At 35.0% G+C, this 72,089-nt stretch overlaps 1 protein-coding gene and 1 long non-coding RNA gene across 2 annotated transcripts; both read right to left on the minus strand.

The window, feature by feature from the left end:
• Positions 1-5,986: 5,986 nt before the first annotated feature.
• On the minus strand, positions 5,987-18,142 carry LOC123526661 (uncharacterized). Its single transcript, XM_045305905.2, has 3 exons — positions 17,052-18,142; positions 15,004-15,048; positions 5,987-6,588 (listed from the first exon to the last, which is right to left on the minus strand). Exons 1-3 carry the CDS (start codon positions 18,133-18,135, stop codon positions 5,987-5,989), a joined length of 1,731 nt encoding a protein of 576 aa, XP_045161840.2. The 5' UTR covers positions 18,136-18,142.
• A 14,599-nt stretch (positions 18,143-32,741) lies between these two features.
• LOC128551658 (uncharacterized) lies at positions 32,742-36,971 on the minus strand. The gene is made up of 3 exons (XR_008368858.1): positions 36,855-36,971; positions 35,541-35,565; positions 32,742-32,810 (listed from the first exon to the last, which is right to left on the minus strand). It is a non-coding gene; the product is annotated as an uncharacterized LOC128551658 (long non-coding RNA).
• Between the last annotated feature and the right edge of the window lie 35,118 nt (positions 36,972-72,089).

The following is a 72,089-nucleotide window of genomic DNA, read 5'->3' on the forward strand; positions in this document are numbered from 1 at the left end:
GCTGGAGAAAATTTGGACTCTGGACTTCTTTTCATGATTTACTGCTTTTCTTCAATAACTCATCGTCTTAACAGTAAATCCTGGAATGGTGTCTATACAATATATCATGTTTCTTCTGAAAGGATATCAAGTTATAGCACATGAATATAACATATATATATAATGTTTGACACAACTAAATAATTCAACCAAGAAAGTATCAACAAGAATAAAACCACACATCACTTTCTGTTTCTTAATTAAATTTGATACAGATACTATGATTGCACTCTCAATCACTTTTCCGAAAGGCATTTCAGTCTCTCCTGGCGAAACACTGACAATATTGACCAAACTTAGTTCATAATCATATGGTACATTTGTATCATTTTGCAGTTGATGACTATAGAGTTATAAAGTTATAATTCAACTAAGAAAATACAAAATTCTACTTTAAAGACATGTGCGGATTAATATGTCATTGCTAATACCAATCAAATTTGATGACATTTGCATGGAATTTCACTTGAATCCTCAAAATGAATTATAGAAATTATAGTTGGAAAATCTTAGGCAAAAGGATCTTCAATAGTAAATTAGACATAAATTATGCCTTACAAAAACAAAAATAAAAGAAGGAAAAAAACCATGTACGCCTTACATTGACCAAAGAAAGTGAAAATGTGTGTTCTAATTGTCTTCTGCTCATTATTTTACCTGGTGATCTTACGTTAAAACAAACGAGTGTCGTCTACACTGACACCAGACTAGAAAGAAAATGCCTCTGTACATGTCATACCCTACCCCTAGGTATTCTATAAGAACCATGGTCATGAAGGGGAAAATATACTAACGCGTTTCAACCGTACATTTCTCCAATTTAATGCGCAGTTCGGTGAATGGGTACCTAGTATATTGAACAAGCGATAATTTATCTTCCAACGTGCACCAGTCACATTGTCTCAATATTCCATATTGCCGAGATATTTTATGTTTTCGTCAACGTTACAGAAAATATTTGCGTGACCTTTCCTAATGGACATCCGGTCTAGAGTCGTCTACATACTGTTTTGCTTATGTTTTACGCACACCAAAATGACAAGACAAAATAAACTGATGTAATTTATGTTAATTTGAAATGTGTGAAAGTATATTTTAATATTCACTTCAAACAATTTTTTATTGAGCATATTTAATGCATGACTTTCCAAATATATCCCAAAAACATTAACAGCAAAATTTATTACTTATACAACAGAAGCAGAAAAGCAATTGTGTACTTTCTTGCTTTTCATATGTGATTATATAGCTATATTTACACTAACTGTAAGGTTGGCATTCCCGCGCATTTAGTGTACGAACTCATTGAATGTACACTATTAAACGTATGTTAAACCTAACATTGACCTTTAATCAGTCAGTCGGTAGCAAATTAGGATAAAGCATGACAGAAAAAAAGCAATGGGAAATACGTAAATTAAAATACAATCATGTTTGTTGCTCAACGATTTGATATGTTATTTAAGAATGAGAAGTAACTAAATCACGAACACATTTCTGCATCAATATTGATCAATCATTAAACACTAAATGGAACCCTGACTCATAACACCAGTCGTATATTCATCGTCACTCATAGCATATAATGTACAGGCATTATAGGTACATGGTTTCCAAAAATGAATACTTTTTAATTTTGTTTTATATCATCTAAAACAATACTGGACTGGTAAAATAGTACAAATGATAAAACTCGTGAAATATAAATATCTATCAACATCAACCAAACATATATTTAACAAACTCATATATCAGAAAAATCATAAACATGATTCATACAAGTCCGTTTTTTATCATTTTTATCATATACAAGGAACTCTTTTTTAATCAAACGAAACAAATTTGCAAATAAATAGAGGATATTACATGAGTATCTTTTCATATTTAATTTATTAAACGGGTCGAATAAAGTAATAAAATGCGAGGCTCTGTCGGGCTTGTTGTCAATTTTATTCAATAAGTTTAATAAAATCAATGTGGAAAGTCAAAACTGTAATATCCTTTTTATCACATGTTAGCTTTTCCTGTCAAAACATAATCATTTACACTTATTTTAACTATTATTAACAAATCAATTTGACCAACGTCTCCTACACTACAAACGACGTCGACATCAAAGCTTTATTACACTTAGTCTAGTATATTATCTTTTTTCATTTTATGGCTCCATTACGCTTCCGGGACGTCAATCATGTGATCAATATAATTTTATTATTGTCTTTAAATCTGTTGCGCTGATGGTTTTAAACTAACACAGAGAAACACTACAACTGGGTAAATTCACACATATAGTAGTAAATAAACAATTCAAACAATATTCATAACAAATGTATATGATTTGTTTACACATTAGGCCACACCAAATTAATTTCTTGGTCATCTGATTTTTCCAAATATTTTAGGAGCGAGCGAGCAAAATAAGAATAAGATAATTTAGTTTTCGATTTCACCTTTTTGCGGAGCGGGCAAGAGCGATTAGAAAAGAAAAACCTTGTCACAAGAAACAACAAGTACAGTAAAAACTCCGAAAACCGGACCCTCCTAAAACCGGAATACTCTGAAACTCGGACTATTTTCGAAGTCCCAAGTTTTCTCTTATAAGGTCAATTAAAAAAAGGTACTCTGAATACCAGAAATTCTGAATTCTCAAAACCGGACGTTTTTTCGTGGCCACATAGGAATATTATACATAAAATATCCTCTCAAAACCTGACAGTAAGTGTCAAAACGTATATGTATTATTACTTTGAATCGATCAAAAAAAATCCACATAATCTCAAGCAGGTGATAACTTTTTATTTACCTACTAACAATCACAAATATTACCTAAGTCTATGTGAAAAAAAAAATATCAGGGATTTTTAGGCCTTATTAAGTACGATGATTCACGTTTAACACAACGGAATAAATTGTGTATGTGCCAGTCACTTAATAAGAATTCAAAGCTTCCGTTAAAGCAAACCGAATATTCGAATATATTCGAATATGGCAGACCGAATATTCGAATATTGATTTCAGTATTTGTTTCCATCCCTAACATTAATCTTATAAGAAGTTAATTGGTCTATTAAAGCTCTATAATTCGGTTTTCGTCGGATCTTCACCAAACTTGCTGACAATGTTTGTGGGCATTACATCTCGGCCAATTTCGATAACCAGCCAAATTGTACCAGGCACTCTTTGATTATAGTCCTTGAATTACTCGAAAAACGGGGAATTTAGGTTTGTCCGCTCTTTTTAAGTCGAACAGTTTTCATCCGATCTTCACCAAACTTGCTGACAATGTTTGTGGGCATAATATCTTAGCCAAGTATTATTACCACCCAAATCGCCATATGGCTGTTGTAGAGAGGTTGCACCATATACTTTTTTTAATTACGATACGCAGAAAAAACAACATTCAATGAATTACGTATCTTATGTATGAAGTGAAATAAATATAGAATAAAAAAGATTATTTAAGGTCTAACATTGTTCCGTATAATATATATGTGCACTCATACCAAGCTGGGAAAAACTAAAAAAGGCGGGAATACAGTATCAGTGAAATATTCTTAATTTAAACTATTATTATAGTAAGATAAAATAGATATAGAATAAAAAGGTTATTTAACATTGTACTGTACAATACGAGATAAATTTGGACTCGTACACAGTTGACTCGTATCCAGCTGAGAAAACCATATTGAACTCGCCTAGCGGCTCGTCCAATGTGGTTTTCTCAGCTGGGTACTCGTCCAAATCTCCGTATTGTACAGAACAATGTTAAATAACCAAATAGCATTACACAAAAACATGTATGTAGTTCAATTGCCCTTAATATATTTGTCATAAAAATGCACAAACAGACAATAAATAGACTTGTTCAAAATTTCATCGCATGTTTTTACCCATTCTTTTTTTGTCTCTGTGTAAGGTATGCACATCATGGATTCATGGACTTGGTAGGTAAGGGAACTTAATTCTTCCCATGTGTACAAAAAGTATTTAAATTGCCGATATTGAAATTCACTCGAAACTTATTTTGATGGGCAATCTGATTAACAATTTAAAATGGATAAATCATGTGAGGACATTCAGGATCTGTACTTGATACGAGTCGTTTTTACGACTAAGAGATTTAGTGACAGACAATACCTACTGCCTTCTTACATGAAGGGGGTAATGTGTAATCACAACACATTTCTGATGAAAGATTCGTTGATGACGCTGTTTTAAATAAGATGCTGATGCTCCTCATGAGACGAAAAAGACTTGCAAATACTTTTCCCTAAAGACATTTCCAAGTTCTATTTGCACAGTCTAACTATCTTTTCGGCTGTCAATTTCGCATACTGGTGCAATTTTTGAGACAAATGCAGAGGCTGAAGCATGTTCTCCTAGTGGTTTAATGGACAATTATGATTAAAAATATTGAATTGTATGATTCCTTGTCGCTAATTAGTGAAAAAGGGGTCCATACAAAGTGAAGAAGGCCCGCCGCTCTGAAATCAGTCTGCATAAACTGAAGCCAGCGGACGCTGATTTTCAAAAACTATTTATTTTTTATTCTGAAAAAAGAAATGAACGGGAAAAAGTGACCAAGTAATCAATTTGGTGTGGCCTTACACAAATGTTTATGTCTTAAATAATTACAAAATACTTAGCATCATCTAAACAATGGCTGTTTGTTCCTTATTATGCGGCACACAAAGAAACACTTCAAGAGTACTCAGTCTGGTTGATACTTATTTTGTGGTGTGGCTACTTTTCTGTGGTACGATGTATTGAATTTGGTTACGGGGAGCTATACAATTGTTCGTAAACCGAGTGGTAATTTAAAATACTGTCATGATGGACACCACTGGCTATAGTTGGATCGATTTATTGTAATTAACTCAGAATAGCCCAGGTTTAAAATAGGTGTCAGTCAGCAATCCTGTTACGAAATGTCTTGTTAGCTGCTTTAAATATTGTTTGCAATCTGTTCGTACTTTGTACTATTAAAGTGTCAGTGTCTGTTATTGCAATTCAAAATCGCATTTTACAAACTTGGCTTGCACTTGCTCAGGATAACTTTGCATTGCTTCATATCTTCACCATACCATTTTGTGTTTAAAGTTTATCTATAGACTAAACTGTTGACTTAATACAATTCATCAAACTAACCTGGAGTTATTTCTTTGATTCTGAATTAGTTACTCAAACCAAACTGAGTTGATCTTGTTAAATTAAGCTTTCTGGCTGGGCTATTCTGAGTTAATTACAATAAATCGATCCAACTACAGCCAGTGGTGTCCATCATGACAGTATTTTAAATTACCACTCGGTTTACGAACAATTGTATAGCTCCCCGTAACCAAATCCAATACACCGTACCACAGAAAAGTAGCCACACCAAAAAAAAAAATTATCATTCGATAAAGATAAAAATTCATCAAATGAAAAATAATATTTTATATTTCAAAAGATTATTTTATTCATAAAAGTTTTTTTTTTTTTAAATCTGATGTTTGAATAGTTCCTAATGTGCTGAAGAGATAAAGAATGTTGTTTATAATCAATATTTCGTGATACTACTTATGTTTTTTACAGCTATATTTACATATACATTTACACTGGTCATACTACCCTTATCAGGAATCAGCAATTACTTTGGTCATATTACCTACATCAATATCAGCAGTTTCACCGGTCATACTACCTACATTAACAATTTGCCATAATAACTACATCAATATTAAGCATTACACCGGTCATTACACCTTCATCAACAATCAGCAAATATATGTTTCCACTTTTTGCGGGGAACATAGGCACCTGCAATGCATGTCAAAAGAATTACTAGCATTTTAACACATACATGAGTGATTTTACAAACTTTCGAAATTTAGACAGATTTCTAACAAAGCTGTGAGAAATCCTTCATGTTCTTTGACCGAAACAATGATATGGAATGCAAACAACACTAAATGATTACACAGCGCATTCCGGTATTTTGCATTGTATTTAATTGTTCTGAAATGTTTGTAAACCCATCTTTCATTTCTTTATCCATGTTTTCAATATTTGTATTTATGGTTTTCATCTCTACAACCATCTTTTTCACATTACTCTCCATACGCTCACTGTCGAAATTCTTAAAGTCCGATATACCCATAGCTTTTAGAACTGGTAAAATAGGTGTAATAATACATGTCTTCTGACTTTTCCTACCACCTACGACTATTCCGACACATACTAATTTACCATCCGTTGTTTCATGATGCACTAATGATCCAGAATCCCCTTCAAACGCAAAGTAATCTGAACTTTCCTCTGGTCTGTCTAACGGCGAGATGTCATGTCTACCGTTGTTTGCTTTACTAAGGCTTAGCTGATTATGTAATATATATTTGAACGACTTTGCATGAGTCCAATTAAACGGTTCTTTAACGGCTATACTACAGTCGAAAAGTTCTCCAACTGTGTAACCGGTGATAGCTCCGTATTTTGAATATGCTTTTTGGTCATGCCAGGCAAACCCACCAATTGTCCCCGTCCCGAACTGCACTGGTATTTCGCGATGCTCTAGAAATTGACAGAGTTAACTTTAAATTTAGTTTAATCTGGACATAAATTGAATGACTAATATTTTATTGTTCAAAAGTGTAAAGATACCGGTTATGTTAACTTTCTATAATTACATGAAGACAACGACATCAGCAAAGATATCTTGCAGAACTAGTACAATAAGTTAAAAGTTCATCATCATAAGAATATGACATTCCACTTTATATATTTTCATATAAAATATTAAGTAGATATATTCACATGGCTGTAGATATGTAAATATGTGGCATTCAAATATTTCATTAATTACCTAAGTCAGTTGATCAAGAAGAAAATTAAAGCTCGTTACAATGTGATTTTGTTTTTAGTTTTCAAAAATGATATCAGACTCAAATAATTTCGCTCTTCAAATAGTCTGACAATACCCAATATCAGTACTTATATAGAGGATATTACATGAATGTCTTTCATATTGAATTTATTAAACGAATTGAAAAAAAATGAGAGGCTCTGTCGAGCATTTTATCAGTTGTATTCAACGATAATAAAGTCAGTTTGGAAATACACAAATGTAATATTCTTTTTATTACATGTAGACTTTTATTGTTGAAACATAGACATTTCTTCTCTCTTTACTAATCAAAGCCTAAGTAAATTCGCCCAATGTCTCCTAAAAAGAAATGTCATCGACGTCAAAGCTTTATTACACTAGTGTATAATCAAATTTATGTAAAGGCTTTATATGACTCCCGCGACGTCAAACATGTGATAAAATTTGTATTCGAAATATTTTTGTAATTCTTATTATATGTTATTTAAATCCAGCAAGCGAATTAAAGGCATACATTCTGTATTTGAGTAATTTGCTGAAGTAAACATGAAAACTTTGATCACGGCTGGTAATCTCAAGAATCATAACCAGTCGATTATGTCTAAAAATGTTTCAGTTGTGATTACCGGTTATCATGAATCTAGTATAAAACCGTTGACACAGGTAAGCAAAACTTACGTTGTTTTCTAAAATTACTGTAAATTGTTATGCGATGCAGGATGGAACAACGTTTACAGATATAAAAGATATTACTTTTTGCTTCCTGTTAACTTAAGAAGTTGTACACATGATGACATTTTAGTGGTTCTGTGCCACCGTCATGGCTTTCTTCTGGTGTTTTCTTGGCAAATAAACGGAGTAAATCGATTAACAACGCAAAAAAACAGTTCAGTTTATCCCCACAAAGTGTTATAGTTATTAGAGTGTAGTGTACGACAGCAGGACTGCAGTTTATTCGTTGTTATGACTCGACTGGTGATTTTATGATTCTTCGGAGAGAGTTATTATTCTTTTGTAGCATAATACTATAATTGTCGTAGGAATTAAAAAAAAATGAAATAAAGCCACGGATTTGCAGATTTCTAGCGTATATCATGTCTTTACACACGTTTACTTCTAGAGGCATGGCACGCGAATTGCACAATAAATCCAAGAACCTATGTTCTCAGGTGAGAACCTATGTTCTCAGGTGAGAACGTATGTTCTCGTCTGAGAACCTAAGTTCTAACCCAAAACCTAGGTTCTCACTCCAGATCACAAGTTTTTCAGAGAACCTAGGTTCTGACTTGAAAAATGAACAAATTCTCTGAGAACGTATGTTCTGGGCGGTAGCGTGAAAATGAACCCGGTAATCAAGGAATTTTGTATCTTATATTATTCAAAAATTAAATATTTTAAGGAACGTTTTCAGATTTTTAAAAAAAAAAATTCTATGGAGGATAGAACGAGCAGTAAAATGTTTGATAAGAAGTATTTCTTTTCATTACGCATTTTGCGCTTGATGGATTTTCATGAAACTTTGTATGTTGCCTTTTAAAAAGATCCTCTCCGATCCTTGTTTCAAAAGTGGGTGTTTGTACAATTGTCGGGGCCGCTATAGTTGCAGATAGAAATAGATTTATCTTAATGGATCTTCCCTTTTAAGGGCTGCTAGACCTAACATAAAAACAGCTTTAAACTATTTCTTCTCATGATCCGCTTCATCGGTCTTCACCAAACTTGGCATGTAACGTTATTAAAAGGTTATCTCCTGTTTCTTAATAAAAAATATAGTGGCATTCGGTCCGTTTTACGGGCAGCAAGAGCTAAAAGTATAAATATCTTTTAAATACTTCTTTTCATTAATCGCTTGATGCCGGATTTTCATCAAATTTGGACTGTAGTATCAAAATAAGGTTCTCTTTGTTTAAACGAGGCACTTTAGGGGTCTTTAGAGATGTGTAGGATTGTCATAAAATTTGTACAACTAAACCAATATTGTGCTTTAAAATATCACAGGGGAGCCTCAAAACATTACATCATATTTAAGGTGAAGTGAATCTATATAGAGGATATTAGGTTACTGTCTTTCTTAACTTAAGTTATTCCACCGAGTTGGAGAAAGGTTTATCCTCTTGAGGCTTGCCGAGGGGGATAATCCTTTCGGAGACGAGGTGGATAAACTTAAGTTAAGAAAGACAGTAACCTACTATTCTCATTATCCTGCAGCCAATAAAATCTGTTTATAATGTATATTTTCTTATAAAATGTTTTTTTTTTCTATACAAAAATAATCCAGATGTTCACTCACTTGTAAATTCCTATGCCATTGACTGCTTGATCCAGTTGTAAACACAATAAAACATTATTTCGTACCTCATACTTTGGCTTCTGAAGTTCTGTTATTATAAATCATCGGTGCTAACAAGGCATTCGTGTACAAAACAAGCAGAATGGTTTTGACTCGGATAAAATACAGCTGAAAACCACGCTTGAGATGGATTCAAATGCCCGCAGTCTATATCAAATTTACTCCTTTTCTGTACAAGACATGTGAGGTAAATGAAATTTCTTCCACAATGAATGGTTTAGCTTCCATAATTACAGTAAACGACTGTTTAAACTTGGTAATTTGCGTAATTTTATAACAAAAATTAGTGAAAGCCAAAAAAAAGTCAATGTCGATTCACCCAGACTTAAAAATTCGTCATCGTACCATTCCGTATTGAGGTTGCCTTGGATAGAGACGACCATTTTTTAAAAGAAATACCGTGGCTGTCCTCGTAAAATGATAAAATGTTTGAGCTTCGAACTCTCGGCCCCGTTTACACTGTCTATACTACATACACTTGAAAAAGTAGTCCGTCAATTGTATTGACGGTATAATCCTGTATTGACTGAATAAACGATATCGACCTGATAAATGCAATCAGGTAGGATAAAAACACAATTACGAGTTAATTATATATATAACCAAAGAGCTGTAGTTATTATTGTTATATATCTTTGAATTGTGGACAACATTACCGTAAGGTGGAAAAACGGAATATTAAATAAATGAAAATATTTTCCAGAATACATTCCTCCTACTTCAAACATTTTTTCAAAACATCCCTTTACGATTATGACGACTTAGTCCTCACAAGGCCTTGCTATTTCTATTTAAGGCATTCATTCATCAAATTTAAGACATATGAGCCAGTGTAGACGATCCTTGTGTTATACTTGTCGCTATTTTTTCACTTTAAAGCATAACCACGTAGTCAAAGATGGACCTGAGAAAACATTGGATTGGAACTAAGGAATGGACACAATGGAACGTCCAGCACAGAGGTTCCACTCCTGGAATTCGAAGATGAATTCTAAAATGGAGGGGGTGAATGTATAAAGGTAGTCTAAGAGTATATACACTTGCTATGGAGCTAGCTTTTCTAGCGAAGTGATAGTGTCCGCTTTACGTTTGAAAGGTCAAAGGTTCGATTCCCCGTCCGGGCTAAAATATTTTCAGTTCGTCACATTTAGACATGGTATAAGGTTGTAACTTGTATATATCCGTGTTTTTCCTGAACGAATAGTTAAGACTTCCTACAGCAGTCATACGCTACGAAAAATCAAATCCCCGTGAGAAGGATCATGACATCACCAACCGAATCATAACACCGAATAGATTAAAATGTCGGCATTTCTGTCATAAACCACGCTCCCATAACTTAGTGTAAGGATAAATTGAAATGGTTGTGTAGCATTAATTGATTATTCGATAAGGAAATTATATCCGTTCAAAAACACCAGAGGAACGCGATATCGGTGGTACAGAACGACTGAAATTTCATCATGTGTACTGTCGCTGTCCTGTCACGTCCAAAATTATTCTGCATATATCTGTAAGAAATCCCCAATGAAATCAGACGGGAACGTTTTCTGGTGCATGAACAATGTATTTGCAATGATTACATCTGTGATAATGAATAAGATTGCCTCGCTGACAATTTTTAAATGTTTATTTTGTGTTTTGTTTATGCAATTTAGTGTCATCGGCTCAAACCGGTGTTGGGGCTGGTATCTCTTCGCACCTGTTCACATCACATTTCCGAAGAATTAAGTTTCTTATTTAAAATAAAATTTATATTCAACAGTTATATTCAACTCATTTTAAGTTTCTACATGAATATTAATGTTTAATTTACTGAAACAAGTAAGTCTGATCAGTATTTTACGCTTTTTTGGATTTTTTGATTTCTTCGTTTTCCTAACAGTAAACTACAGATACGGGTGATGCTAAGAGGGATGACAACTATAAAGTATCAGATAATAAGATAAGTCATCACAATAAACCAAAGGCTTCATTTGTACAACTTCTAAAGTTAGCAGGAAGTAAAAAGATGGTCGCTGCACATAATATAATTTTTGTCTGTAATTGTTGTTCAATTCTGTATCAAGTATCATTTGCTAATTTTTCATTTGCAGTAATATCAGAAAATACGTCTTGCTTATCTGTGTTAAAGTTCTAACAATAGACCCATCCTAACCGGAGACCACAACAGAAGCATTTCCATACATAATTCTGGAGATTACTGGGCGTGTTTGATGCTTACATATATATTTTGCTGTGGGTTATGATGCGTGCACACGACAACATAAATTTGTTTCTTTTGTGGAGATAACCCCTATGCACTGAACCACGGAAAAATATGAACTGTACAGAGAATGTTTAGGCTGCCAGTCCGGTAACCGACAACTTTTTGAATCCAAGTGAATGAGTATTGTTTTCGAAACACTACCTTTAATACTGTGTATTCAGAGGAAATTTATAGCGTATAAATAGCCTACACACAAAATTATGTCAAGTCAACACACGCTAATTATGGACAACAAGTTACTGATTTACAGGTGGATAACTTTCCAATATGATCTTGGACATTTCGAGAAATGAGAGTACACTTTAAGCTGTTACAATTCAGTTAATTAAAAATTAAAAAATAAAAAAAGTTATTGACCCCACCCGACGTATTTCTTATACTGTGTCTACTGAACTCGTACCTTGAGCCGTCTGCTGAGTAAACACAAATATTCATTCCAATCATTCAAGGATTGGGAGAGTGGGATTGTTAACGTAGGGGAGTTGGGGTTAGTGGACGAGGTCCAGGCCAGATCCAGGGACAGGCAATGGTGGCACGTATCCTCCTTCCCATCCCCGCTCCCCCACCTATTCGGCTGAGAAGTGGCCTATATTAATCAAAGTTGCAGGAGAGGTGGGGGATGATTTTGCCAAAATGTTGAAGTTTAATAAGTTTTAGGGAGAAACTGCATTATTTGAAAGAAAGATAGACTTTGAGATTTTTTTTCATTTATATCATTCATACTGTATATTGATAATAAATTATGTTCTATCATTTTAAAGAGGATTTAAATTTGTTTCCTTATGTTTGTGATGTATACTAAGGAATACGCAATTATGAAAATAAAGATGACTGCAACTTACTAGTATATCCTAAAATGTTTTGTTGAAAGCTCAAATGTAGAATCAGGCATTACTAAGTAACCAAAACCAAACTTTGCATCTTGATGTTTACCTTCTGAATAGATGAATTTCAAGAAAAAGACAATTTTAAACACCAGCTTCTTTGATATTAAATGTCTACTTAAACTTTTCAGATACAAAAGTGGAAACATCATCAATTCGTTATATTGAAGCTTCGTTCAATAACGCATTCCCTGTGTCTTTTAAGGTATTTTATATTAACGCTTTCAAGGATGCATACAGTCTTGCAACTCTACAGTAGAGAAAATTTATACGAACTAAAGCCCCACCACAATATACCAGACTAATTACGGCAAAGCACCTAGCAGTAAACCAGTAAGGTTAGTTTCAATGCTGCTTTATATACGATCCCGAACTGTACTACACAATCGTTCTGGTTCAATATTTGCATATATATACTAAAATCTCTGTTTTCATGTCTCATAAATCAGTAGTTTTAACTGATTGGGACCGGAGAAGCTATGTTTTTTCTTTCCGAAAGTTAAATGGTTCTCGAGGATACAGTGAATATATAGAGATGGTTTGCATTAAAGAATATAATTATATTCAGAACATTTGATTTTCCCATAGGTGAGATCCGCTGGGATACAAGTTCGCATTATAAATTATTACATAGTAGAGAGAATTTATACGAACTAATTTACCACCACAATAAACCAAACCAATTACAGCAAAGCGCCTAGCAGTACAAATGAACACGCACATGTCACAGCAAGTCCACTAACCCAATACGATTAGTTTCGGTGCTGCTTTATATACAAGCCCAAATTGTACCGCACATTCGTACTGGTTCAACATTTGCATATATATACTCAAATCTCTGTTTCCTGGTATCACAATTCAGTAGTGACATTTTAGTCTTTTAACTGATTAGGACCAGAGAAGCTATATTTTCTTTCTCTGGAAGTTAACTGGATCTCAAAGATACATTAAATATATTATAAAGATAGTTTGCATTAAAGGATTATATTCAGAACAGTTGACTTTCCCATACATGAGATCCACTTGTATACAAGTTCGTATTATAATTGTTTATATAGTAGAGAGAATTTATACGAACTAAATCACCACCAGAATATACCAGACCAATTACGACAAAACGCTTAGCAGTACAACGAACACGTACATGCCACGGCAAGACCACTAACCCAATACGATTACACATATATTGAGGTCTTAAGTGTGACTGATTCGACTATTTAAACTTCTAATATATACGTTCGGTTGAGCATTGTTTACAAAGCAAGACAGATGTAAAAAGGAGTGGTTTCATTGGCTGCTTAGTTAAAGACATTCCAGATTGGAACAGCTTTGAACAAAACACAAATGACTTGTTCTCTAACAAGTTTAAACAAGTATATTAGCCTTTCTTTGAGGATGAGATTATTTGAACCTATCAGAGTGCATCCTATCACTAACCAATCACATCATTGCTTTAACTCAATTTGTTATACTGACCAATCAGGACATTGTTTCGACTCTGTTTACTAAATTCTTCCTGAAAATTCATTCACTTCTATTTTGGATAGCAATGCGTAAGGATCTTGTTAGCTTACTTTTGTGCATTTTACGCATGAAGGGCCACACATTAATTTTATGTAAACAAGTCAATAGTACTCGTCAAAAACTTTCATCTAATACCAAACAAGACTGTAAGCATGCCAAGAACAAGTGAAAATAGTTAATTTTATGCATGAGTGATTTCACTTCCGGTATACGAGGTGAGCTGATACACGTTGTCAAACCACTTAATAAGATAACACACACAGGCATATTCAGATAAGCGGTAAAGAAAAAAACACCATCTCATGCATGAGCGATACCATTTCCAGTTGGATGCTACCCATTGTTAGTTCTTGTCAAGCGCGCCCTTGTTTGACACCAAAGTTAAAATCGGTTTATTTATAAGGAAATGTAAGTCTTTGATTTTAAATTGAGCATCAAATGATGAAGTCACTAAAAGTTATCTACATTCTTAAAATTTCTGGTTGGAAGTTTTGTTCAGTATACTTTTATCAGCAATGGATAAATCTATAAAATCAGTTAATACTAATGCATTATTTAGTCTGCTATTTTCTTGTAATATATTCTGGCTTATACAAATTTCCCCCGTCTAGGGCTGAGCACCTGACCCTCATTGGCATGGCTACACCCTAGATGGGTATTAAATTCAGCTCCGTATACTTCCGATCGACATTTTCTATGAATAGAACAATCTAGAAACAAACTTCTGATGTCGTTTTAAAATTAAACATTTCATACCATATCAATATCAGATTTAAAATGGCCGTCACGCATGCGTACTCTCTTTTTTTTCTTAAATGCAAATGAGTTACTATTTATAGAATACAATATGGCCGCCGCTATCTGCTATGGTGTCATTATCAGGCATGACCTGGCACCAAACCGATCTTTATGCTACTAGTGTAAATGCATGAAAATACCCCTTTCTATTTAAAACTCTGTATCTATCGCGTTCATTAGTTAAGCTGTTTAATTATACAACACAGCGAACAAGGGTATTGTTGCCTATGGTAACTTTATTCAACATATAGGAAAGAAATATTCAAATATAAAATACCTGAATCTATATTGGTACCTTCAGGTGAGATGTCTGCATCAGAAACTAAAAAAAAGACATAATAAGATACATTTATATCAGGACTGTGTTACTGATTTTTATCTCTTACTGTTGATCAATATTATTTATATTCGTTTCGTAATTATTTACTTGTTTTCTGTTCCGGTCGATAGTGGAGAACTGTTGAAAACATTTGCAGATACATTCTGTAACTATGTATAACTTCAGAGACCAAGTAAATTCTACTTTCAAAGGTACCTTTTATTAATACTATTTTGTATGTTTGAACAAATGATGTCCTAGTCAGGTAGATAAGTTACAAATAATTTAGAACAAGAAACGCGGCAATGCCACGAAACCAGGTTTTCAACACTTTTCATAAGAATAAAGAAGAGTGCCAGAATGTCACAATATACGCCCGTCACAGCAAATTTCTTTACTCTAGCACCTGTATTTGCAGATGTAATTTTAATTTTGTGGTTGTTTAGTAAACATTGTATTTCTTATGTTTTTCTAAGTCCACAAAAAACTCCTTACCAGGTAGAGATACCTTTAAATACACCTAAAATTAGAAAGTAACAACTATGTTGTACCACAGAAAGGTGGTCTTGGTTTTTCCCTACGGTCAATTATAAAAAAGTTACAATATAAGTTACTTATAGTGACAACTAAGGGAAGTTAATCTTAAAAAAAAATGTAAGTCCACACAGAAATCCTTACCAGGTAGAGATTGGTCAAAATACACCTCAAAATTGGATGTAACATGCATGTTGTACTACAGAAAAGTGGTCTCGATTTTTCCCTACGTCTAGTAATGAAAAAGTTACAGTATAAGCTATTTATAGTAGCAACAAAGGGAAGTAATTCTAAAGAAGGGAACTGCGCAAGACACTTCGTCTCATGATGGTGTATAATTGTGCCAAGTTACATCAAAATCCCTCTATGCATGAAGAAGATATGCTTCGGACAAAGTTTTCATTCTTGTATCCTTTGACCTCTAAGTGTGACCTTGACCTTAGACCTAGGGACCTGGTTCTTGCGCACGACACTCCGTCTCATGATGGTGAACAATTGTGCCAACTTTCATCAAAATCCCTCCATGCATGTAGAAGATATGCTAACCCTAACCCTAACCTAACCCTAACCCTATTTTTAGTAACAATGACCTTGACCTTGATCCCAGAAACCCCAAAATCAACCCCAAGCTACAACTTTATATAAGTTTTCTATACACCATGTTTCATCATGATAGCTCATTCCTAAGTTAAGTTATTGACCGGAAACCCTTTTTCTATTTTAAGTAACAGTGACCTTGACCCCAGAAACCCCAAAATCAATCCCAGTTTTTCTCTTGATATAAGCTACATACATACCAAGTTTTATTCAAATATCTTTACCGAAACAAAAGTTATTGACCGGAAACACCAGTTTGACGCCACCGCCGCCGCCGCCCGCCCGCCCGACCGACATCTACCCCAGTCTAATAACTCGGGTTTTCGTTGAAAACCTGGTTAATAAATCCAAAGTATGTCCAAACGTATAAAGAATGCGTTCATTTATTTCTTGTCCTATAAAACTAATTGCCAACTTTTTTTACTAAAAAAACGGAAAGAACGTGCTATCGTAGTCATTAAAAGAATAAAATTCGATTTCGTTTTTTTTTCGACAGTTTGCAAATGTTTTAAAAAGATGAGCACCAATGAATGTACTCAACTCTGCTCGCCTAGATTTTCAAAGTTTTGAAATTTAGCCAGTTAGATCATCTTAAAAGTTATGTACAGCTGCGCAGAAGGAAAATTAGCATGCTGGGTTCAATGTCCAATTACAAGAAGCATTATGTTACATGGTTTACAGAAATAATGAAAAATTGATATAAAAAAAACTTTTCCTAGGTTATGCTTTAACTTTACATTTTACTGAATTAGGCGTCATTTACTTGTCAAGTGCATGTATGACATGTTATTTTCTTTTTAGCTTGAGTTCTTTTATTTTAATATGCAAATTTACTTCAGAGAAACACGTATATCGAGTCATTAATATTTTCTCACCTTTCACAGCTGGAAAATCACTCGTAATCGGTAATCTGTTGCTTAACTGAAAAAGCGCGGCATCTATACCACATTGATCCATTTCTTTGGAACTCGTCTTGCCACGTCGATAAATTACTTTTACCAAACGTCCAATTTTGTTATCGTCGGCGACATTGCCTTTGCTGGTTTCTACCTTAGAAGGTTGATAAACATTACCCTGCCACGTATCAACATTTCGCCCAGCTGGTAGGGTAGATCTACTCCAATTTATTTCTTGACTCTCGCCTGCTATCTGTGACAGTTCGTTCGGCCGTAACAGAACGTGGGAGCAGGATATTCCACACAGACCATAGTCGGGATGGTTAACGAAACCACCGAGAGTTCCTTTCGGGCACTTTCCGCGTTCGTCAGTTTCGCCACTAATTTGACAGCCGGCCTTCACATTATCGTGTCTTTCTTTTGCTGTGTAATTATACAGAACAAAGATGTCTTCTCTTACATCGACCTGTACTCCGTCGTACTGGCGTTCAAACGGCTCTTCGTCAATAGGAATGTAGCCCTTGTATTGAACATTTAGAACAATGCATGGCGTTGCAACGATTTTGTGATTACTTGTGTCATATCCAACTGATCTAAAGGGGCAGCCAGATATGATACCAAGGTATGTATGTTTCTGTAGTAAACTATCAGCGTGTAGAGTTATGCAAGCATTTATTCTATTTTGGTCGTCTTCTCTAAATTTGTAACCCCTTTCCTTCATCAAATATGTTTCTTCTGAGCTAAGATGATCGCAGTCCCGTAATGGAAGTGTGTCGTAATATGATTGTATGAGGTTTTCCAAATCATTTCTGCCCTCTTCATTTAGGTTCTCTGTGATAACAACAAATCTTATGTCAAAAGTTTCTCCTTTTGTCAAAGTGACTGCTTTTCTTGCTGGCCAAACGTCGATGATGTTGGTATTTAAACTTTTAATGAAAAGACAGATTTTCTTGCATGTATCTATCGCAACAGTGGACTTTCTCCCAAATACTTTTTCTTGACATAAGTCATTGAGTAATTTCCTGTCTGGGAAACTTTTTGACTCGAGTAGCTCATGAGCCATCTTTTTGTTTCTGTTTTTAATACAGGTTCTCCAGTCTGTAAAAAAAGATTTGTATTTGGTAAGATGAGAGACTATAAAAGCATTTTGTTGATGTTTATTCAGGTTTAGACACCACATTTGCAAGTAAAATATACATACAAGTACTATATCTATTAGAATAAAGATAATTTACACAAGGGTTTCGATCATATGTTAGATATTGAAAAGATATAATTACCGCAGAATGCTGTTTGAAAATATTGTTTTTGCAGGAACTAAGTAATTCAAATACGAACATATTAATTATACGAAATAACGTGAGAAAACTATCAAGGTGGGTAATCGAATATATAAATATATATCTAGTACGATCTGATTTTTTTATTTTGGGACATTTTTTGTTTTTGTTTTATGAGTTATGATCATTCCCAGATCCCAGGTATATGTTATAAAATAAGTTTCCCAAACACCAGGTATATCTAACGGTGTCTTACGGAATGAAAAGAATTAGGTTCAAAAATACCAGGTATATAAAGGATATTAAAAAGAAACCGAAAACTTTCAAACCAGCACACAACTTCTTGTAACGTTATATTTCAAAACGTGATGTGGATAAATAAATTATGGATATTGAAAAACCCAGAGTCGTGATATGTAATTAATGATATGCATAGTCTAGTAGTCTTGTCTTGATATTGTTATTAGCAGTTGTTAACTTCGTGTGTCAAGAACATGGTGCATACTTCAGAGTTTACTACATCATTGATATTTTTTCACCTACAAATTCGATACAGCAGAGTATACATATTCATGCGCAAAGTCGTCAAAATTTTACTTTGTTCTGAGTGCATTATATGTAAGACAGTAGTCGGACATGCATATCAATAGTAAAATACAAGTAAACTGGTCAATTACTGCACATATAACAAAAGACGGTAGTCAGATACACGACTAATGAATTACAACTTTTCACTCTTTCTATTGTTTAAATTCAATTTGATCTGTAGCACTTGAATAAAGCCAATCGATTTGCGATTGTCAGCAAATTATAAGACGTTTAAGTTCTTCTGAAAGGGTTTTTCATATTTACAATTTTTATGACGACTACATCTCGACTTCCTCCCCGTGTTTTGAGAGAAATCATATGTCATGGTACGGACTTGTCAGACAGTCGGTTAGCTAAGTCGGTAGGGCACTCTCCCTGTAAACGGTTGCTTGCCTACCCCCTCCCCCCACCCCGGTTGGTTTCCCCCGCCCTAGTTTTTGTGCATAAACAAGGGAGAAAAACCAACCGGTTGGTTTTATTCTCCCTCTTGGTAAGTCCCCCCTATTTTTTAAAACATAAGGTAGAAAAACAGGTTGTTTTTTCTCCCCTTTGGTTGTTTTGCCCCTAGTTTTTGTGCATAAACAAGAGAAACAACCAGTTGTTTCCTTCCGCATCTAACCCGGTTGCTTCTCCCCTTATACCATTATAACTAAGTTTTTGTGCATAAACGAGGGAGAAAAACAATTGGTTGAATTCCCCCTTCCCCGCCCTGGTTGCTTTTTCCCCATAATATATAAGTGATTTTTGTGCATAAAAAATGAGAAAGCTGGGAAGAAACTGAATAGGTGGTTCTTTCACCCTCTAGTGTGCATGTATTTGCATGTTTGGATAATACACAGTGAAGTGTGTGTGTGTGTGTGTGGGGGGGGGGGGGGGGGGGGGGGGGGGGGGGGGGGGGGAAGAGAGAGAAACAGACAAAATTATTCTTTCCCCCTGTAGATTGCATGTGTTTTCATGTCTGAATAATAGATGGTGATGATAGAAGAAACTGTCTAGTTGGTCCTAAATGTTTCCATCCCGCGGGAAGGGGGAAGAAACTGACTATTTGGTACTAGAGTTACTGTATAATGTATCTACATGTCTGAATGATACACTGTGCATGAAGGGGGGAGAAACTGACTGGTTGGTTCTTTCCCCCCCCCCCCCCCCCCCCTAGTACGTTTATGTCTAAATGTGTGAAAAGTATGCAGTGAAGGTGGGGGGGGGGCGGAGAAAATGACTGGTAGGTTTCCCCCCTAGTATGTATGTGCGATAAATAGGCGGTTAAGTGTGTGTCTGTGTGTGTGTTTGGGGGGGGGGGGGGGAGAAACTGACTTGCTGATTATTTTCCCAACTATTTTTGTATCTGTATGTGCGAATAATAATCGGTGAAGGGGGAAGATACTGACTGCTTGGTTCTTACCCCCAACCTAGTTTGTATGTGTCTGCATTTGTGAATAATGGTAAATAATAGGTTGTGAAGAGGAAGAAACTGACTGATTTGTTCTTTCCCCCTAGCATGTATGTGTGAATAATAGGCGATGATCCTGGTTAGTTCTTTCCCCCTAGTATGTGTCTACATATGTGAATAATATGCGTGGAAGGGGGAACAAACTTGCTGGTTGGTTCTTTCCCTCCTAATAAGTATGTGTCTGCATGTGTGAAAAATAGACGATGAAGGGTGAAGAAATTGATTGATTTGGTCTTTCCCTCTAGCGTGTATGTATGTAAATGTGTGAGTTATAGGCGATAAGGGGAGGAAAATGACTAGTTGCTTCTTTACCCCCTAGTATGTATGTGTCTACATGTGTGAATAATAAGCGGTGAATTGGGAAGAAACTGACTGGTTGGCTCTTCCCCCCCCCCCTCCCCTAGTATGTATGTGTGAATAACAGACGGTGAAGGGGGAAGAAACTGACTGGTTGCTTCTTTTTCCCCTAGTACGTATGTGTCTACATGTGTGAATAATAGGCAGTGAATGGGGAATAAACTGACTGGTTGGTTCTTCCCCCCCCCCCCCTCCCACTATTATGTATGTTTGAGTTATAGACGGTGAAAGAGGAAGAAACTGACTTGTATGTTATTCCCCCTACTATGTATGTATGTATCTGCATTAGTGAATAAGAAGCGGCGAAGGGGAAAGAATCTGAATGGTTGGTTCTTTCTTCCAAGTGTGTAAGTACATGTCTGAATTTGGCAGCTAAGGTTGAAGAAAATGACTGGTTGGCTCTGCCGCTAGTATATATCTTTCTGCAAGTGTGAATAATAGGCGATGAAGGGGTAAAATCTGATTGGTTTGTTGTTTCCCCCTGGTGTGTATGTACAGTCAAAACTATGCTAAACACCACCTCTGAAATGAAACCACTTGGCTCTAAAGAGTACATGTTTTGTTTCCCATTTTAACATTTACATTGTATTTTAACCTAAAAAAAAACACATTTTGGCTCTCATAAGGATGGTCTTTATGACAGATTTGCCTGTAAGTAAATGTGTGAATTACAGGCGGTAAGGGGGAATAAAATGACTGGTTTGTTTCCTCCCTCTAGTATGTATGTATCTACATGACTGTGTGATTAATGTTAAGAAATGGGGAAGAAACTGGCTATTTGGTTCTTTCACCCCTGTGTGTATGTGTCTACATGTGTGAGTAATAGGCGGATAAAGTGGAAGAAACTGATTGGTTGGTTCTTTCTGCCCCCACCCACCCTAGTGTGTACAAGTGTATGTTTGAATAATAGGCGGTGAAAGAAAAGAAACTGTTTGGTTGTTTCTTTTTCCCGTTAGCGTGCATGTATCTACATGTGTGAGTAATAGGCGTTGAAGGGGAAAGAAAATGACTGATTGCTTCTTTACCCCTAATGTGTCTGTATCTACACGTGTGAATAATTGGCGGTTGAGGTGGAAGAAACTGACTGGTTGGTTCTTTCTCCCCGCCCACCCCCCGAACCCGCCCCCGGTGTGTACAAATGTATGTGTCTATATGTTTGCATAAAGGCGGTGAAAGGGGAAAACTGATTGGTTGGTTCTTCCCCCGAGCATGTATGTATCTACCTGTGTGAATAAAAGGCGGTGAATGGGGAAGTAAATGACTGGTTTGTTCTCTCCCCCCCCCCCCCCCTAGTATAAATGTCTCTACATTTGTGATTAATGTACAATAAAGGGGGGGGGTGACTGATTTTTTCTTTCCCCCCTAGTATGTATGTGTCTACATGTGTAAATAACAGGCTGCAAAGGGGAAGAAACTGACTGGTTGCACCTTTCCCTCCTAGTGCGTATGTGTCTGCGTCTACAAGTGTGAATAATAGGCGGTGAATAGGGAAGAAACTGACTGGCTGCTTCTTTACCCTCAAGTATGTATGTGTACATAATAGGCGGTAAAAGGAAAAAATCTGACTGGTTGGTCCCTTCACCCTAGTATATATGTGTCTGTGATTGTGAATAATAAGCGATAAAGGGGGATGAAACTGAATGGTTGGTTCTTTACCCCTAGTGTGTATGTATGTATGTACATGTTTGAATAGTAGGCAGCATAGGGGGAAGAAAATGACGGGTTGGTTCTTTCCCCCTAGCGTGTATTTGTCTACATGTAAGAATAATAGACGGCTGACGGGGAAGAAATTGACTTGTTTGTTTATTCCCCGCTGGTATGTACAAGTGTATTTGTCAACATGTTTGAATAATAGGCGGTGAAAGAGAAAGAAACTGACTGATTGGTTCTCACCCCCCCCCCCCCCCCCCACCCCCACCCCCCAGTATGTATAAGACTGCAAGTGTGAATAATAGACATTTGCGAATTAAGTCTACGCATTCTGTGAACACCTAAGACGGAAATTTTTTCAAGGGGACCGTCTCAACATATTTATATTATGCGCGGTAGGAAACGGAGTTTATAACGGAAGTAGGGTTTGGGTTATTATATCATCACTATGCGGGAGGTGATTTAAATTCGGATGTGCCTGTTTTTAGCTCGACTTTTCGAAGAAAAAGTAGAGCTATTGCACTAGCTCCGGCGTCGGCGTCGCCGTTGGTTAAAGTATTTGATAAAGTCAAACATCTCTATTATTATCAAAGCTATTGACTTGAAACTTATAATGGTTAATTACTATTAAAGTCTACACCAGGAGAAATAATCCCCACAACTCTGCTTTGAATTTTGATAGAATTATGCCCCTTTAGCACTTAGAATTTCTGGTTAAAGTTTTTGATAAAGTCAAATATCTCTGTTACTATCAAAGTTATTCACTTGAAACTTTAAATAGTTATTTACTATCGGAGTCCTCACCAGGAAAAATAATCTTCATTGCTCTCATTTGAATTCTGACAGACTTTTGCCGTTTTTTAATTTAGAATTTTTGGACAAAGGTTTTGATAAAGTCAAATATCTCTGTTACTTTCAAAGCTACTGACTTGAAACGTAAAATAGTTATTTACTATCGAAGTCTACACCAGGAAAAATTCCCATAACTCTGATTTGAATTTGACAGAATAATGCCCCCTTTTTACTTAGAATGTTTTGTAAAAAAAATTTGATCAAGTCAAATATCTCTGTTATTAATAAAGCTTTTGATTTGAAACTTAAATACTTTTTTACTATCACAGCCTAAACGCAGAGAAACAATCCGCATTACTCTGATCTAAATTTTGACAGAGTTATGTCCCGTTTCACTTGGATTCTTTTTACTGGCAAAGCACTAATTCAGAGTCAAGAATTGAGAAAAGTCGAGCGCGCTGTCTTACGGTCAGCTCTTGTTCCGTGTTTCTGTCCATCAGAGAAAAGTTATGCTAAACAGATCGCCAAAAGTATTGAAGCGAACCATGCGCTTAGCACGTCGTCATAATGTGGTGAACACTTGTGCCAAGTTTCTTTAAAATCGCACCCGAAACAAAGTTATATGACCTTTGACACCTAAGTGTGACCTTGATCTTAAAGCGAGCAACCTGGTTCAGGCGCTCTGCACCTCGTCTTGATGTGGAAAACATTTGTCAAGTTTGTTTAAAATCCTTTAAGAGGTTCAAGAGCAACAGAGCGGAGTCGACACGAAATTTCTAACGGACACACAGACAGGTAGACAGACAGACAGACGGCCAGATGAACACCTGTGGTATCCCAAAATACGTCCCCTCGGGCGTATAATAATAAACAAAGGAATGGAGACGCAAGCTATTACGTTTCCCACAGTTTTCACAATTATTTACCAACGGACCTACATTTTGATCCCAGCTGACCCAGTTTAGATTTTTTCATGTCGGGCGACAACGACGATGGAATACGGATACATTGTTATCAGACTAGCTCATCTTTCCAACTTTGTCGCAGATGCGCAACTTATAATATTAAAGAACATTTCAGGAAAGTGTTATGACGCTAGATCAAATACCTTCTGCGATATGTATATAAAAACATTTCTCTGGTGAACAGACGGACGGAAAGACAAATCCAGATCTTATCCTGTTCGATGACATAATAAGCAAGACCTTACCATCATAATAGGAATGTTTCCCTACCAAACATAAATTAAGATTATCATGTTGAGACGGTCCCCTTGAAAAATCGATCGTCTTAGGTGTTCACAGTCTACGTAGACTTAATTCGCAAATGTCTAGTAGGCGGTGAAGCTGTGATAATAAGCGGTGAAGGGGGAAGAAACTGATTGGTTTGGTCTTTCCCCCTAGTGTGTATGTATGTACATGTGTAAGTAATAGTCGGTTAGGGGAAAGGAAATGACTGGTTGCTTCTTTACACTTAATGTGTATTTATCTACATGTGTGAATGATAGGCGATGAAGGGGGAAGAAACTGAATGGTTGGTTCTTTCCCCCTAGTGTGTATTTATCTACATGTGTGAGTAATAGGCGGTGAAGGGGAATGAAAATGACTCCCCCTAGTGTACGAGGATGGGATCAAAAGTAATGCCACTGGCTATTGATAACCGCTATTGTTAGCGCAAGTACAAAATTCACGCCTTGCACTTGTTCCCCGTTGTAATAGCTTTCAATCGGCGTATAAACTATACACGTAGACACTATATCTCGCTCACAATTCACATTTGCACAAACCCTACTCGTAGGCAGTTAGGCAAAATGGTTGGTAAAATTGTAAAAAATGACAACGAAATTAGGTCTTACATGAAGACTTGCGCTTCACTCGGAAGAGGTTCAAAGGACGTTTATGCTGACATGTGTGCTGTTTATGGTAGTAATGAAATGTCCTTTTCCACAGTTTGCAGATGGGTTAGGAAATTTTGTGCAAGCGTGTAGTCTGTCAAAATGCGCCTAAAACTGGTCGACCTAAGTCTGTAGGTAGTCCATGGATTGTTGAAAAAATCAAACAAATAGTACTTTCTGACACAAGATAGACTTCTCAGCAGATTGCGGACATGGTTGGCATTTCAAAAGCATCTGTGTTGCGCATTCTGCGAAATATTTTGAAATTAAAGAAGAAAAGTGCGAGGTGGGTCCCGCATTTGCTCACTGATGAGCAGAAACGCACGCGCGTAAAGATGGCGCGCAAGTTTTTGAAAAGGTTTCCAAGATACGATCGAAAAATATTTATGAATGTAGTAACAGGTGATGAGTCTTGCATACATTTCTTCGAACCGCATCGAAAAATTAGTAAACGAGTATGCTTCGACAAAAATGCCAGAAGGCCTTGCTTTGCCAAAAGGATTGCAAGTGTGAAAAAGGTAATGTATGCCATATTTTTCACTACTAAAGGTTTCGCCATCCAGGTTCCTGTACCTAAAGGCAAGTCAGCAAATGCAAAGTTTTATAGAAAAAAGTTCTTAAAAAGCTGCTCAAGAATTTCCAGAAACGTCGACCAAAGACGGGTATCCGACATCCATTCGTTACATGACAACGCCTCGAGTCACAAGACTTGGATTGTGACGTCGTTTTTTAATAAACATGGAGTATAATTATGTTCTAGAACACCCACCCTATTCTCTGATCTAGCCCCCTTTGACCTCTTCCTTTTCCCTCGTCTCAGGAAAAAGCTTGTAGGCAGAAAATATACATCCCGCCCGGTAGGGGCCGCCATATTTAACCTCCTTAGTGATATACCTAAAAAAGACTATCAGAAAGCTTTTGAGGATTGGATTGAAAGATTGAGACGTTGTGTATCTGTCAAAGAAGATTACTTTGAAAGTTTGAAATAAAGATTTTCTTAATCCAACCTTTAGTTGTCATTTAACACCATTGGTTGCATTACTTTTGATCCCACACTCGTATGTATTTACAATTATGAATAAAAGGCGGTGAAGGGGGAAGAAACTCACTGGTTGGTTCCTTTCCCCCTAGAACATATGTGTCTATATGTGTGAATAAAATGCAGTGAAGGGGGGAATAAACTGACTTGTAGGTCCTTTCCCCCTAGTGTGTATGCATCTACGTGTGTGAGTGATGGTGGGTGAAGGGGGAAGAAACTGAGTGGTTAGTTCTCACCCCTTAATGTGTGTATGTATCTACATATGTGAGTAATAAGCGGTGATGGGGGAAGATACTGACTGGTCGTTTTTTTCCTCCTAGAATGCATGTGTCTACATGTGTTGATAATAAGTGATGAAGGAGGAAGAAACTGACTGGTTGGTTCTTTCCCCCTAGTACGTATGTGTCTACATGTATGAGTAATACGTAGTGAAGGGAATAAAAACTACTGACTGGTTGGTTCTTTCCCCCTAGCATGTTCTTTTTTCTCCCTTACTTATGCACAAAACTATGGAAAAAAACAAGGAACTGTGGGAGAAAAAAAAAACAACCAGTTTTTTTTCTCCCTAGTTTATGCACAAAAACTAGGGAGGGGGGACCAATTTTTTTCTCTCTTGTTTATGCACAAAATCTAGGGGGAAAACCAACCAAGGCGAAGAAAAATAACCAACTTGTTGTTTTTTTCTCCCTTGTTTAGGCACACAAACTTAATCATTAGGAAAAAATAACCGGGGTGTGTGGGGAGGAGAAAAGAAAAACTTTTTCTCCCTTGTTTATGCACAAAATCAAGGGAGGACTACACTTTTCTCAGCCTTTGGCATTCAATGGTTCGATGTTGATGGTTCAGCCAAATGCTTGCTGAAACAAGTCGTCTGGTTAAAAAAAGATAGGTTTACGAAAATAAAAATAGCAATATCTGAAATCCAAAATACATAGAAGACGAATGTAAATGGGTCATTCTCAGATCTTCGTTTAGAAGATCAAGTACTTTAGTCAGATTATCATTTCTATGTTCTGTTGTTCTTATTATTGTTAACTTATTAAAGTGTCTTCTACAAGTGCATGCAAGTAAATTGTTTTAAACTTGTTCATTGTCATGTTTGAACGAGTAATAACGAGAAAATATTTTGTTTTTTGTGTCAATGAGGGTTGTTCCTAAATAAAACTTTGTTTGTGGATGTATAATTTAAGTCATAAACATGTTAATAGTAAGACAGAGTGGCTTAGTGGATGAAAGTGTCCCAAACTTTCACCATTTATAGTATCCCTTTTGGCTAATATTTTTTGAGCTCTTCTTTACATTATACCTTCTTTAAATTATTATTTTACCTATTATTTTAAAGGCGTCTAAACAATTTCTTTAGAGCTGTACCGTCACCAATAATTTTATTTATAGATAAGAAATAAAACACGAGGTACGACATACTAAATAATTAATAAATAATTACATCATCAATTTTCAAGTATCTTTAAAAGAGAAGATATATTTGCTTTAATGTGGACTAGATCTATCCCAGAATGCTTTGCACGATTGGTATGCACAGACATCTATACAGCCAATATTAACGTTGTGAGGCCGAACACATCCAGTCAAAAAAGAGGATCTATTTTACCTACAGATATGTAAAATGCACTAAAACTCCTAAAACACATTTAAATGATGACTAAGAAGAATAGCCTCTAGAGAACTGATAAGGCTTAAATTGTTTTCCTAACAGATTCTTACCTTGGTAGTCTAAATTACGCAATGCAACACCTTCCAGCATATCTGCATCTGTACAATACAGAATTACACAGTAACTGTTAAGGTCAGACAGATCTAATCAAAGCCGTAGCTGTAAATATCATGTAATGCGATATCTGATTTAGAACAGAACTGTAATGCACATTAAGTCGCACTGTGTTAAAATTGTTAATCATTTGAAAAGCATTCGGCATCTCTATTACTTCAAACAGTAATCAATAAACGCCAACACAGTAGTGCTAGGTATTAAAACAATCACAGATGCACCTATTGTTAAATTGCTCATATTAGAATGACTGGCAATCTGGGAAAACAACCGGTATCTAAAAAATATACAAAGGTCGTCTTGTAACAAACAGACCAAAAGAAATAAAGATTTATTTAACAGAAACAGTACGCATGACTAACAGTTGCTAAACCAATTTCAAAAGCTTATAATGGATTTTTAGTATTCTTTAGTAAATGTGACATTGAAATTGACCTTTTCTAAGGTTATCCCTGATGTTAGCTTACCTGTATAAAAGTATGGCGTTTTAATATAACAGTATATATAAATGATAACGTAATACTTTATGAATTATTGGATACTATAAGTACTTTTTTATTTTTATATCGCGTTGTAAGGTGCTTCACCACATACATTGGCAACCATTTACAAATGTAATATGCTGCATCAATTGTCAAGTAAGAAGCCAAACATAGAACCAACCTTAACAAAACTTAGATATAAATCACAACATACACGCTTGGCTTACTTGTAACATGTTGTACATGAAAACAGGGTTGAAACAGGCATTTAAAAGTAGTCTTTAACTTTGAGAGCGTTCCATAGTGCAGGAGAAATATTTGGAAATCTCTGATTTTGATGCCTCAAGGTTTATCACAATCAAGAAGGTTTCTAACCAGTATGTACACTTCTAGCGTTGTCTTCGTATAGGCTACAGAATGCGCGTGCAGACTGTTGAGGTAACTGTAAGAATGCTGTACTGTACTCTGTATCTTAAGGAAAACCAATGAAGTAAGGGACGTGCAAGTTATAATGTGAGCTCCACTGTTTTCGATATGTTACAGTCAGTCAGATATGAGGTTGGGAATATTCCTAAGCAACGTGCGATAGTTGTTCTTTGATTTCAACTACAAACGTGAGTACCATGTTGTGTTAATTGTCGTAAAAGTAATTACATATAATCATTGATGAAGAGCAGAAAATTTGGACTTGTTTATTGGATTTTTTTGGGAGTGGGCGGTAACACTTTTATAGTAGTTGTTCTCAGCCCTTAACGGGATCAAATTGTACAAGTGCATGTGCGTGACTACTTTTCCCGCATACAAGCTTTATATCACTCCAGCTTTAAATAAAAGTTTCTATTGTCCATACTTTTGAAAGTTGCCGTCATTTTAAAGTATGTAGGTCAATTTAGCCAAGTCTGTGGCAAGCAAACTTTTCATGATGGCTATCACGACTGAGTGATGAAACATTTGCCTTCGTCTGGCATTCTGAGTAACTCCTGAAATTTCTGGGATGATTGTATCTATCATGAAGGGATGGCACAACATTTAATAACATTTTTGGTGAATTTTCATAACAATTCTTTGTCAGAATTCTCACTATCAAAAATGTCTTTCTTGAAATCACAATCGTCAATGGCAAAGAACATTAATTTTGTGCTAAATAGCAAGACTAGAGATCACTAGAAAGAAAAGAGTTCACTCATTCAGAAATACACTTGAAATAGTGAAAATGTAGAATTACATTGCATTGTATTAATTGGTCGTGAGTGCAAGTCTTATTCTCCTTGCTCTTCTACTTTGATAGTGGCAAGCAGTCACGACTGGCTATAATGGACAAGCGTGGGGGTTAAAAAAAGATAGACCGTCAAGTCTCCCAAACTACTCGGTTTACTCCGGTGCACAATGACAACTGTGATAAAAGTGATTACAAAACCTAAATTAGCCTTACAAATGCTTACATCTGTGCAGCACACTATGTATAAGATGAAGGGGGAAAAAAGAGTGATAGTGTAGTTAAAAGGTAATATCTCTGTGTGTGTCTGCGAGGTGATGGTGTTTTGGTTTTATGTTTTGCTAATCTATTATTACAGGTTTTCAATTTTGTGAGATTATTATGATTTAATTCAGATAATTATCAATACGTTTCTAAACTGAGTTACATTTAATTACGATGCTGCTGAGGAATTAAATCACCAAAGCTTTTGTTTTATTTTACTTTCATTTGAGGTATCCGATCCACAAATAGGTAACATTTTGATGCATGGTGACCCCATGTTTTTTGTTGTTTTGGGGGTATCATTTGAAAGAGCTGTATGCGAAATAAGAATCAATAAATAAGATGACAATAATAATATGCTCGAATCACTACAGTCATGTTTTGTTACTGCGAAATGATAAATCTTACAAAGTAATTACTGATTTTTATTGATGTATCACTAAAAATTATAAATAATAAAATCTGTAAAAAGTCACAAACATTAAATTCTATAACATACTTTTGTAATATAATTTTTATTTTCGTTTTAGTAGACAATACACATTTTAATGATACCAAAATTATATGAGCTTAAAAGGCATCAATATTTGTTATATTTTAATAGCAGTGTTATATAGAACTTGCTTATTTCAGGACTTGATACCTTTAAGATGTGCTATGCTCAGCTTTTTCATAACTATTTTATCATTGCACATTAATCTAAATCTAGAAAATCGTCATAAAACATCTTTACCGTGGCTAAATGTATAAGCAAATTATGTACACACTGCAATCACAAGTATATATATATATATATATATATATATATATATATATATATATATATATATATATATATATATATATATATATATATATATATATATATATATATATATATATATATAAAAGGTAACAACAATGTGTTTAAAAAAACTTCCCGATTTTGTGACATAAAGTAGTATTTAAACCTTACCCACTACCGTGCATAAAAAAGACATGTTTATAATATCATTCCACAAATGAAACAGACATGCGATAAGTGGTTAATTATTCAAATATTAAACTTAGGCATAATATATTTTTAGAATTGTATAAATGATATTAATTTTTATTTAAAGTAACATTATGCTAAATAATAATGTATGTTTACGATGTAAACTACAAAAGAACCCTCACTCTTAGCATCTAAGACAAACAACTCCGATCAATTCTTTGAAGATGATGATAGATCTTTCTTTAAAAAATGGCCACCATTTTGATGAAACCATAAATCGGTCCAGTCGCAGCCTGGCGACTTAGCTTAGATGAACTTCAGACAAGACGAAACAGATTGGTATATGTCGCCATTAACCTTTTTTCCAATCGCACGAGACCCTAAATATGGTTCTATTTGAACACACAATCGAGTAAATAGAAATAAATCAAATCTAAAATCACCTAATTCGACTTTGCTGTAACTTTACTAGTTAATATTGTCCGCAAGCTATTACCTCATTAACTCATGAATATTCCATAAGTTTCCGTAAATTGACTTGCGTTGTCCAACCCCGAATAGCGATATTACTATTGATAAATCAATGCAATAAGCACATAACTAAATTAGCATTTTATCACATTCGCAAACAGCTGTGTTGATAAGGCGTCTAGTAACCATGAGTCCGAGCCTTGTCATATATTTAATAAAGAATGAAGCAGGTGGGAAGAGATTGCCACTTTTGTCATGATCAGTCTTTACTGAACATTCATCTAGGTGATTGTCAGTATCTGTTGTAGGAAATGCCAAACAAAGGGCTTGGTTCGGTAAGTATTGGAAATGGCCCAATATTTTGCAGAAATTTAAAATACATTATTCAATTATTTGTGTGATGTATACTGGTAAAACAAGTATTAAAACTCACACTGATGCATTTGTTGACATGTTTCCTCGTATGGTAACCACGGCAACAGTTTGCGAAAACACCCCCGATACGGAATTAAGCGTGATTTTTTGGAAGTTTCCATCACTTAAAATAGAAATTTAAGTATGAGCACAGCTCTCGACAACCAAAATATCTAAACAGAAGATTCTTTGATCTGTTTTTTGTTGCTCAAGAAAAATTGTATGACTATCGACAGCTGTGCCGGTGGTAAATATTATAAAAATTAGAGACAAGGGCGTTGGTCCGTGGTCAAAATGGTAGGAATTAAATTATCCATTAATTTTGTTCCAGAAAGAGTATTTTCTAAAATCTACGCTTCAGTTGTAAAGAAATCTTCAAAACAATGATTGTCAGTTGTTACGGTTCAACGATTCTGTGCTGAACTGAATACATAGCTATTTGTTTAGCATAAAAACGACCCGGTTAAAATCTACTTGGACACCGTTTCTGTGACGCAATGCAAACAAGTTGATATGTGTAACATTATGTGTGATTGCTTGGGATTTTCATTCTTACGTGTATTTCTGGGAAGCAATGTGATATAAAAATGGAACAGTAAGTTTAAGAAGTAAGTGACAGGTTTTGATGATATATTTGTTTGTTTCAAATTGTCTTTTTTTATGATATAAAACTAGCGAACCGTTAGCAGCCGAGTCAAGTAGTGTTTATATGCATTGATATTTTGTAATAACATTGCCCAAGAAAATGAAATTATAAAGAATTACTAAAAACATTAACCATAAAATAAAATAAAGAAATATTGGCAAAATGACAATACATGAAACACTATTCTGAACTGAATTAAAGCATATGATATCCTGCTTGGAAGTCTGAGTGTCATAGATTGACTAAATAGATATTTTGCTAGTATCACAGGATTATTTGTACATGGGAAACGCAACACCAATAACAAGAATAGAATCTACATAACTGATTCTACATGTTCTAATCTTATCCAACATTTTCTTACCTACACAATGGCTGGCATTAGTAGATGATTCACTCAATGTGCTTTCGTCAATCAGTTCTCGTTCGTCTGTAAAACGCAATATAATGTTATAAAATGTGTATCTTTACAATACAGTTGCTGTTTACAGATAAAATTAAAACAAAACAAATAGTCAAATTTGTAATCAGCATATACAGTCAAACCTGTCTTTAATGACCTCCCTTGGGAGAGCCAAAATGTGGTCTTTATTGGAAGGTGGTCTTTATTTACAGGGTAAAATACAATGTAAATGTTAAAATGGGAAATAAAACATGTGGTCTTTAGAGCCAGGTGATTTCTTTTCAGAGGTGACCTTTAAATGTGTTATTATCTTATTTTTACATAAACTTAACAAATTCCAATATGCATCTATTGTTAAATTGCTTCGCATTAGGAATTAACAATATAGGGAACGTTGTTTACCAAACAGACCATCAGATATGAAGACGTACTTAACACAATAGTACGAAACTTAACAGTTACAGTATTAGACCAATCCTAAATGCTTATAATTAATTATCAAGTAAATGGAAAATGAAAATACTCTTTTATTAGGTTACCCCAATACAGAAGAATAACAGTCAAATAAGACAACCGTTTACAAATATAAACTGGTGCATCAATTTTCTAGTGAGATCAAACATAGTACCTGTACCAACATTAAATAGCACTTTGATGTTAACTATAACATACATAATTACCATGGTCAGATTGCAACGTATTGTACATGGAAATGGGCATTTAAAATAGTCTCTAACTGTGATTCAGATAGTGTTTCATAGTCCATGAGAAGTGTTTAGAGAGCTCCGATTGACATACCTCAAGGTTAGCCACAACTAAGAAGTCTTTTACACCATAGGTTTCTTACCAACCTGTACACTTCTAGCATCTTCTTCGTGTAAGCTAAAGAATGCTACTGCAGATAACTGAATTAAGAGAAAGGATTTTGTATTGTACTCTGTTTTTCAAGGAAAACCATTGCAGTTGTTTCCAATACAGGGGTAATGTGAGTATGAAGGGGCATCTTAGTTAACAGTATCCTTGTTATAACGTGAGCTCCAGAGTTCTTTTATTATTTAACATTCTTCAATGTACATGTCAGCAATTTGTTGTGGAATATGTCAACAAAATTTCTTATGTTTATATGCATTTATATATATTGTAATAATAATGGCCGAAGAAAAATGATACTATTATATGATATATGTTATAAAACATGTACCATAAAATTAAGTAATGTATATAGTAAAAGGGAATATCGATAAAATAACAGTACATGAAACAATTTCTGACCTGAGTTTAAGCTTAGAAGTCAAAGATATGAGTTGTATTTTTCTTTCATTTTCTAAAAATATTTCAGGATACAATAGCGTAGATATTGACGCAGATTAATATGTGCCAAATAATACTTAGGTATTGCCTAGAAGATTTGGTAAATGTATTTATATGATATACGTCTTTAAAAATGCCCATGAAGTTTGATATGATGGCATATTTCTCCTTTCGGATATTAACATTATTTGCATAAATGTGGACTGATACATACGTATTTTTATCTTTTAACAAAGACTTCGAAACTATAAATTGATGATATGAAAGTGTGTTATTTTATACGCATTTGACAATTTATTGCAACAATTTATGATAGAAAGTGTGTTACTATTTCCTTGGGCGGGCACCTGCGTAGAACAAACGACATTTCGTAAGCCAGCTACATGCCTTCTTTACGAAAAAAAATCGTAACAATCGGATCAAACAATAAGTATTTATTCTAGTGCACACAAAAACATCCGCCATTTAGTTTCATCTTGCATTAATTTGACGCAAAGCACTAAGCACCAAGGGAAGCAGAAGTTTCTGATGCTTGTAAACTTATATTATCGCATGCAGTTATCGAATGATATTATTTTGATGTACTGTCGTATTATATGTTCTAATGTATAGTTGGTTCACTGTAGAAAATATATAATACTAGTATATAAGAAAGGCAGTAAAATCCTGATGATGATGATGATGATGAATTATTTTGACAGGGGGGGGGGGGGTTAAAACTTATGTTATCGAAGATATTCTAATAAAATAGCTCACTACCGCCCTCGGAGAGATAAAAGTTTTTTATTACTGGGATAATTCTTTATTGGGAGGTGGTTATTATTCACAGGTTAAAATACACTGTAAATGTTAAAATGGGAAACAAAACGTGTGGTCTTTAAAGGCAGGTCGTCTCTGTTCAGAAGTGGTCTTTAACACAGGTGTGACTGTAATTGCCAAAAGATATATTTTTAAACCTGGATTTTAAATTCGGTTTTGCAGATATTGTTCAGAAAACAATTAGAAAAAAATAAAAAAGAAGGAATCAATTGATACTGTGAAGGTAGTGATGCACGTTTGGATCTAAAACTTTTCTGAAGTGAATAATTTAGCTTATTTTCATGACTTCAAAATATACGAACACAAATCGGCAAATAAAAATCAGTGTCATGTTCTCGAGATTTTGCTAGACTGTTTTGAAAAAATAACCTCACACAAGTTTTCACAATGGAAGTCTATGGGAAAATCACAATTTTGATAACTAATTCGCAAATAGAAAATATTCTACAATGATGAAAAAGATAGTAACGTTGATGTTTTAATAGATTTGCTAATCATACAATGATTTTCAATTCCGTATGCCGAGTCCAGGCTTTACTCTACGTTATTCGGATAAATGAGGTGACGCCGTTAAGTCCGGTGAAACGAACGTGCAGTATCACCTTAATGTTTTTAACTTTTTTATACCTTGAGGTTGAAGTAAACACGCCACCTGAAATAAAGAATAAATTGGCATAAAAATACAGTTTATGAACATGTACTAATTTATATAATCTAAGGAACAAGATTATTTTGTCTTGCCTACCTAGCGGAGAAAGACGAATTTATCCGGGTAGAACATAATTTACTTTTCCCTAGGATGTGCACATTGACGTCAACTTTGACATCAGTATACGAAACCATTATGTATGGGCGATTTTCAGTTAGCCACATCTTTAAAGATGTTGCAAAAATTTAACCGGTAGGCTAGAGAAATATCTTATATGCCTGCCTGAGTAAGGCAGTTTTTCAAACCCTCTTGATAGCGCGGATAAAAGACCTCCATAGCGCTCGGTTACCAATTCCCGGCTGTCGCTTAGGTTTGGGAAGCCCTGTCGTACCCAGGCAGTCATATAAGATCCATATAGTTCTCAAAGTTCTAATTAAAGGGAGTCGTATCTTAGATTCACAGCAATCGTTGTCATAAGTATAATAAATATTTATCATTTCATTAAGTCTGAAAAAAAAACCTTTAAATATTTACTGAGATGATTACTACGCCAAAATATATTACCTAAATAAAACTAGCCATATCTCTGAATACAGATATTAAATGCGAAAAGTTAGACAAATATAAACACATATACTTCACCAAAGATAAGATTTAGAAAAACTTTGTTATGGGCATAACTCAAACGAAAAGACTTCTACATATTTCACCTTTCTGTAAGTTTAAAGAATGTCCTTCAGATAGGGAGTGAGGAATATAAGCATATACTAGACAACAATCTAACTATTTGAATCCGTCACTCAGGACTCTCAGCTAGTAACCTTAAAATTGTAAATGAGGAGTTGACCTATACGAATATTAACCTTACACTGAATTCTTTGGAAATAAAATAACAATAAGGGAATCTACATGAGTACAGGTTTATACTAGACATCAAATAGACTAACTGAAAACATATCAAAGGTCTGTCACTCAGGATGTGTCTGAAACCAGCAGTAATTTGAATTGTGAGCAAGAACTTCTAATATACAGATTATAACCTGAAAAGCTTGTTCGGCCAAAATGTATCAGTATATGTAACAGTAATAAAACTCGCAAGGTTTCAATGGACAGGCGCAAGGAATTGCGACGCCTTCACCTTTGATGAGGGCTAATAAGATATTTACAAACAAAGAATAAATCATAAATAAATTGTTGCTAACAGATGATGTATTATAATATGGATTCACATTTTTGACTTATGGTTATATATCTGAAGTATAAGAAATACAGGTAAACCTTTTAAGAACTACCTTTTTGCTACCGTCTGGAATTGATGTCTGTTCAAGTACAGTTTGCACCACTGAAGCCATTGGTAGCGTTATTTCTGTCTACAGTTTTTAGCAAAAGGATGTGAAGAAAGTTCGTCCCTGTTAAGTGAAAAGTTGTATAATATTATCTACAAGAAAGGTTGATATAAGTTGCACAAAGACCACCTACGATCAGCGTATTTACTGTACAAGATCATACGAGCGTATTTGATTTTTCTTTCATTTTGCATTGAACGTTGTAGAAAAGTGTTATTTGTACATTACTTTCATGTTTTTCCGCCACAAAAGCCCAATGAAAGTGTGTCCGGGGTTAAATCTCTGGCCGCATCATACCGAAAACTTGAAAAATGATACTGGGTAGCTCACTTTCTGGGCACTCAGCTTTTAAAGGGTTGTTCCCGGAGGTAAAATAAGTACAGGTTAGTATCTGTAACTGGATGCCTAGTTTGTCACACGAGAGTTTTTTGTTGCCTGTTGATTATTTGCAACGTTAAATAAAGCTTACCTTTACCTCTACGTTGTTTTGCAGAGTAGGCGTTTCTTTACGATATACAATGTCCGTGTTCTGATCAATGGATACATCATTGCTTGTTGAATACACCACTGATTGTTTATATTCAAAAGTTTATTTTTTCTAATCAAAATAAATTGTATTTCCCCGAGCTAGAACAAGCAAAAATATCTCAACATTTTACATTGACTGAAAAATTGTTTTCTTTCATTTTTGTAAGTGACTTTTTCAGCGGTGTCCCACTGTAGAGTCTCATATTTCAGAGACTATTGTGCAATCTCTTTTTGTAATTTGCTCTAGATTTGATGAAAAAAAATCATTTTGTAATGATCCTTAAACAATCAAATAAACAGAACAAATGTTTCTTTTAATAATTAAACATGACGTGAGTTTATTGATGAGGCATTACAACAAATTACAAACATTTAAAAGTAAACCTAAATGTATTGTTATTTATGCAAGAGTAATGTCACGTTTTTAGTTTTAGACATTATTTCAGGGATATCTAGTAAAAACAATTGATAATCAGTTTACAATTGTTACTCGTTTAGAAGTTGCTATTCGCAGAGATATATACATACCGTCTGCAAGTTATCGTTTGCTCAACACAAAATTATGTAATGAACTAGCTGAAAAAATATTCTAGCTATAACTTAAGCAAGCACGTAACTGGTGAATTCAACATACCAGTAGAAACATTAAATAGCATGAACACATAAATATCCCGGGCACATATTGAAAAATATTCGATACTTGAAAATTCGAAAAGCTTTTCTGCGACATTAATATTAAAGCATATATCTTTTTGAAACTTTGAGCGTAATGACCGTTTTACAATTAAATAAAACTGTTACGTAATTTATGTTGCATTCCAATTAAAAGACAAATCTATAAAGATACTTACTGATCACAATCTACTTTAAGCACTTTACAATCAAAAGAATTTGTAACCAATCAGCAGCTCTCTATTATTTCACAAGGTGCAGTCGACCGTCAGTTTCCTTAAAGTACACGGAGATACACTGACAATTTCACTTTAATATTAATATGAGTTGAGTCAATTTTCTTGCATTGTCCTCGGGTCAACATTTCACATCACCTCCTAATCGGGAGGACCGCGAACAATGCGAGAACAATATGGCGGAATGAAAAGGTACAACTTCAATGTCAAAGGAACATCTTAGCAAAATAAACATTTGATAAATTTATGACAAAATAAAATTTTATTTGAATGAAAAAATTACACTACTTTTACATAAATGTTAGTTTATCCACGTGGATAATGTAAACAAGAGCCATAAACACGGTTATAAAACTCCACTTCTGGTTCCCGGTGTGAAAGCGATTTACTCGAGCTACATGATCCGAATCGACTCAAGTCTATCTGGGGAATAAACGCCAAAGGACGCCCTAGGTGACAGTGAGAACGTGATAATCAATAGAGCGTACAAGTATAGGTATCGCGTTTTGAAAATGTAAACAATAATATAAAATTAGGTCTGTACACTATTGTTCGTGAGTATTACCTTGCATTCATGAGTATTCCGTATCTTTGCGTAAATTATTTCTCGGTGTCTGAAGCTTAATAGCGATAAAACTTTTGCATATACAATGTATATATTTTTATAATTTTACTAATATCTCATGTGCAAGTAGTCTTAGACAAAACGTTTACCTACCAAATTCGAAGTTGTTGGTTTGAGTCCTGCATCTGACTTTGTTTTTTGCAAATTTTATCTGCAAACTTTACAAGTAGAAATAATGCCACACACATTTGTTTAATTTTTACTGTCCATTTCTTAAAAGAAATACACTCGTAATCGTAGTGGATAAAATAAAAAAAATACTTTAAAAGTTTCTCTGATAAAAATACGAAGTACTTGTCACCAACGTTTCAAAAAAGAATAATACTACAAGAAATAACAGTAAGAAATTATGAAATATGTTACGTAAATATTGTAAAAGTAAAAGCAATATCGATAACATAAAATTACACTGAATGTTTTAAAGAAAGTGGTCTCAGATGTTTTAGAACTCGTGGTAACGTGAAAGTCAGACACCTTAACACTACGCCATCGTGTCATTGGTATATAGGTTATTTAAGATATATAGATATTTTCATGATAGAAATACTGTATAAACTACCGAAAATCCACGAAATGGCGAAGAATAATGGGTGACAGGTCAATACTTGCAGACAATACGTTTACGATGCAGTCAGTGATATTTCATTGGCCGAGCGGTTATAGTATTCGCAGTATAATTTTCTGGACGAATAGTCGTTCATGTAAATAAATGAACGATATAAATTCATGGTATATACATTAATGTGTCCAATTGTTTTCGAACTGGTTTGAGTGGCTGGTTCTAGTTCTCAGGAAAAAATTATTAGCTCTATATGCTGTACAAATTAACGAAAGGAACCAGCAGTGATGTTATTTGGATGCGCTGTTGCTTCGCGAATAATATTGGATTTTTTTATGTTTTTATGCATGAAAGTGTACAGTTTACATATTTCTTTATGTTAGAAAAATAGTATTTTATGAGAAACTATCAGCTATCGGGGATAGTGCGCGTGAAAAATGTTGTTTTTATGTGTATTTCATCGGAGAGGAGTTGACCTAGTTTTTGCACATGAGATCGTAGCAGGTGCGTTACTTTATCATGTATATTGGCTTGTAATATATTTGGAATTTTACGTAATAAAGAATGTTTAAAGGGATTTGAGACATGTGCAGTTGTCATACATGCGCTATATGTTGTAATTCATGTATGTTAAGTGTTGACCTACTTGTGGTTGTTTTTTATGGACCACGTGATGCGTACTAGCCAATCAGAATCAGTAAGTGTCATAGCGGAATGTTTACATTGTGTGCATAACTGAAAGAATAATTGTTTGTGAAATAGGAGGAATTTGTGTCTGTAAGTGCGTTTAAAAATGTTTATATTCCAAGTTATTTTGGAGGCTATCTGAAGGGTGCAATTTTACGTGAGTGATCATTTCATTCCCAAGAGTGGAAAAGTTTGATGCAACTTTTGCGCGCTTTTCGTTTGTACACATATTGAGTCTATTAATTGTGTTGCCATGTATGTATGGGCGTTAGCTTATATAATTGTTCATACATTTTAGTGGAGATGTTGAAAAAATTGATTGAGTATTATTTAAGTATTGTGTGAAAATCGTATAGAATGGAGAAGGAAATTACTTTGGTGAATGGTCACGTCGTTTCTTTTGAGCTTCAGTCAGGCGAAGTGAGTGAAAGTGCATGTGATTATTCGAGATTTTCTTGTTGTTTTTCGTTGCGAACGTGTGTTATTGCAAGAGAAAGTAGTTTTGTATAGGTTAACGGAAATGTGTCCATAAAAGCTTTTGTTGAAATTTTGTAAATGCATAATTCTGTTTGACCTAGTTTTGCTGGTGCACTGGAAAGGGAACTGGCTGATTCGCACCATGGCTGATTCGGGCCATCAAATTCGGACAAGACATTTTTTAATATGTTTAGCCTGTTGTTACTAATGTGCAAGATGTACATATTCATGTGAAGTTGCCAGATAGAGATTTAAAGTTCAAACAGAAAGACTGATTGCAATGGAAAAACAAAGCTTGAGATTGTTGATAATGTTCACTTCTGAAATTTTTGTTGGCAAGAATTTTTCCAGTATATGCGAATGAGACAGTATATATAAAAAGTTGAAACATAGTAATTGATGATGTTTGTTGTAAATTGGAGATATCTTTTGTGGGTATAATCAGGGAGAATAACAATTGTTTGGTATGCATAAGTGCAGAGTGAGTGAGTTGGCTTTTACGGCGAATCGACACAAAATGGTCATATATCGCCGAGAAGAAATCATATTGCAAACGCCAACTGTAAAGCATAAACATTGGTGTAAAAATGTAAAACACATCTAAAACCATCCATGTCAAAATTTAAAGCATATCTAAAAACAGTTATGTAAAAAAGAAATTACGTGTGTGTTAAAATATGACAGTAAAATTGGTAGGCAGTTGATAGTTGGTAGTTGAACATTCGAATAACCAACTACTTACTAGTTGCCAGTTGGTTATTCAAAATGTATTAGCAAGTCTGATTACCTTTTCAAACATAATGATAAAAAATTTTCTCATCCTTGTTTTGTTCTTTAGTATTAATCTTCATTTTTTTAAATGCATTTAGCAGTCTCAGAAAGTACGTGGAGAGCCAGTTGCCAATTCGCGATATGTTTCAGCAAAGCCTTTTTTCATACACAAATGGATAAAATCATTCAATTTAACATTTAATTTGTTATTTCATATCAATATCTGACACTTTCAACGTAAATATCAGTCTTAGAAACACTAAGGAGAGCCAGTTGCCAATTCGCGTTCGAATAACCAACTGCCTACTGGTAGGCAGTTGGTTATTCGACATTTTACATACAGTCATTGTTTTGGTTGAAAATGATAAAAACATTCATTTTAATCTATGTTTTGTTATTAAATATTAACATTTATCATTTTAGTAGTATTCAGCAGCCTTCAAAAGAACTAAGGGGGCCAGTTGCCCTTTTGCGGTATACGTTTCAGAATATATTTATTTTCAGACATAAAACAACAGAAGCATTCAAGTTATGTTTTAATTTGTTTTATATATCAACATCCAACACTTTCAAAATATAGATCAATCTTTGGAACATTTAGGAGAGCCAGTTGCCAATTCGCATGCAAACAAGCAGTTGGATATTCGACATTTTCCAGACAGTCTTGTTTCTGGTCAAAAATGATAAAAACTTTATTCTAATCCTTGTTTTGTTCTTTAAATGCATTCAGCAGTTTCAAAACGTACCTGCCGGGCCAGTTGCCAATTCGAGGTATTTTTGAGAAAAGCCTTTTTTCAGACACATATGCATAAAATAATTTATTTAAACATTTATTATGTTCTTTCATATCAATATCCGACACTTTGAACGTAAAGATCACTCTTTGAAACACTCAGAAGAGCCAGTTGCCAATTCGCGTGCGAATAACCAACTGCCTTCTGGTAGGCAGTTGGCTATTTGACATTTTACAGACAGTCATTGCTTTAGTCGAAAATGATTTAAACATTTTTTCTAATCCCTTTTTTGTTCTTAAATATTAATATTTATCATTTTAGTAGCATTCAGTAGCCTTCAAAATAACTAAAAGAGCCAGTTGCAAAATCGCGGTATAAGTTTCGGAAAATCTGTATTTTCAGACATAAAACAACAGAAGCTTTCAACTTCTGTTTTATTTGTTTTTTATATATCAACTTCCAACACTTTCAATACAAAGATCAATCTTTGGAACACTTAGCAGAGCCAGTTGCCAATTCGCGTGCGAATAACCAACTGCCTACATTTTACAGACAGTCATTGTTTTGGTCGAAAATGATAAAAACATTCATTATAATCTTTTTTATTTTTGTTCTTAGATATTATTATTTATCATTTTAGTAGTATCCAGTAGCCTTCAAAAGTATTAAGGGAACCAGTTGCAAATTCGCTGTATATGTTTCAGAAAATCTTTATTTTCAGACATTAAACAACAGAAGCTTTCAACTTCTGTTTTAATTTGTTTTTATATATCAACATCTAACATTTTCAATATCAAGATCAATCTAGGGAATAAACAACTACCTACTGGTAGGCAGTCGGTTATTCGACATTTTACTGACATTCATTGTTTTGATCGAAAGTGATAAAAAATTCATTCTAATCCTTGTCTTGTTCTTTAATGTTAATATTTATTCCTTTAAATGCATTCACCAGTGTCAAAATGCACCAGGAGAGCCAGTTGCTAATTCGCGTATGTTTCAGAAAAGCCTTTTTCCCAGAGACATATGCATAAAATAGTTGAATTTAACATATATTTTGCTCTTTCATATCAATTTATGAAACTGTTAACGTATAAGTCAGTCTTTGAAACACTAAGGAGAGCCGCTTGCCAATTTGCGTGCGAATAACCAACTACTTACTGGTAGGCAGTTGGTTATTCGACATTTTATAGACAGTTAATGTTTCGGTCGAAAATGGTAAAAAATTCATTCTAATCCTTGTTTTGTTCTTTTATATTAATATTTATTCCTTTATATGCATTCAGCAGTCTCAAAATGCACCAGGAGAGCCAGTTGCCAATTCGCGATATGTTTCAGAAAAGCCTTTTTTTCAGAGACATATGCATAAAATATACTGACGAGATAAAGAAACGCCTCATTGAAATTTGGCGTTATTTTTTTCCTAACGCTTTTAATTGTTGCGAAATGTAGTAAATCTACATGTACTCTGACCGACAAACGCAGTGAACAAAAACTCGCGCGATTTCATTCAGCCATTTGTTCACTTCATGTACCTGGTCATGGTTTCCTCGTGCAGTCCGTGCATGTAAACCATGTGGTTTGATTGAACGATTTTTGCACATGTACATGTGTAATACGACACACAACCATATTTTCAGCTATTCTCTGAAAAAAAAACATTAGTTTTCGTAATGCCGAGGCTGAATTCTGAAGAGAGGGCTCAGGTTTTGGCTATGCTTGAATGTGGGCGAACGCAGGAACAAGTTGCTAGACGTTTTAACGTCTCTCGTTCGACAATTGTGCGTCTTATTCGACGTGTTAGAGACACGGGAACGTCTATCGATAGACCACGTTCAGGTAGACCGCGTGTAACGTCAATACGACAGGATAATTATATACGTCAACGTCATTTACGTGACAGATTTGTGACGGCGCAATCTACGTCACGTATAGTTGTAGGTAACCGTGGACGTCCAATTAGTCGACATACAGTGAGAAATCGACTCAGAGAACGCGGAATTACCTGTCGTAGGCCCTACCGCGGTCTAATTCTAACGTTACGCCACCGTCACCAACGTCTTATTTGGGCCCGCAACCATCGCGACCGGCGTTGGCAGAACGTAGTGTTCAGTGACGAGTCGCGTTTCAACTTGTGGAACGCCGACGGACGTATCCGTGTCTATAGACGACGCCATGAACGCTACGCAAACAATTGCGTTTTGGAGCACAATCGTTACGGTGGAGGTGGAGTAATGTTGTGGGCAGCAATCAACCATAGGTTTTAGTCCCAACTCGTCGTTTGCCAAGGTAATCTCACAGCCAGGCGTTACATCGACCAGATATTACGTCATGTAGTTGTCCCTTTATTCCGTCAACGTCAAGGATTAGTCTATCAGCACGACAACGCGCGACCTCACGTTGCACGCGTCACCAGGGACTTTCTACAGGCTAGAAACATTAATGTTTTACCTTGGCCGGCGTGTTCACCGGACTGCAATCCGATTGAACACGCGTGGATTATCTCGGACAGCGGTTACGCCAACGTCAACCCCAGCCAGCAAACGTCCGGGAACTGGTAGCAGCGCTGCACCAGGAGTGGGCCAGAATCCCACGGTATCTGTTACGCAACTGGTGCAGCTCTATGAGGCGTCGCCTTGCTGCTGTGGTTGCTAGCAGAGGTGGCCACACGCGCTACTGATTTTTCTAATGCAATTTCTCCGACCGGGCTATTAAAATTCAAGATTTCAGCTTAATGCGACAATGAAATGATTTCTTATTGACCATAAATTCTTGTAAAGCATCTAATTTGCGAATGGAATTGTTCTTTTCTAATTTTGAATCACGGTTAACGAAAAATTGTATACCGAGTTTGAATGAGGCGTTTCTTTATCTCGTCAGTGTAGTTCAATTTTACTGGAAGGCAGTTGGTTATCCGACATTTTACAGATAGTCATTGTTTCGGTCGAAAATGATAAAAATATCATTCTCATCCTTGTTTTGTTTTTCAATACTAATATTTATTCTTTTACAGCCATTCAGCAGTATCAATATCCAACACTTTCAACGTATAGATCAGTCTGGGAAACACTCAGGAGAGCCAGTTGCCAATCATTGCTAATCCTTGTTTTGTTCTTAAATATGAATATTTGTTCCTTTGAATGCATTTAGCAGTCTCCAAAAGTACCCGGAGAGCCAGTTGCCAATCGATATATGTTTCAGAGAAGCTTTTTTTCAGACATAAATGGATAAAATCATTCAATTTAACATTTCTTTTGTTCTTTCATATCAATATTCGGCACTTTCAACATATTGATCAGTCTTGAAAACACTCAGGACAGCCAGTTGCCATTTCGCGCGCGAATAACCAACTGCCGACTGGTAGGCAGTTGGATATTCGACATTTTCCAGACAGTCATTTTTATGGTCGAAAATGATAAAACATTCATTTTAATCCTTGTTCTGTTCTTAAATATTAATATTTATTCCTTCAAATGCATTCAGCAGTCTCCAAAAGTACCAGTAGAACCAGTTGCCAATTCGCGATATGTTTCAGAAAAGCCTTTATTCAGACACAAATTCATAAAATCATTCAGTGTAACATTTATTTTGTTCTTTCATATCAATAACCGACACCTTCAACGTATAGATCAGTCTTTGAAACACTCAGGAGAGCCAGTTGCCAATTCGCATGCGAATAACCAACTGCCTACTGGTACGCAGCTGGTTATTCGACATTTTACAGACAGTCATTTTTTTTGTAGAAAATGACAAAAAAAAATCATCCTTATCGTTGTTTTGTTCTTTAAGGTTAATATTTATTCCTTTAAATGACTTCAACAGTCTCAAAATGCACCAGGAGAGCCAGTTGCCAATTCGCGATATGTTTCATAAAAGCCTTTTTGTTCAGACACAAATTGATAAAATCATCCAGTTTAACATTTATTATGTTCCTTCATATCAATATCAGACACTTTCAACGTATAGATCAGTCTTGGAAACACTCAGGAGAGCCAGTTGCCAATTCGCGTGCAAATAACCAACTGCCTACTGGTAGGTAGTTGGTTATTTGATATTTTCTAGAAAGTCATTGTTTTGGTCGAAAATGATAAAAGCATAGTTTTGAATTCTTGTTTTGTTCTTAAATATTAGTATTTATTTCATTAAATGCATTCTCCAAAAGTACCAGGAGAGCCAGTTGTCAATTCGCGGTAACATTCTACAGAGCCAGTTACCATTTCGTGTGTGTCAGGATACTTGTTATATGACCCAGGGAAGGGCCTACTCCTTTAGTATCTTGAACAATGTTTTGGGTCCAATCGCTAAGGTGACTATGTCTTAGACTAGCTGACAAACGATGTAGAATGTCCTTTGTTAAAACGTAGAGCTGGTGAGACCAAATATCTCCTATATAGAATTTTCCTCTGGCTACCTTGCCTAAATGATTCGTGTACCAATGATTCGTAAATGATTTTAATTATGAGCTAGACAATTTCAGGGATCAGGCAAATCACTAAATGTTTCAAACTAACAATTTTCAATTAGCTCAAACTCCTACAGGCTGGACACTTTATACTTGACTGGTCTTTTTGTTGAAGTTCCCGTCAGACAATGTCTTTGAATCAACAAACATACGAGTCCTATCGCATAGATTGCTCGGCCTCTGTCCTCTCAACTCTATATGAATGCCCTGACTCCTGAATGCTCAGCGCCTATATGCTATCATATGTAGCATTCAACTACAATATAGGTATATCCCCGATGCCTTGGCTGTACTTCGCCAATAATGCTGAACCTTCTATAAGCTGGAACTCTCCTACTATCTCAGTAGATTACCAAACTCTGGGTCTCTGTCTCACCTTCCCGATGCTCAGCCTATATATGATATCGTCTATAGCATTCAATTACCTTTAAGGTTAAACTCCTACGCGCTGGCCCTATAGCTCGAAACCTTATCGAAATTCTGCTACTCTTCTTTCGTCTAAGAACTTCCAAAGTCTTCTCTTTAATAATTTATCCGCCCTGACAAGGTAACTGCAATAGTCTCCTTTTCAAGGTACTGGGATAAATTATTAGTTGAATCCTCGATGTGTCTTCTTCAACCGCTGGATACCGAATGAGCTCTCTCTCTGTCTCATCCATCTACCTATTTATACCCCATCAGACGTGCTATTTTTAGAACTTGTTTCTGATTGGTCCAAAGTTTAACATAATGTTTTACAACGAGTACTTGCTCTATCAAATATCTGGTTCCCTTTAACTTTTGTATATGACATAATGTGCGAAGCTGGGACCCAGCTATCCATATAATGAACCCCAATCAGCCATAAATGACCCAAATTCTATTAATAACAGCAATTCAACAAAAATTATAGCAATGACAACATGAAAAGGGAGTCAAGCACTATCTGTGCTTATGTGTCACGTTATCAATATATTAAATATACAAATTATCCTGACAAATAGCCCCCTTCTCAAGAAAATACTTTAAGTTTTTCATAAACATGAAGAATAATTTGTAAACAAATCTTTTTTTTTTTTTTTTTACTATTTCTTGATTTTTTTTGTGTTAAAATCAGTCACATCAAATTCTGTTTCATGTAATCAATTATTGTCTACTTAAATAATCAGCGCATACATTTTCTGTACCTTTAATAGATTCAATTTTGAATTTATAACACCGCAAAAACAATGCCCATCTCATAATTCTTGAGCTTTCTACTTTACATTTCTGTATGTAACTCAAGGGGGCATGATCAGTCTGTAGGATGAACTCACTGCCGTACAAATACTTCTGAAATTTTTTAACACCAAAAACTACTGACAAACATTCTCTTTCAATTACCGAATAGTTCCTCTCTCTTTGGAGCTATTTCTTACTGGCATATGCTATGGGAAATTGTCCATCTTCATACCTCTGAAGAAGTGCTGCTCCAACCCCAGTATCTGAAGCACCACACTGTAATATAAAATGTCGTGAAAAGTCTGGTAACCGTAGAATAGGAGCTTGTGTAAGCAAGGTTTTCAAAGTATTAAAAGCTTTGGTATGTTGTTCTTCCCATACGACGTTATTAGGTTTTCCTTTCTTGATCAAGTCGGTCAGGGGTGCTGCAACTTCGGAGTACGATGCTAAAAATGTTCTGTAATATCTTGTTAGACCAAGGAAACTCCATTCTTGTCTCTTAGTCTTAGGTTCGTCAGCATTCCTTATGCGATCTAGTTGATCATTTTCCATTTCCAGCTGATCGTTTCCAACTTCATGCCCAGTGAATGAAATATTATCATATCCTATGAGACACTTAGATGGTCTTAGTGTTAGCTTTGCATCTCTAACTCTGTTAAAAATATCTTGTAGCATTGACATATGTGTGTCCCATGTCCTTGTTTGACCTAAAATATCGTCCACGTAATTGTCAACATGTTTGCACCTTGTCAATATTTTTTGCATCATTTTGTTAAATGTAGCACCTGAATTTATCATGCCAAATGGCATTTTCTGGAACTGAAAACTTCCCTCAGATGTTGTGAATGCTGTCAAGTGCCTGGATTGCTTCTCGACAGGAATTTGCCAGTAACCTTTGCTGAGATCCAATTTTGTAAAATATTTATCCCCGTGAAGTTTTGACCGATTATCTTAATCATTTCCCATAAGCTCTGTATCAAAATTTCGTTACAGAATTCAATCGCCTGAAATCAATACAAAATCTGTTTGTGTTATCTTTCTTTTTTACATGACAATAGGGGAGTTGTATGCAGAGGTGGCAGGCTCAATAATACCAGCCTTTAACATATGTTGAACCTCTTGGTTAACCTCATTTCGTTTCGAATATGGTATGGGGTATTGTCTGACACTAACAGGTTCTGTGGTTGTGAGTTCGAACTTATGTTCTACAAGATTCGTCGTTCCAGGACTTTCTGTGAAAATGTCTTGATATTGTTTTATAAGCGACTTAATTTCAGTAATTTGGCTTTCAGACAAATGAGGATTAATTTGTACATTTTCATATGTTTCTGACCCTCATATTCTGACAAGGTCGAGCAAATTTTCGTCATCAACTACCCCTGTCTCTGTGCTAACATCGGCCTCGATCACGGCGACACTTCCTGTAAGAATATCTTGTCTTCCTTCGTATTTTTTTGAGTAAATTGATATGGTAAAGCCCTATCTTGTCACCGACTTTTACCTTAAAATCCATTTTGTTGACCACATCAACTACCTCATAATGTCCTTTCCACTGAAGCATCAACTTATTGTGGTTAGTTGGTAAAAGTAACAGCACTTTATCCCCGACCTTTAAAATTCTGTTTCTCGCACTCTTGTCGTAATGGTGCTTGTACGTTTCTTGTGCTGAATGAAGACTTTCTCTAGCTAACTTACATGTTTCCTCCAGCCTATTCCGTAAGTCTAATACATATTCATATGTGTTTCTTGTTTCTGGTGTTTCAGCTTCAGTCCTAAGTTCTTTAAGTACTTGCATAGGTCCTCTAACTGTCCTGCCATAGAGTAGTTCAAATGGTGAGAATCGTGTACTTGCCTGTGGAACCTCTCGATATGCAAATTATACGGCTGACAAATATCTTTCCCAGTCTTTTGGTTTTTCTTGACACATCTTTTTCAACATAATCTTTAAAATACCATTCATACGCTCACAAAAACCATTGCACCTTGTGTTATACGGAGTTGTGAACATTTGTTTCAGACTGATCAGCCTACAAACTTCTTCCATCAGCTGTGAGGTAAACTGACTTCCTCTGTCACTCAAAATTTCGGATGGAAATACTACTCTAGAAAATATATCTAGCAGAGCCTCAGCTACCCGTTCTGTCTCAATCCTAAGTGATGCAACTGCCTCAGGATATCTTGTGGCATAGTCGACCACGGTAAGAATATACCGATGTCCTTTTTCTGAAACAGGAGAAATAGGTCCTATTAAATCCACAGCCACCCGATGAAATGGTGTGTCCATTATTGGCATATCTCCCAATGGAACCTTTCTAACTTTTCCTTTTTGGAATCATTTTCTGACATATATCACACGATCTACAAAACCGTGTGACATCACTAGTTAACCCAGGCCAGTAAAAACTTGTTTGTATCCTATCAACTGTCTTTCTTATTGATAGGTGTCCTCCAACTATTGATTCATGAGCTAAAGACATAACTCTCTTTCTGAACTACAATTTGCTTTATCTCTTTGGTAATACTGCCTCTCTTTTCTTCGAAGGTTCTATACAATACATCCTTCTTGACTTCGTACATAAATGTAAAACCACTCTTTGTCTTCATTTTCTTCTTATCAGAGGCATACGTCCACAGCTTTCCTAAGGTATTGTCCTCCTTCTGAGCTTTTTTTAAACGTTCGACATTAAGTTCATCCTGTTTGGTTTCGGCAACCTTTAATGGCTTTATTGACTGTTTCTCTTTCTCAGCCTGTGCTCTTGTTACGACAGCTGCAACAATATTTTCTTTTGATGAAGACTGTTTGCCGTCACTACTCCAGTTAATGTCTGGTCTATCAGAAGCCCCTTTTATATTTCCTATAACTAAGTCGCAGATCAAAGTTGTCAAAACCATGGCTTCAACTTCTCCTGTAAAATATGGTGTATCAACCTGTATCCTTGCTGAAGGAACTATCCTAGTACGCCCATCAATTGCAACCATAAGAAACTTCTTATCTAACATTTGATTCTCTGATACGAAATCTTTCCTGACAGCCGCCACCTCACACCCTGTATCTCTCAAAACCTGAACTTCTTTATCACCTATATATCCTTTCTTCAATATCAAGTTCCTTTCACCATTTGTTGAAACAATGGTACAGGTGCTTGCTATGACCGAAATCGATTTTCCATGTGCTAACATAAGTCGTCCATCTTCTATGCAGTCTTTAAACCGTTCGTCATCTAATGATATTGCTATAACTGAGGCTGCAACTTTTCTGTCATCCGGCTGTCTGTCTTTCTACACTTGGCCTTCCTTTCTCCAGTCTGTGGGTGTAGAATCTTGCATGCCATGCCTATTTCTCTGTCTTCCTCATAGGATCCCCTACTAGCTCAAGCAGCACCGCTTATTTTTCTCTTGAATAGGTCTCTGCATTCTCTAGCTATATGACCTACCTTGTTGCATATAAAACATACAGGCTTTTTAAAAGCTGGCCTTTCTCTTTGTTGCGGCTGAGATGAACTTCAATCTAAAACCTTCCTCTGCCAACTGATAACGCTTCAGAACTGCTTTCTTCAATGCCGTATAGTCATTTGCTTGGTCTGGAAGCATGCTTGTATATACGTCTAGGCCTTTTCCTGTGAGTAATGAGCTGAGGCTGACAGCCCATGTCTCTTCTTTCCATCCCTGACTTTTTGCAAACCGTTCAAATCGCTCGAGGTATGCATCCATATCATCTTTACCTTCCTCGAACTTTGGTAGCCTTGGCCGCAATGTTTTACTGCTCAAATGCTCAGCACCTTTATCAGCTCTTAAAGCTCCGGCATCAGCCTTTATTTTAAGCATCTCCAACTCCTGTTCCTTCAAAGCTCGTTCTTCCCTCAAACGTTCAATCTCAAATAATCTTTTCTGCTCAGCCTGTTCTTCCTCATAATGCCGTAACTGCTCGGCCTGCTCAAGCTCAAACAGTCGTTTCTTCTCAGCTTCTTGAGCCTCAAACCTTCGCCTGTCTTCATCTCGTTTCTGTCTCTCTTCTTCCCGTCTCAACATACGTTCCTCACGTTCAGTATACTCCTTCTCTTTCCTAACAACAAACTCTATGAGCTCTGAACCTGAGAGACCCATACGTTCTCCCAGCGAAACCCATTTATCGTATTTCATCTTTAAGCTTTAGGCTAACTCTAAAATTCAACTATATGTGACTCAGACTACCTTCAGTCACAGCGCCTTATGGTACACCAACAAATGGTTAAAACCACTAGTCTCTGCACCTCCTTTAGTATAGATCCCGGACGAGCCCCCAAATTGTCAGGATACTTGTTATATGACCCAGGGAAGTGCCTACGCCTTTAGTATCTTGAACAATGGTTTGGGTCCAATCGCTAAGGTGACTATGTCTTAGACTAGCTGACAAACGATGTAGAATGTCCTTTGTTAAAACGTAGAGCTGGTGAGACCAAATATCTCATATATAGAATTTTCCTCTGGCTACCTTGCCTAAATGATTCGTGCACGAATGATTCGTAAATGATTTTAATTATGAGCTAGACAATTTCAGGGATCAGGCAAATCACTAAATGTTTCAAACTAACAATTTTCAATTAGCTCAAACTCCTATAGGCTGGACACTCTATACTTGACTGGTCTTTTTGTTGAAGTTCCCGTCAGACAATGTCTTTGAATCAACAACATGCGAGTCCTATCGCATAGATTGCTCGGCCTCTGTCCTCTCAACTCTATATGAATGCCCTGACTCCTGGATGCTCAGCGCCTATATGCTATCATATGTAGCATTCAACTACCATATAGGTATATCCCCGATGCCTTGGCTGTACTTCGCCAATAATGCCGAACCTTCTATAAGCTGGAACTCTCCTACTATCTCAGTAGATTACCAAACTCTGGGTCTACTTACATTGAAAATGATATGTTTTTTTTATTATTGTTATCATCAGTATGGTTAATTTACTTGATCACGTCAGTTGTACACTTATCAAAACAGTAATAAATTTAAAATAATGAATATAGAAAATACAAACACATAGAATTTCATTTTTGAATTTGTAATTATAAGTGATACATTTATGAATTAACAGTAGACTTATATAGTGAAAAATATATATTTGAAAATCAACATAATAAACAATTCGATATAATGGAGAATTATGAAGATATATGTCACAGGGAGAAAAATGACGAATTCAGCAGCTGACTTCTAACCCGGGTCAGAGAATGAACCTACACCGATTTTCCTTAACATTAATGTGCTAGGAAATAAAAAATAATCTTGACAGAAATTATGAAATAGAAATAACTCAATTATAAAGATTAAACATATTTCAAAATACAAAAAGGGATTCCCAAACATACGTAAATTTTCAATTAAATTTTATTGATTACAGATAGAATATTATAAAAAAAATGTTATTTACAGTAACACCAAGCGGACAATAAATGATCATTATTTTTTCCAAATAATTGTTTTTTGTTTACTTTTGATAAAAGAAAACAGTCCATAAAATTTTCATTACATTTATTGGAACCGTAGAAGTACTTTTAACTGAAAAAAAAATCTATTTTCGTATGCCATTGAAATGAACTAATTTTAGTATAACCACAGATGTTTGGCACTGGTGAAGCCCGCACGTTGTTGAACATTCCAATGCGTAATATCCCCATTAACGCCACCGATTTATGACCTCAGATTCCTTGGCCAGGTTAATTTATGACTCTGAAACTGAAACGGATAATTTGGTTAAGCGCCTATCTCTATACAATGGCATATTCAATAGTGTTGTACATAATAATAATAATAATAATAATAATTACAATAATGATAATAAATTAACTTTATGTAAACAGTCATGATCACAACCTGCCGCCTGAGGCAAATTTACCTTTATCTAATGTACTGTGTTATTGAATTTTACCTGCAGGATTGTTTTTCAATATATATTCAATGGTGATTTACTGCCATATTGATACATTTACTGGTAGGCAAACTGACTTCCTGAAAAAATGTCGAAAACTAGTAACCGCCTACCAGTAGGCAGTTGGTTATTTGAACGCGAATTGGCAACTGGCTCTCCAGTGTGTTCCAAAAACAGATCTATATATTGAAAGTGTTGGATATTGATACATAAAAAATGGGTACATTTGGAAATTGCTGAATGCATTTAAATGAATAAATTTTAATATTTAAGAACAAAACAAGGATTAAAATGAATGGTTTTTTTTACTAAAATAATGACTGTCTGGAATGTCGAATAACCAACTGTCTACCAGGAGGCAGTTGGTTATTCGAACGCGAATTGGCAACTGGCTCTCCTAATATGTAAGAATAAAACAAGGATTCAAATAAATGTTTTTATTATTTTCGACCAAAACAATGACTGTCTGGAATGTCGAATAACCAACTGCCTACCAGGAGGCAGTTGGTTATTCACACGCAAAATTGGCAACGGGCTCTCCTGAGTTTTTCCAAGACTGATCTATACGTTGAAAGTGACGGATATTGATATGAAATAACATAATAAAATGTTAAATTGAATGATATCATCCATTTGTGTCTATCAAAAAGCTTTTCTTAAATATATCGCGAATTGGCAACTGGATCTCCTGGTACTTTTAGAGACTGCTGAATGCATTTAAAGGAATAAATATTAATATTTAAGAAGAAAACAAGAATTTAAACGTATGTTTTGTTCTTAAATGACCACAAAAAATGATTGTCTAGAAAATGTCAAATAACCAACTGCCTACCAGTCGGCAGTTGGTTATTCGAACGCGAATTGGCAACTGGCTCTCCTGAGTGTTTCCAAGACTGATCTATAGGTTGAAAGTGTCGGATATTGATATGAAATAACAAAATAAATGTTAAATTGAATGAGTTTATCCATTTGTATCGGAAAAAAAGCTTGTCTGAAAAATATCGCAAATTGACAACTGGCTCTCCTGGTACTTTTGGAGACTGCTGAATGCATTTAAAGAAATAAATTTTAATATTTAAGAACAAAACAAGGATTAAAATGAATGTTTTTATCATTTTCGACCTAAAAAATGACTGTCTGGAAAACGTCGAATAACCATCTCTCCTGAGTGTTTCCAGGACTAATCTATACGTTGAAAGTGTCGGATATTGATATGAAAGAACAAAAGAAATGTTAAATTGGATGATTTTATCCATTGATGTCTGAAAAAAAGCTTTTCTGAAACATATATCGAATTGGCAACTGGCTCTCCTGGCACTTTTGGAGACTGCTATATGCATTTAAAGGAATAAATATTCATATTTAAGAACAAAGGGAGAATTAAAATGAATGTTTTTATCATTTTTCGATCATTAAAATGACTGTCTGGAAAATGTCGAATAACCATCTGCCTACCAGTAGGCATTGGCAAGAACAAAACAAGGATTAGAATCACCTTTTTATCATTTTCGACCGAAACAATGACTGTCTGTAAAATGTCAAATGTCTGTAAAATGAATAATGCATGTGTGTCTGAAAAGTCTTTTTGAAACATATCGCGAATTGGCAACACACCAAGCTCTCCTGGTGCTTTTTGAGACTGCTTAATTCATTTAAAGGAATACATAATAATATTAAAGAACAAAACAAGGATAAAAATGAATTTTTTTTTATCATTTTTGACCAAAACAATGACTGTCTGTAAAATGTCGAATAACCAACTGCCTACCAGTAGGCAGTTGGTTATTCGCGAGCGAATTGGCAACTGGCTCTCCTGTGTGTTTCCAAGACTGACCTATACGTTGAAAGTTTCGGTTTTTGATATGAAAGAACAACATATATGTAAAATTGAATTATTTTATGCATATGTGTCGGAAAAATTGGCTTTTCTGAAACATATCGCGAATTGGCAACTGGCTATCCAGGTGCGTTTTGAGACTGCTGAAGGCATTTAAATGAATAAATATTAACATTAAAGGTCAAAAGAAGGATAAGAATGATTTTTTTATCATTTTCGCCCAAAACAATGATTGTCTGTAAAATGTCGAATAACCAACTGCCTGCCAGTAGGCAGTTAGTTATTCGCGAGGAAATTGACAACTGGTTCTTCCGAGTGTTTCCAAGGCTGACCTGTACGTTGAAAGTGTCGGATATTGATACGAAAGAACAAAATATATGTAAAATTGAATTATTTTATACATATTTGTCTGAAAAAAATGCTTTTCTGAAACATATCGCGAATTGGCAACTGGCTCTCCTGGTGCATTTTGAGACTGTTGAAGGCATTTAAAGGAATAAATATTAACATTAAAGAAAAAAACAAGAACTGGAACGAATTTTTATTATTTTCTACCCAAACCAATGACTGTCTGTAAAATGTCATTTTTGACCAAAACAATGACTGTCTGTAAAATGTCGAATAACCAACTGCCTATCAGTAGGCAGTTGGTTATTCGCATGCGGATTGGCAACTGGCTCTCCTGAGTGTTTCCAAGACCAACCTATACGTTGAAAGTGTCGGATATTGATAGGAAAGAACAAAATATATGTAAAATTGAATTAATTTATACATACATTGTATGTGTCTGAAGAAAGGCTTTTCTGAAACATATCGCCAATTGGCAACTGGCTCTCCTGGTGCTTTTTGAGACTGCTAAATGCATTTAAAGGAATAAATATTAATATTAAAGAACAAAACAAGGCAATGGTTAGAATGAATTTTTTATCATTTTCGACCAAATCAAAGACTGTCTATAAAATGTCGAATGCCCACCGCGAATTGGCAACTGGCTCTCCTGAGTGTTTCAAAGACTGAACTATACGTTGAAAGTTTGGGATATTGATACAAAAGAACAACATATATGAAGAATTGAATTATTTTATGCATGTGTGTCTGAAAAATCGGCTTTTCTGAAACATATCGCGAATTGGCAACTGGCTCTCCTGGTGCTTTTTTGAGACTGTTGAATGCATTTTAAGGAATAAATATTAACATTAAAGAACAAAACAATGATTAGAATGAATTTTTGTATCATTTTTGACCTAAACAATAACTGTCTGTAAAATGTCGAAGAACCAACTGCCTACCAGTTATTCGCACGCGAATTTACAATTGGCTGTCCTAAGTGTTTCAAAGACTGACCTATACGTTGACAGTGTCATAAACTGATATGAAAGAGCAAAATATATGTAAAATTCAACTATTTTATGCATATGTGTCTGAAAAAAGTTTTTTCTGAAACATATCGCGAATTGGCAACTGGCTCTTCTGGTGCATTTTGACACTGCTGAATGCTTTTAAAGGAATAAATATTAACATTAAAAAACAAAACAAGGATTTGAATGAATTTTTTATCACTTTCGATAAAAACAATGACTGTCTGTAAAATGTCGAATAACGAACTGCCTACCAGTAGGCAGTTGTTTATTCGCACGCGAATTGGCAACTGGCTCTGCTAAGTGTTCCCTAGATTGATCTTTATATTGAAAGTGTTGGATGTTGATATATAAAAACAAATTAAAACAGAAGTTGAAAGCTTTTTTATTGTTTAATGTCTGAAAATAAAGATTTTCTGAAACATATACCGCGAATTGGCAACTGGCTCCCTAAATACTTTTGAAGACTACTGAATGCTACTAAAATGATAAATAATAATATTAAGAACAAAAAAAAAAGATTAGTATGAATGTTTTTATCATTTTCGACCTAAACAATCACTGTCTTTAAAATGTAGAATAACCAACTGCTTACCACTAGGCAGTTAGTTATTCGCACCCGAATTGGCAACTGGCTCTGCTAAGTGTTCCAAAGATTGATATTTGTATTGAAAGTGTTGGAAGTTGATATATAAAAACAAATTAAAACAGAAGTTGAAAGCTTCTTTTGTTTTATGTCTGAAAATACAGATTTTCCGAAACTTATACCGCGATTTTGAAACTGGCTCTTTTAGTTATTTTGAAAACTACTGAATGCTACTAAAATGATAAATATTAATATTTAAGAACAAAAAAGGGATTAGAAAACCTGTTTTTATCATTTTCGACTAAAACAATGACTGTGTGTAAAATGTAGACTAACCAACTCCCTACCAGTAGCAGTTGGTTATTCTCATGCGAATTGGCAACTGGCTCTTATGAGTGTTTCCAAGACTGATCTTTATGTTGAAAGTGTCGGATATTGATATGAAAGAATATAGTAAATGTTAAATTGAATTATTTTATGCATATGTGTCTGAACGAAGGCTTTTCTGAAAAATACCGCGAATTGGCAACTGGCTCTCCAGGTACTTTTTGGACTTCTGGATGCATTTAAAGAACAAAACAAGGATTAGAATAAATAATTTTTTGACCAAAAAAACCGCCTACCAGAGCCAGTTGACTGTTTGCATGCGAATTGGCAACTGGCTCTCCTAAGTGTTCCAAAGATTGATCTATATATTGAAAGTGTTGGATGTTGATATATAAAATAAATTAAAACATAAATTGATTGTTTCTGTTGTTTCATGTCCGAAAATAAAGATTTTCTGAAACATATACCGCGAAAAGGCAACTGGCTCCCTTAGTTCTTTCAAAGGCTGCTGAATACTACTAAAATGATAAACTGATGTTAATATTTAAAAACAAAAAATGGATTAAAGTGAATGTTTTTATCATTTTCAACCAAAACAATGACTGTATGTAAAATGTCGAATAACCGACTGCCTACCAGTAGGCAGTTGGTTATTCGCACGCGAATTGGCAACTGGCTCTCCTTAGTGTTTCCAAGACTGATATTTACGTTGAAAGTGTCAGATATTGATATAAAATAACATATTAAATGGTTAAATTGAATGATTTTATCCATTTGTGTATGAAAAAGGCTTTGCTGAAACATATCGCGAATTGGCAACTCGCTCTCCTGCCTGGTGCTTTTTGAGACTGCTGAATGCATTTAAAGGAATAAATATTAATATTAAAGAACAAAACAAGGATAAGAATGAATTTTTTATCATTTTCGACCGAAACAATGACTGTCTGTAAAATGTCGAATAACCAACTGCCTACCAGTAGGCAGTTGGTTATTCGCACGCGAATCGGCAACTGGCTCTCCTGAGTTTTTTCAAGAGTGATATTTACGTTGAAAGTGTCAGATATTGATATGAAATAACATATTAAATGTTAAATTGAATGATTTTATCCATTTGTGTATGAAAAAAATGCTTTGTTGAAACATATCGCGAATTTGCAACTGACTCTCAAGGTACCTTTTGAGACTGCTGAATGCATTTAAAGAAATGAAGATTAATATTAAAGAACAAAACAAGGATCAGAATGATTTTTTATCATTATGTTTGAAAAGGTAATCAGACTTGCTAATACATTTTGAATAACCAACTGGCAACTAGTAAGTAGTTGGTTATTCGAATGTTAAACTACCAACTGCCTATTAACTTTACTGTCATTTTTAAAATATCAGCTGCAAACATAATAATATTGCAAGATGTAAGAAATGAATGGCAAATTTATAATTGCCCTTGTGGCATGAGTGTAGAAATTAATACAGATATTTTTTGCTTGTTCTTGCACAATTGGGACTTAAACCTATTTTTATAGTTAAAATTGTACTTTTTTGAAGGGAGTCTAAGTGTAGATCAGACTGTCCTGTACATTTTCAGGGGGTAATTGTGGTAATAACATTGTACGGGTTGATAACCAGTCAATGTATTTACTGCCAAGTGGGGTCGACCCATGTCAACCGTTTTCGACGCTGTTCAGCCACAGAGTCGGATTTCACCGGCTGTGTCAAAGTGTTTAGAGAAAAAATGTAATAATTCTTTAATGAATCAAACTAAGTACTCAAAATTCATTTGAAACGTATCTGCATAATAAATTCGGAACGAACATGTAGAACATGTCACGTGTGGTAAATCCTTTGAAAATTAATTAATCAGTTTTAGAAATTAAGAATGTAGCCAAAGTAACAGAAGTTTTTATCATAATTCATTTAGGATTAGAACAATTCTGTATGCGACACTTCTGTTGCTTTGTCTACATTCTTAAATTCTGAAATTACATCAAGATCTAATCGGCGATAGTCACACACAAATAATGCCACGTGGTCCTCATTCAATTCCAAACATGAATCGATTTTAACCCGAAGAAATGAAGCATTAAAGAACCCATTTACTTTGCTCTAATTGGTGTTAATTGGCATATGAATCGAGTTTATCATTCATTCGCCGGTTATTAACTTATCAATTTCCAGTAAGAAAAAGAATTAGAAAATGTCAGACTGGAATCCCATGCTACCCAAGAGCACCCAGTGTTGTTTATTACCTTGGCGATCTCGTTCGGAACCCTTAACTGCTGCATTTTTTTCTTACGATTAATATAAATCTACATTTTTTTGCCCAGCTCTGAAAAGAACATATTATTACTTGCGTGCTAGACTTGAACCCGCTCTAGTGTATTTCGATCATGAAACAGTGTAGTTCTGTAAGTTAATTGTGGCGAAGCAAAAAAAAAGATAACAACACTTTAGCTTGTAGGCAGTGGGAGGTGTAACTACGCAGCTGAGAAGTGTTGGCTATGTTCGCCGCAACAAAAAATACAACATGCTGGAATTTTGCACTGGTTGCCTTGTCGGAGTGAACTGGCTGGTTTATCATGAACATGTGCTCTGTCTGTGCTTTTGGTACAGATTATGTGGGTATTGTCTCCCATTTTTGCGAGTGTACAGCATTTTGCCGAAGGTTTTACAATTAGGCAAAAAAAAAAAAATTTATTATTTTTATTTTTTTTACTTTTACCTTCCCTAATTTTTTTGAGTATATCTCTGGAAATGAAGATAATTTGTTTTGCCTTGCTGTATATTTCTTGAATGTCTAGTTGGGGAGTTATTATGTGCAGAAGAAAAACAGAGGTGAAATGGACCCATAAGTTAATCAGAAAACTAAAGAAATCATGCTGAATTAGATGCAACTGTAAGGGTTTTCCACCAGCAAAAAAAACTTTTATAGGGGTCAAATTCAGCAACATTTCCTTCAAGCTAGAAGTAGCGTGTGCCTTTTTTTTGTGCACAGTTAAAATGAAAAGATAGCGGCTAATATTAAACACTGAAATTGTATAATTAGTTTATTTGTATTTTTACTGGCTTACACCTACTGGTTAACTCTGTAAGTAGCCAGTCACAAGAGAGATCAATTAGCTTAAAATAGATTTTGTCATTTTTATCCAATTACAAGCTAAAGTCACGCCCTTCCTCGTTAATTTGAAGCTGCAATCATGCGTTATATCAGGGTTTTGTTGAACAAAGAAATATCTTTTATGGACAAAAATTTTTAACATTCCTTACATGCAGAAAAATACCTACAGAACGAGCTTTATTCAAGCTTTGAAGACAATTGCTTGGTGTATTATTGACTAACTGGAAATAGCTAGTACATTCCGAACCCAGTAATTATTCTCAAATTCAAGTAGCATTCACCTTGTAACTTGTCTGGATTTGGACCCTGTTTTGAATGGTTGTCGATGGGTAGAAGGCATGACTGCCTTGGGGATTTGTTTTATTTTATGATCTACCGGCACAGATATAAAGTTGTGGTGTTTCGGCTATATGTTGTTGAGCTTGTTGCATTTATAAATTATTTTTTCTTTTCCAGCACACAGTTGACAACATAGTGTTACCATTGGGTTGTTGGTTGTGGTTTGTACTGATAGTTGTGTCGCAGGTGGTGTGTTCAGCTTATTCTGGTCGTCTGGTAAGTGCCTTGGGTTTTCTATGCATAATTGATACATTGGTGTGCTGTAGTTGCATGGTTACATTTTTTTTCGTGCTCAGAGAACGCTTGCAGGCAGGAGGATAGGTGCCAGTTATTGTTCGCATAAATACTTTTTAATGTTTGGGCAAATGTTTTGAGATGCTGGTTTGGCCATACGGCTGTTTTGTTGCACTGTTCTGCATGGGAGTATTGGTTTATGTTGAAAAAAGGATGCGCATTATTTTCTGTTTTACAGGTTGTCAGATCGCAGATTGCGTGGTTGTTGCAGTGGTTAATGTTGTGTGGCCAAGTGAAAGGGGGAGTGGAAAAGCGTTGAGTTTTATTGTGGTGCTTATAAATTCCTTTTCTGGCAATTTTTTTATTTCTTTCATTTTTAGGGTACAACAACTGACTTTGGAGCTATCTATTGTGTTGTAGTCTATTTTTATGCCACCAGCATCTGCTGATGCCAGAGGCATATTGTGATTGTCCTGTATGTTCGTTCGTCCGTCCGTCTGATGGGGTTAACCAAATGGGACCGTTTTGTCTAGCAACAATTCGCCTTATTAGAATTACTTGATACTAATGCAGATGTAACCTGTGGCCATTCCTCATCTTCAGGCTTCACCTGACCTCAGTTAGACCTTGACCTTGACCTCAGTTTGAACTTATGTTGCTCTATATGGGCCATCTATTGGTTAAACCAAATGGGACCGTTTTGTCTAGCATCAATAATGCTTACAAGAATGAATTGATACTAATGCAGATGTAACCTGTGACCATTCCTCATCTTCAAAAAATACCTGATCTCAGTTTGACCTTGATCTTGACCTCGTTTTGGGTTTAGCTTGCTTTGTATCGACAAGGATGCCACCAGGGGGCATCAAACGTTTATTGGACGCTGCACTTTTTTTGCTTGTTTATACTTGCGTTTTGTAGTACCTACAGCCGCTATTTAAATCAAAGCACTACCGTGGTGGCTCCCGTCTCCTCTGGTGTTCCTGCTTTGAGTTGCTAACATTGGAATATTTTGGCAGATTTCCTTAAAGGGGGATTTTCATTTCCCAGTGAAACATATTAGCAATGTCAATAATTAATAGTCATCTGCAAATTGGATACTCAGTTAGTGGTCAGCCAGATATATTTATCTTGCATATTAATTACCATCACATGTGCTTTATGGTTTGGCTAGGTGTTATTAGTATTTTCTTTTTTTAAGATAAAAAAGAGATTGTGAAAACGATGCTTTTTGCTGCTGTAGTATTTTTTTTTTGGCAATGCCAGTCTCGCTATCAATTCTTTGAGGTCGTGTAGTCACAGTCAATTCGTCAAACGTATATAATTACTGAAACAAAATGCACGCACCAAGTTAGTTATAGTTCAATTTATTATGGATGCATTTCATAAAAATAGCATGATGTAATCAATGATTAATTATATTAATTAATTATGAGATTACTATATGTATACGCTGGTCAATATCAAATCGTAAATGGTATGTGCACTGTCTGAAAATGTTCCGTATATACGACTTTTTAAGTTAAATTAAATTTCGTACTAGATCGTAAGTTGACATACACTTTTGAGGATGAGACGGGGCAGTTCAACCCTTGAACTGGAATCACGCCGAATGGTAGACATTTGTTTCCGTGTCCATGTTAATAATTCAACATTACTTCGTATTCCCTTTTATAATATTATGACGGCGCAGTTTGTATCTTTATAATTAAGTGAGTTCTTACAAATCTTATTTTAGAATAAATTTGCAGTATAAATCCTCACAATATAATCCATAGAATGATTTCAATACATTGTACACTCAAAGTGGAAACCATGTAATGTGTTGGTATGAAACTTGAAAAAACAAGTGGCCCGGGATTACAACAAATACTTTCATTCAACACTCAAATTTCAAATATACAAAATGCGCTATTATTTGTCTAAGATTGCAAAATTAATGTAGATAAGAAAGACCTATGGAAATGAAAGTGTATTGAAAATAAAATTTGGTACATTTTTTGGCCTGGTTAACTAGTAATGATGTATCTAGATGTAATTATTTAAACTGAGAGCCACATTCCACACTCAGAGTCTGGTAATTTACAGTTATACTATATAATTAAAATGTACTGAACTATACTTGAAAATGTAAAAGACTAATGTAACAATCACATATTCTTTCTCACAAAATGGTGTCATTATGCACCTCAAAAGAGGAAATTTCACATTTTATTCTTGTAGCTGTATTAATTACAGGATTACATGCACTTGATTATTAATGACAACCCTGCCGGTCAATTTTGAATTATATTTTCAAAACAGGGTAATTGAAAAAAAATGAATAAACAATCAAATAAACAATAATGAGAACAACTATTTCTGATAAAAACCTAACTATTCGTCTCTGTAGAAATTGTTCTTGAAATGCATAAAATAAATATCTGGCATATTAGTGAACAGTGTGGTCCTTGATCACATGCGTTCTGGCTGGGTACATACCGGCTACTTTGACCAGTTAGTATATCAATGTGCTTTTGTTTTTCATTGCAAATATATAGTATACATGTATAATACATATTTCTGACTGATAGATCATCACAGCAGGCCAGATGATCAAGCTGGAAATGGATGATCATGTTTGCTTCCTGTCGTCACTGGGTAATAAAACATATGAACCGATGATTCATAATAACCTGATAATAAACCACATGCTATGACCACCAACCGCTAGCAACATCCCCCTTTAATGTAGGTGTTGTTAATATTGTATGTGCTTTATTATTTTTTACAGGTGTTTCCGGTTGTGTTGCGCAAAAAAAAACTGGAAGGGAAGTGAAGTTTTTAGATGGGAAGGGTGTCTGGTATCCAGCCGGCTTATGGCACGGTGAGGTAAGGTTTATCGATGCTGTGTTAGTGAGATTCCTGTGTCCTGTAATTCTTGTTGATGTAGAGGGTCAAACATGTGATTCCCAAGTTAGCATTCTTTTAGATTAGCCTAGTAAAGGGAAGTTTGTGGAGTTTCTTTAGCTTGAGTTAAGAAGTAATAGGGGTTGTTCTGCGTGCACAGCGACAGGGTATTTATACTGTATCATATACTGAGAAGTTTTCCTCACTTGTCAGGGGTAGGAAGTGTGCAAATACTGCGATTAAGTCAATGTCGCTGTTAGCGGTTTCTCCCCTTATCTCAAACAGTACATCATCTCTTATATGCTTGATTGTCTATATACATTCAATTAATATAAATGAATATCATTCTTTATTCGGAATGTGAATGTTGTGGCTGATGTTTTTTCTTTAAACAAAAGATTTTAGCAAGTGTTTCATTAGAAATTTATTCGTTTTATAGATTTATAGATTTCTAATCTGAAATTGTAATCCAACAAAAGTATTTCAACTGTACGAGAGGAAAACATTTCAATACAAGGTAGTGGTATGTTTTAAGATTATTTATTTATTATCAGATCAGATAAAATCATATTAACTTGAATAATTGATGTAATTCTTCAGACTGGATGACAAGGATAGATCTATTAAGTTTACCAAATTTATTCAATAATTTCATTGCACATCTTTTAATAATGTATTGCTATTCAAACAAAGTATACATGTGTATGATGTATGGATGGTTGGCTATACTCTGTCTTAAATGTACGCAGCTATGATAAAACATAGAGTTCTTATGAATTTTGATAATATTGAGTTAGGTACATTATATACAATATTTACACATCTGTTTATAATATATCATCTCCAATACCATTCCCCTTATTTTCAGAGTCCTTATCTTTGCATCATCTTAACACACACTTATCAATAAGCATCAGTAGTTTTGCGGAGTAACTCTATTAGCTTATCGTGTTTTTCTAATTTTTGTAGTGATTCCTAGTGAATGCTTCAAAGCTTAATTACTGACAAACGTTATGTCATGGACACACATTAGAATTTTCTGTTTTTATTGTTTTTTACGATGAAATATAAAATATAATTTCTTGTGCTTGTATTTGTATCTATAGTTAAATTATTTTATGAATGTTTACCCGGTGCTGAAGATTTTAAACGACATTTTGTATAACGGTTTTATGTACGTAGAAGAATGTTCACCATAGTAGACAAGTTTTCCGTCTTTTACAAAAAAAATATTTAAACATGTCAGACAGATGACTCGTACACACAACCCTGAGGTTAGTGGCAAAACACTTAGTCCGCAGAGCGATATTTGCACATGATACATGATGGTATATAATTGGCATTTCAATAGTTATATCGTTGTTTAGGTTCGGACACCGAAAATTAATTTACGGAAACATACGGAATATTCCTGAGCGCCAGGTCAATACTTACGGACAATACGTAATTATATATACAGTTTAATTTGAGAATTATTTTCTTTCCTTGTTACTTATTATTTTTAATAAAAGGTAAAACATGAAAAAAAAAATAAAACCTAAAATGTTGGCCAAATTGAACACAGGTGGTAATTATTAGTTGTCGATTCCCCATTCATTATGAAACACATGTGCATCTGTCCACTGTTAATTACATCTAATTAAGAGATAAACATCTTTTTGGCGTAAAACGGCACGCACTAGAAAACTGTTATCAGTTTTGTAATCTCATTTGAAAGGCATTTAAGTTTAGCACCACATTATAAAAAATATAGCCGTTTAGATTTCGGAAAATGTAGGAACATTTCAGGCAAATTCGAAATGATGATTTAGCTGCTTATTTCACTGAGCATCAAAATAACCCTGCAACAAATTGTCATGTCATTTATTTCTAAACACATGGGTAAAGCCTACAAATCATAGCCAATATCTTGTCAGTTTTCTTTATTTCTAATACACTGATACAATCCGCTACTTTGACATAAATCACGCGTTTAAATTCAAATACTTATGTCATACATCGGCACGTGTCACGATGTTATACCTTTCATTCATACATGCCGTGATTAGGATGGCAACATACGTGTCACTTTAGAATTTAAATAACATCATTTAAATTCTGCGTACACTGATTGAAGGCACATGACGCTCTCCCGTGCCACGATGATATGCATGTATACAAGAAACAGGATGCTACTTGACCAAAATGACACTTTAAATCTTAAATTCAAATTCAACTAATTTACTGAAACACCCAGTCATTTTGTCAAAATAAGTCATAATAAATATATTGAATTATTATTTTGGTTATTACTATAATGCAACAACAGAGCTGCTTTCACTTTTATTTCCGAATTTTTTAAAACATATCTCAAAGGAAAATGCCATGAAAACTTAAAATAAAAATTTTTAAAAGAACATTTGTCAGACGGAACGCACCTAAAAACCATGCTAAACTCTGTTAAATAATTATACATGTATTCCTATTCCGATACGGCTCTATCTTATTGTATAACTTAGCACGTTTTTTGTCAATATACAAAAAGCGTTGAAACCCTGTCTTTAAACTAATTTAGAAGCAAGAAAGAAATAACGTATTTTACAATAAAATATATATCTAGAATGTGCATGACTAGAGCTTTCCAAATATATCAGGGATGGTAATTTAACTTTACTTTTTCCATCAAAAATAATTAGTAAAAACAGGGTTATCGTGTAATTCAGTCAAAAATATATAGAGAGAGTATATTGAAACTGAAGCAACCAAATATTGACTTATTTTGAAGAAAAATATACCAGCGTAAAGGTATTGAATTGTTTTATAAAGAAAATATCAGGGATGGTATAATAGAATAAATAGAAATGTGTAATTTATGACATTTTCTATGGTAAATGTATCATTTTCCTATATAAATCAATGTAAGGTTAGGAATAGGATTTATCAATTGAGCTGTCTGATAGTTTATCAGAATATGTGCGGTAGATGTACTGATAAGATCTCCGAAGAGGAGAATTGTTCAAAATGCCTTGACTTTAAGTTTTTACCACCCACTTTCTCTTATCAGCAAAGCCAAGATAAATGGGCACTTTCATATTCCCCTGTGTTATATGCTGATTTCTGACAATACTGACTGCACTTTCTGAAATGACTTTGTGTCAGGTAGAAGAAGATGGAAATCACAATCCAAAATGTCTGTGGAAAGAATGCACTAATTGTGGAACAATGCAGCTTAGGAACAATTTGAAACCCATTGAAGATAAAAGTTTGAATGAAAACCCCAAGATCAATTAGTATAAGTGGGATAGTATAACAGTTGATAGAGATGATGGTTCAAAGAAGAAAATTAAGTCCTGTATACCGAAGTCTACCCCATATGTAGAATTTGTGGGTGACTTTGAGAAAGACCTACAAGACCTACAAGAATACACAGGCCACAGATTCAGGGCTCAATGGCAACAGAGGCAAATGATAGAATGTTTAAAGACACTATCCAAAGAAGACGGCATGATTGTAATGGACTTCTCTGAGAATTACAAATGTTCTTTTCAAAACGAAATACAAAGTGCCTACTTCGAACAAAATTTGGTTACAATTCACCCCTCCATGTGCTACTACAGGAAAGAAGTAAATAGTGAAGATTATTTATTTAAACATTCAGTTATAGGAATATCCAAAGAGCTATAAAAATAAATAGATTGGCAACTTGAAAGGCATATAGAGCAAATCTCGCCAACCTCCCGTGACAAAAAAAAACGAGATCTCGTTTACCGAAAGTGGCGCTATCTCCACGCGCCATTTTGTATGCGAAAGCAATTATTCATCGGTAAAATAATTATCACCGTATGACCACGCTTCTTTCGATGGCAAAAAAAACGTGTACTTCGTGTCTTAAGACCATTCCAAATTAAACTAATTTTGTTTTAGAAGCTAACATGTATTTTAAATGTAGTTTTAAATGTACAAATTGTAACTCCATGCTCGCCGATGTTTGTTTTTAGTAAGATAACGCCGAATCACGCTCTAACACGAGCTCACGCGAGATTACAGCCAGTTGCCATTCTGTGTATTTTATACTTCTTTGGAATATCTAACGATCTCAAGCACGATTCTACCTTGGTGAAAGCATTTGAAGAAAAAGCAATAACATTAGTGGAGAAACAGCAGGAAGTCAAAACGGTGAGAGAATGGAGTGATGAATGTGCTACCCAATATAAAAGCCGTATTGCACTTGCATACCTAAGTAAAAACCAGAAGAATATTTCCAGAGACTTTTTTTGAAACTAGCCATGGGAAAAACGTCTGTGATGGCTTAGGGGCTATTGTAAAAAATTCCTGCTACAGAGCAATGTTGACAGGAAAGGTGATAGGAACACCACACAATGTATACAGCCATTGTAAGGAAACACTTGCACATGGGGTCAAGATAAATGAGAAAGAGAAATCTGTGTCAATAAGACAGTTTGTGTATGTCTGTAAGGAGGAAGTTGATCGCTCAAATATACCAACTGCAGAGACACTTATTGGGACAAATGAATGAATGAATGAGTTGGGTTTTACGGCGAATCGACACAAAAAGGTCATATATCGCCGAGAAAAAGTTAAATGAATCACGTTAATTGTAAAGCATCTATAAAACTATTAAAGTAAAAAGGTATATACATATATAGCGTAAAAAGACAATTGCAAACATAAAAATGTAAAACATGTAAATAAAAATCAAATAAAGTTCAGATTTTGTGATATATGCCTATTTGTTTCAAAAATTGCAAAATTTTGTCGGCAGGAACTTGTTCAAACAACTCTTTTAACGATTCTACATTATAGTATGAATTGCGCTGTGGATCGAAGTCAACACAGTTGATTAAAATATGTTTAATAGAAAGCGGTGTTTGACATGGTACACATTCAGGTTGATCTTCATTGTTCAAAAGATACGAATGAGTTAACCGAGTATGACCTATTCGACAACGAGAAAGAACAACTTCCTCCCTGCGAACAGATCTATTTCCCTGGTGCCATTCACCTAAGGAAACGTCATGATATTAGAAGTACTAATCAGGAGATGGTCGTTGAAAGCAGAAATCTATCTTGCTACTGTGAAGGTTGCAGACATGCAGTCAAGTGCCAGAATAGTAACTGTGTTGATGACTGGGCTGTAACTAACTTACGGTGTATCCTTTAATTACATGTATTTACACAGCTTGTATAATGATGTAAATTTCAGGGGAAAAAAAACAACATTTTTAACTAAAAATTAAAAAAAATATTTCCATAGCAATATATACCAGTATATAAATACATATAAAGAAATTAAAAAAAAAGTTAAATTCCTTAACAGTTCACAGCAAAACCAGACAGGAAGAAACAAAAGAATCTACCACAGACAACAAACGGTAAAGGAAATAGGAAGGGTATCCTTTTTACACTGCCTCGTTTGTTAATTATTTTCACTTAGCTGCCAATATATTTCACATGTACTCCTGTATGGTTATTTTTTCTTCCACGCTTTATAACTTGCTTTACAACTAACCAATCTGCATTTTACACTGCTTTCACATGTAATCAATGCAAATTGTTCTTGCTAGTACTAACACATGAATTAACCTTAATTAGTCTATAGTAGTAAGTCTACAGCCTAACCCTGCCGGAGATGCACCTTTAGTAAACAATTTGTCACCAGAGCCCAGGTATACTTTAAACATTGTTGCAAATAATAGCATGCATGCTTATAATAATTTTATTCCTGCGTTTTCAAATAAACTGCATGCTCATTGTGGAAACTGTGTATGCTTATAATCATTTTCTTTTTCACTAATTATTTTAGCTGTGTTAACCCGTATGTTATAAATGTAATCTTTGTAAGTATTTTAGATAATATCTATAAATGTAAGAACGGACCTATTTATTTCTTTAGAAAAAAAAAATTCGATAATTATATCTCACTCGGGGCGTTGAATTCTTCATGTGAGGAAGCCACCAAGCTGGCTTACGGAAGGTCGGTGGTTCTACCCAGGTGCCCGCTCGTGATGAAATAATGCACGGAGGGGCACCTGGGGTCTTCCTCCACCATCAAAGCTGGAAAGTTGCCATATGACCTAAATGTGTCCGTGCGACGTTAAACCCAACCAAAAAAAATCTATGTATTCAAGTTAGAAATAAGCCAAATGACTGGAAGGTTAGATGTTAATTGTGTTAAATAAGTAACATTGACTTACAAATATTAAAGTCATGCCAAGAGGCTGGACCTGTACAGAGGTGAACTGACCGCACCAAAGTGGTCAGCTACTTGATAACCTCGTCCCCAATCAAGTTAGTCATTTGTTAGTTTGTAAGTAAACATATAATCTATGCAGCATGCAAATAAATTACTAACTTAAGATATATAATAGGTTAATTGATTTTTTCAATGATTAGACGTATACCAGTGCATTACCATACTGATGACTTCGTCCGTGTTAAGGCTGACGGCAGACGTGGAGTATCAAAAGAATACATGGGGCGAGTTGTTAGTACTTATGTCGAACATGGAGAAGTTAAATTAATGTAGATTTCATGACCGAAACCAAAGTGAAGGGAAAAGCAATGTTTTACTGGCCAGAAAAACAAGACATTGGATGGTGAGGAACAAATAACATATTGAAGAAGCTCAGTGCACCTGTCCTGAGTAACAGAAGCACAAACCGAAGGGTGTTGTATGAATTCAGCGAAAGCTAGATATGACTTTGTAAAAGATAATTCATATTCTAAGCAGTGTTCAGAAGGCATTTCAAGTGCTTTGAGACAATTTTAATAGAAACTGTTTACCTGTTTGTTTGTTGCAGATATTTTTCACATTGATACAGTCAAAGTTAGTTTGTTTTTTTAAAGTTACAATCTTGACACTTAATTATGAAAGTCGTATGTAGAGTCCGTAGTCCCTATATTCTAGTTAATGTTTCTTTAGATAAAATTAATTTAAGTGCAAGATAAAATGTATCTAACACTATTGTTATTACTGTTAATTACTTTAGTTCATATTTAACTGTTCATAATTGTTGTAAGTGTCACAATTCGGATTTTTTTCAATTTAGTCTGTTTAAATTGATTGTTCAGCTTGCCATAACTGACATATTTTGTCGAGAATGTTGTATTTCTAATGTATTTTTTTAAATTTTTGTACTAATTCATTTTAGCATTAGCAGATAAATGCTAAAGAAAGTAATTTTTTGCATAATTTTGTGTATCGTTGACAGAATCAGGGATGAAACGTATTGTGTAGAGTCCGTAGCCCTAAATTAGTCTGTATTTTGAATATGCAACTATTCTATATTTGAATTCAGGAACTTCTTTTCAAGGTTTAAACATGTTATATTGTGATTTATCATCCTGTTAAAACCAAAAGTGAGGTACACTGACACATTTGTTCATGTTCTTATTAGGATGAAACTGTTTGTTCACATGTTTTTACATTTAGTTTAACTAATTAAAATGCAAAAAATAAATTGTTAGTTATATAATGCTATATGCTGAATTATAAGACTGTCATAAAATATCACTTATTCTGGAAACTGACTATGAAATATTATACTGCAGCAACTATTTTACTAGTAACCATATATGTTTAGTCCGTAGGCCTTGATATCAATTTGTACTGGGTTCTGTATTTGGGTTATTGTCA

Source organism: Mercenaria mercenaria, unplaced genomic scaffold (genome assembly GCF_021730395.1).
Source record: "Mercenaria mercenaria strain notata unplaced genomic scaffold, MADL_Memer_1 contig_147, whole genome shotgun sequence".
Classification (NCBI taxonomy): Eukaryota; Metazoa; Mollusca; class Bivalvia; order Venerida; family Veneridae; genus Mercenaria; species Mercenaria mercenaria.

What these genes read in the sequence shown, in the direction of transcription:
- LOC123526661 (XM_045305905.2), bottom strand. Translation starts at nt 18,135, where the DNA reads ATGGCTCATGAGCTACTCGAGTCAAAAAGTTTCCCAGACAGGAAATTA. An exon ending in TGATTTTCCAGCTGTGAAAG is followed by an intron (nt 15,049 to 17,051) that starts GTGAGAAAATAT and finishes TCTTTTTTTTAG; the next exon opens with TTTCTGATGCAGACATCTCA. An exon ending in AGGTACCAATATAGATTCAG is followed by an intron (nt 6,589 to 15,003) that starts GTATTTTATATT and finishes GTCAATTTCTAG; the next exon opens with AGCATCGCGAAATACCAGTG.